The 68867-nt window shown below is 35.0% G+C and overlaps 1 protein-coding gene across 1 annotated transcript; it reads left to right on the plus strand.

Moving 5' to 3' along the window:
- The first annotated feature begins 19281 nt into the window (after window positions 1-19281).
- On the plus strand, window positions 19282-50393 carry LOC149806962 (metalloprotease TIKI2-like). The gene is made up of 4 exons (XM_089945342.1): window positions 19282-19827; window positions 33027-33587; window positions 39228-39295; window positions 49976-50393. The coding sequence occupies exons 1-4, from the start codon at window positions 19726-19728 to the stop codon at window positions 50391-50393; spliced, it is 1149 nt and encodes a 382-aa protein (XP_089801468.1). The 5' UTR covers window positions 19282-19725.
- Window positions 50394-68867: the final 18474 nt, after the last annotated feature.

The raw sequence follows: 68867 nt of genomic DNA on the forward strand, positions 1-68867 counted from the left end.
TCGCAAGCTGCAATGAGTAAGAATGCTAAATACAAAGTTAAACATGAATAAGTTCCTTAGATAACATCTATGGACGAATAGACTAAATAATATACCTATGCGGACCGGTGTAAGGGCTAATTATGGCATATTTGTATTAATTTATTCGAAACAAGCTTCACTGGATAGTTTCGTGGTTTGACACCTCGCTAATTTCTAAGGTAGAAGGCATGAACCTAATTATCATAAGCCGAGTATTTATAAATTCACACAGAAGCTAAATCTGTAATGTGGTTTACATTTACTTTGAGTTAGGCTTGAAAATGGGTTGGCTTGTTTGGGGACTTGCATGTAACACATTTTCACTGCCTGTCACATATTAGCACTGGAGATCAAATACATAACTTGGTCTGCAATGATCAGCCGACTTGGCTTACGTATTTACGTATGTCTGCTACAGAGGTAAATATCTAAATATCGAGATGGTTGAGGGGTGATGAAAAGTATGTTAATTTGTTACAGTACTAGTGAACTGTATTCGTGCATAAGGCACATGCTGCTTCTTTCAGCTGCATTGTTACTGGAAAATATTCAAATAACCATTTGCTGTCAAAAATGAATGTAAAAATGAGAGGGTCGGCGGCAGTGTTTGCTCAGTATAAAAGCCACCAGTTATATAAGGAATTAGCCTGATTGACGCAGTCAAAATCTCACATGCATGCTTTCTACAAAAATCATTAGTTTGTTTTTATTTGTATCTTCAGTGTAAAATTCTTCTCATTTTTCTGCAATAGGTCATTGTCGGATGAAAATTCACCAGATAAACTGTCCAGTGAGACCCAATGATGATAATAAGCGTTGCTACAAACTTAGCACCGTTTACTGCGACATAGATTTGAGGTACTGATTGGAATTTTAAAGAGTTTAGGAATTACGCGCACATTTTCATCGTATTGATTTTTGCTTGCTGCATCGAACCTTTTTCGCCGATTTACAGAATAGGTTTCCCTGATTGATGATGTACAAACATCAATTGTATTTGGATTAAGTTGTGAGTGTATACACTTTTGATATATCACCAAGGGAATGGGCTACGTTAATTTGTTATTGGTGGGTTTCTGTTTACTACGGACTGGAATATATTAGTAACAACCATTATAACCAATAAGAATTTGCCAACCCTTAACAACTATGACAGTTTACTGCACGACATCCCGGAAGCGAATACCCTCAGAACTATGGGTCCAAGCAGACAAGACAGGAAACAAGGGGGAAATCTCGTATTAAGGTACTGTGATGTGTAACGAAATATTTAAAACCCTCCCCCTCCCTTTGCTGTTAGTACTCTGTTTTACTCAGAGATTGGTATGATTAAATGACTAAATGTCAGTAAAATATCCAAATCATAAAAATATGACAAGTTGGCAGATTCTCCTTTACGTTGTCATAATGTACAAAGGTCTGAACTCGCTGACAGTACAAGAAAATTCACACGGAATAGTCGAGGGGTCAAATTTCGAACCTCGCACGTTGATCACCTTGTGTTAATTGGGAGAAGAGGAATGGGCGTTATCAGTAAAATTTTCCTTTTCTTTGCTGACAGAAATGAGAGCCTGCGAAAACTGTCCACTCATAGCTTTACCTAGCTACTCTTAACTCTGGAACAAATATCGCGCCATGTGTATCACTTGCCGGTTATTTAAATGCTATTCGGTACGCATTAAATCCATTTGATCTCGTAATTATCCACAATGACATTATGGGTACACGAAATTTCGGTGCTATAGTTGTAGAATTATGAGGAACATGTTTCAAACAGTAACCTATATATGTAAATGCAAAAGGGTTCCACTAAACACTGTGCTTAGCACTTCATTTTGTGTCATCCATGTATCAACAAAAGCATTCATTGACGTTTTTTGACATAATGCGTTCAGAAGAGAATACCTGTAACATTCTTACGCTTTGAAATGATCCATCTGAAATAATCACTTAAAAAGATGTTCTCTCCACCTCTCAATCTAGTAGACCCATGACATGTAAATAAAATATTTTCAACCTGTTTTATTTTATAAAATATTTGATGGTTGCAAATATATTTTGTTACATTCTGGAACAATCATCAACATTAGATTTTTGTGCTGAATATCTCTTCAGTGCCCGTTCGAATAATGAATGACAGTCGTGCGTGCCTGGTTTAGTTATAGTGCAAGCATGATGACTAGCCCCATGAACACTTCGAAAGGTAAACTTGTGTCAGTTTTTGGCCATAGTAAAGGGCGGGCGATACGGACGTCCACCAGAGGGCGCCATTTCGCAGACGGGGGGGGGGGGGGGCGCAGAAGGCAAACCTCGCTCTAGGCGCCGTTTCGTCCAGCATAAGGTCTCACTGGACAGTTTATCTGGTGAATTTTCATCCAACAATGACCAATTACAGAATAATGAGAATAATTTTACACTGAAGATACAAGTAAAAACAAACTAATGATTTTTATTGAAAGCATACATGTGAGATTTTGACTGCAGTAATCAGGTTAATTCCTGATGCAACTGGTGGTTTTTAGACTGAACCAACACTGCCACCAACCCTGAAATTTTACGTTCATTTTTGACAAGAAATAGCTATTTTTAATATTTTCCTGTGACAAGGCAGCTAAAAGAATCAGCATGTGCCTTATGCATGAATAAAGTTCACTAGTACTATAACAAATTAGCATACTTTTCATCACCCCTCAACCATCTAGATTTTTAGATATTTACCTCTGTAGCAGACACACATAAATACGTAAGCCAAGTCGGCAGCTCATTTGCAGCCCAAGTTACGCATCTGACCTCCAATGCTGATCTAACTGTGACAGGCAATCACCAACAAGCCAACCTATTTCCAAACCTAACTCAAAGTAAATCTAAACCACACTATAGATTTAGATTATTTGTTAATTTACAAATGCTAGGCTTGTGATAATTAGGTTCATGCCTTCTACCTTAAAAATTGGGGGGGGGGGGTGTCAAAATACAAAACTATCCAGTGAGACCTAAACTTGCAATGGCCCTGATCAGTCTAATATCTACTGTTAATCAGATATGCCCTGAAAATTTTGTTGGAAAGCTTAACTCTAGATTTTACAAGTTGCCGGATTACTTCATTTCGAACCATATATACCGTCTTGTGGAATAGTAGCATTTATCTTATACTAATATAACCAAAATACTTTGATCGATTGATCGATATACTCCCCAAAAATTCCTTCACTATTGCCTTATTTCTTAGCCTAAAGACAATCAAACTTTAATGGTTGTTCAATGATTCAGTTTCTAGTCCGCTAATAACACAAATGGAGGGGCCCCGAGTGGCCGAGTGGTCTAAAGCCCTCACCGTTCCGGATCACTGCCATCTCACCTCTGTCTGCGTGGGTTCGAGTCCATGGCTTGGCTAGCGTGGGTACGTGGGACAGCCTGCCAGTAGCTTCTCGTGGTCGGTGGTTCTTCCGTGGGTTTTCCAGGGTTCTTCCTCCACCAGTTATACTGGCCGCCATGTATAGCCTATCCTGTGCTGAAAAATGGCGTTAAACCCTAGAACAACAACAACCACAACACAAATGGCGTAGTCATATTGGCACATGGCTGCTATGATATAATCATGCTGGTCGAAAACAAAGCCAGAAGGCATTTCTCTTCGATGGTATGACTTCAGATAAAAGTAACAACGTTATTTCAGTGTACCCAAAGGCATGGGGTCTTAATGACTATTATATGAGGTAGGGTTTTATCCTGGATTTGACTAAACCCAGTTTCGGTGGCATTCGGTCAAGTTCCGACGATCTGTGAGTTAACTCGTCATCACTGCATATAATCAAAATAAACTTCGAACATAAATAAAATGAGAAAGGCACCAAATCTAACGGAAATGCACATATATCAATACAACTATAGCGTGTAATGACAACATATAACAATACAACAACTATAGCATATAATGACAAAAGTACCAAATATAACGACCGCTCAGGTGGCCTAGTGGTTAGAGCTTCCGCCTCGGATGCGGGAGGTCGCGGGTTCGAACCCCGGCTGCATCATACCAAAAACTTTTAAAAAATAACAGCTGCCTCGCTCAGCACTCAGTACTGGTCAGCCTGGTGTCAAGATAATGTGACTTGGTGGGACATCATGGTGTCAATATAATGTGACTGGGTGGGACATAATGCCACATGTCAGACCAAATATGACATGTACTAATGTCTGCAATTTAATTTACCGTTAAGGGATTTTGCTTGTGTGTTCGTTCGTTTGACGTTGCTGAAATATATATAATGGCACAAATGTCGGAAGTTCTCCTATTATTTTGCCCAATTTCATTGGTTTAAACCTCTCCAGTTGCCAAAACGTAAATAGCCGTTGTTCTACGCGTGTGATGCAAAAATGTATGAGAGAAACAATATCATAGATATTATTTATCGGATATCATTACAATCAACCTTAATAGTTTTAAATAGCACATGGATGGAAACGCTATTCCAATACCTTATTAGTTCTCCTTCTAACTCTTTTGAGATAGTATTTTAAAATGGGTTGTATCAGATATAACGATAAACTTCGAATTGTACATGGTTTGGTATCTCCAAAATAATTTCCCAACATATCCGCTTTCACGCCTTTTTTGATATTCTTTGCAGCCTTTTCCTCAGTATGTGCAACATTTATTATCCTGTAGAAAGCCAGAAACATATTTCATTCTTTGTTTGAATTTGTTAAAATAGGACAATAATTCTTGTGCAGTTTTCCTTATGTAGTATGTTGTAATTAGATAATTTGAAACAATTGAGATCTAATCCAAATTACGGTATGCAATATATATTGTTTTATGTAATGTATAAATAAAGCCGTTTGTTTGATAATAATGCCGACAAAATCAGACTAGTAGAAAACGCATAAAAAAAACTGCATTACACGCTTTGATGCTATAAAAATGGTGTTAACGGCCTATACTCGCTTGTAGGCCGAGTCCAACTGCAATCTGCTCAGACCATAATGCGCTGTCAGGTCTGGGTCTGTGCTGTTCTTTAGGAGTAATCAGAACTAAAACAAACATCATTGTCCCTGATATGTCGTCGCATAATGTGCCGGCAGATCAGGGTATATGATGCTTGCAGTTAAACTCGTCCTACACAAGAGTACGCACGGTATGTGCCCGTGAAGCAAAAATAAATAAAACTGTAACTATTTGGTAATTCGCCGTTGTCCAATTTATTAGTCCTATGGACTTACAATGTATGCTTTGTAATAATAATCATTCATTTAACGGGTTTTCATCGAATGATCCATTATTACTATTATCCATTATTACAGCATAATATTGTCCTATTGACATTAGATTATTACAGAATACAATTGTCTAACTTTGCATTAGTCTATTGGCGTATACTATTGTCTATTTTTAAACGCCGACTGATTTTTCAGACCGTATTACACACCGTCAGTTAACCATCCTTTCTTATTATCATAGTTTGTGTCTGTTTCATAAGAGGATTGATTTTGACCTGCACTTTCTTCACATCTTTGTGATCGCGTATTACTTTCAGTCTATGGTCCGACCTTCAATTTTTGTTCATTCCATACAAAAAAAAATTTATATTCATAAACATATTAGCCATTATTTTTGCATTAATTCCAACTAATAAATGTATTATGCAATATTCTATTTTTAAAAAATAATTTGTAACATGATAGTTTATGGGACATATGATACGAACTTTAAAATTGACTTGTATTATTTATAACAGCTTTGGAGAAGAAAGTAATGGAGCGAAGCTTGAAGTATCAAATTAAAATATTTAAAGGAAGACTCATAGTTAAATATGTGTTCCAAAACATTAACATACTACTCTCTTACACACACGCACACACATATGCACACACACACACGCGCGCGCGCGCGCGCGATAAACGGCCGAAAGATGTGAAGTCACTAAACGGTAATTACGGTATTGATTAATTTAAGCTATAGAATCAAAGATGGTGGGGGAGGGGAAATAGTATACTTTCATATTCTCGGCAAGCCGTACGTTACGTTTCTAATCTATTGTTTGACAGAAAAATAGCTGGCGGATATTTTTGCAGCTAAATACTTTGTGCCATTGACACCGTACTGGCAAATTTTGCTAAAAACAATACGAACTATTCCATAACTGACGCAATCAAGCTACTTCGTATGTTTTGTTTTGTCAGGAAAATTTACCCATTACAGATTAAGGTCTCCATTTAACAGCAAACAATATTCTTCAATTCAGTGAATGATTCCGTCCCTGGTAACTACATTCGGCGCCAATGTTATTCTTCGGTTTTAAATAGCAAGAGTCATCATCGTGATACCGTCCTTCAGAAGAAAAGAAAAAAAAAGTTAAAAAGAAGAAACAAGAAACTGAATGGAGACAATTGTAACTTTTATCCTTGATCACTTCAACTGATTATCTTTACATTTTCACTATATGTATAACCTGGTTTAACCTTTAAACGATTTTCGCGAGAACCGTCAACTATGAATCAAATGTTACATTCAGAATAGTAATATAATTCTAATGTGCGTGCTTGTATATGTGTACTTTTTGTGTATTGAATATTTGTACTTCTCTATATTTAATGTGTACATCTATGTATTGAATATGTGTACTTCTACGTATTAAATATGTGCACTCATGTGTACTGAATATGTGTACTTTTGTGTATTGAATATGTACTTCTATGTATTGAATGTGTACTTATGTGTATTGAATATGTGTACTTCTCTGCATTTTATATGTGTACGTCTATATATTGAATATGTGTACTTTTGTGTATTGAATATGTGTACATCTACGTATTGATTACGTGCACTTAGGTATATTGAATATATGTACTTTTGTGTATTGAATATGTGTACTTCTATGCATTGAATAAGTGTACCTCTATGTATTGGATATGTGTACATCTACGTATTGAATATAGGTAATTTTGTGTATTGAATATGTGTACTTCTACTTATTGTACATGTGTACTTCTGTATATTGAATATGTGTAATATACGTTGTAAGGGTGCAAATTTCTGTCGATCTATAAAGAGCACATTAATTTGGCCAGAGAACAATTAATTAGATTGATGAGGACATGTGCTTGTTAAATCGCTATACTACAATGATTTCTAATGTCTGTGTCGGGAGAGGAAGTGATTCTTAATTAAGCCTTCGTTCATTTAACCGTTAGACGACCAGAAAAGGGAATGTTAACTTCAATTTTATATCGGAACTGTCGGAGCTGAGATTTCCAGAATCATGTTTGAAAATCTAGAAGCCAGGCTGACCGCGATTTTGGCGCCTTTTATAAAAGGCAGTAGATATATTTAATCCTGATTGGCTATGTGCTTCCTCACACGAAATTTCCTGGCTTTAAATTTACACTCGTCGAAAAATCTAAACAGTCTGCATTTTTCCTGCAAGAGTGAAAATATATAAGAAACTCAGATATTGAATTTAGAAGAAATTCTCTTTAATTTATTTGCTTATATTTGCATGAATTTATTTGTTTAAATCCGTAGGTCAATTCTCTTGATATGAGTGTAACTGTGTTTGAGTTCATATATCTAAAACATTTGTGAAAGGGACCTGATGTCGGGAAATTCGACGGACACAATTCGGCGGTAGAAGCGAACAAGGCTTGAAAGCACAAGGTATCTGTGTCAATCTCATGTAATTTGTTGATACCAATATAATGATTTGTGTGAATTTATTTGTTTAAATCCGTTGGTCAATTCTCTTGATATGAGTGTAACTGTGTTTGAGTTCATCTATCCGAATTCGTACAATGATCTTCTTTATATAAGTTTGATGAATTGTTTGAATTTGTCGTCTTGAATGTTATAGGAATCTAAGAATTTCATGCATTACTTTAGTTGATATGATTACGAGAATCCGTGTGAATTCACCGATCTTAGATGATTTCACGTATGATAAAGACTTGAATGTGTGTATTCGCTGGAAATAACGTAGTTAAGACATTTGTGTAATTGAGACGAGAACAGAACTGTTATTCTTGTGTTATGTTAGTGTGAGTCAGGATGGAATAGCCATCAGGAAGTACATTAATCTTATGAAACTATGTTTTGTTTATGGTATGCCATGTCTAGCTTGACCAGATGGCCTTTTGTATATGTTTGAATTCCGATAGAACGATATCTGACATAACGAGAAGTGAATAATGATCTGTTCCCAGTAGGGCAACTGACATAAAATTTAGGTTGCTTCTCTGTTTATTTTAAAAGTGGAAATAGCTCCACTGATGTATCCACTGACGTATCCATTGAAGTACCACTGACGTATCTACGTACATACGGATCCAAGTATATACGTATCTACGTAATTACGTATCCACCTACCCACACGAAGTTTGAGGACCGAAAATAGGCGAGACAGTAAGGAGGTTGGAGAAGGAAAAAGCTAAAGGACCTAGAAGAACCACCATTGTGAAGCTGGAGAGGACCGGAATAAGCAGGTTATGAAATTGTACAAGGCAATGATTTTGATTGTTCACTCGATTATTTGATGAACCAATCGTATCATTTAAATAGATCGGCTATTTATATAAATATATTTGTGTTTGAAATTCGGTGAAAGATTTATTTCAAAAAGAAGTATAACTTCCTAATGTAATGTATTATCACGGTTGTTTATGTAATTGATTAAATAATTGTTGTTGTTTTTCTCATGTACGGGGGCTCGTGTCATTCTGTTCTACATATCTGTTCAGATCTCTATTTATTCAACCTTTAAGTTTCACACTTTATATTAATATTTACTCGATTCGGGCAATAACACCGAGGGCGATCATCTCCTAGATAACGAGAACTGAATAAAGCGGACACTTTGTAAGAATATATAAATTCGCCAATCAAAACCACCCACCAGCACCTCTACATACGCAATGAATATGTTTGCTTTTACTTATTGAATATGTGTACTGTTGTGTGTTGAATATGTGCACCTCTAAGTATGTGTACTTCAGTGTATTGAATATGTGTACTTCTGTGTATTGAATATGCGTACTTCTATTTATTGCATATGTGTACTCTTATGTACTGAATATGTGTACTTCTATGTATTGAATCTGTGCACTTTTCTGTATTGAATATGTGTACTTCTATGTATTCAATATGTGTACTTCTATAAATTAAATATGATGACTTCTATGTATTGAATCTGTGCACTTTTCTGTATTGAATATGTGTACTTCTATGTATTCAATATGTGTACTTCTGTGCATTGAATATGTGTAGTACTACGTATTGAATGTGTAATTCTATGTATTGAATATATGTACTTATATGCATTGAATAGGTGTACTTCTACGCATTGAATGTGTGTACTTTTATGTATTGAATATGTGTACTTCTGTGTATTGAATATCTGTACTTCTATGCATTGATTATGTGAACTTCTATGTATTGAATATGTGTAATATTGTGTATTGAATATGTGTACTTCTATGTACTGAATATGTGTACTTCTATGTATTGAATAGGTGTACTTCTATGTATTGAATATGTTTACTATTGTGTACTGAATATGTGTACTTCTATGTACTGAATATGTGTACTTCTATGTATTAAATAGGTGTACTTCTATGTATTGAATATGTGTATTTCTGTGTACTGAATATGTGTACTTCTATGTATTGAATATGTGTACTATTGTGTATCGAATGAGTATGCTTCTATACACTGAATTTTATCAGGTGCATGACAATGGATTTATCTGTAAAATCTATGTCAAATGTTATGAGACCTATATTTGCCCTGAGGGGAGGGATAGATCGTCTTTTATTATATTTATTTTTAAAACTTAAATGTTCTCGAGAGAGAAGGTCGATCACCCGGCGCACGTCCCAATATTATATTTTTATATCGTTTTGGTACTGTTTTCGGGGATTATTTCCAAACGGAACGCACGTCCCAATATTATATTTTATATCGTTTTAGTACTGTTTTCGGGGATTATTTCCAAACGGAAAACAAAAATTGGAAAGTTTCATCATTGCCAGTTGAGAACCATTTGTTCTACCTTCTTCGTAAATGTTTGTTTCTAACAATATGCACTCCCATGTTACAATCTACCATTTAGACATTTCAGTATTATCTGTAATAGGTGCAGTATCAATGCAAGTGAAAGAGTTTGAAATAAAAACAGAAAAAAATTGTAGCAGTGCGTTTTACTGATATGTATTTAAAATTATGTCTGCTCGTAATGTAATGATTTGCTTTTTTTAAGTTCCTCCTTAATAAATGATAATAATAATAATAATAATAATAATAATAATAATAGTAATGACATATAAAAATATATAAAATGGCCCAACATATCATCATAATTAAATCTTACGATTTTGATTACGCTAACTAGATTTTTTCCACTGCTGCATTCACCAGTAAGCTTCTCTTTTTTAGAACAATATCTGCCGCATATCTGATTGAGGAGATTGACGTATGCATTAAATTAATAAAATATATTTTTTGAAACTTAGCGGACAAACGATGCAACTTATAGCCATCGAAACAACCTTGACGGTAAATCGTTAATTATTTCATCATGATATACGTCATCAAACGTTTCGTCTGCTCATTTGTCTCTTCAGCTTTTAATTGCGTACACATCAGCAATACAATATCAAATGTCAATAACGTGGCTCTCCGTTTGACGTGGCTTTATTGTTACGGTGTGGTGTGTTGGCTGCTACTACTTTTACTAGAAAGCCACGAAAATAGTTTGCTGCCATGTTCCCGGACCTAATTACTTAAAACCTGAGTCACGTTAGTACGGAATTTAGTCAAACGCAGTTTGTTCTGATCTATTTGTCTACTGAACATATTTCACTCTTAACAGATAAATAAAGTTTATATTGTGTCCTCTTTGTTGCTTTGTTTGACAAAAAAAAAAAAAAGAGTCATCTGCGAAGCTTACTAATAGAACGAAGCAGTTCTTACTGGTTTCGCTGGTCATGATCGGATTTATTTTGTCGTAGGCGGTAGAAGGAAAATAGCTGACAACAACTGTCTCTCCAGGAAGCCAACCTTGAGTCTATAATTTCCTATAGCCAGAGAGGCGATTAGCCAGTAGTATAGATTTAAGCATATTCGGAATTATATACACTAATCTATGAATTGCGTATTCAAAGTGCTTCGTCCGGTCTGTCATCTCTTTGGTAATGTGACCCATAATCACATACAGGTTTCTTTTAATAAAGAAAAGCCGCTTTGATAAGGCGCATTTCCCGCTTGAATCTTTGTCATCATTCATTTTATTTAGTCTCGACATAACTACGATGATCCTTGTCCTCGTAAATTCCAGTTTTAAAACATTTCGCCACCGTCTTTAACACTGTAAATAATTATTTTCGGTTCAAGTAGTTCAGCACTGTAAGCAATTCTTTTGAGCATGTTCTATCAGCTCAACATTGAAGTTGATTCCTTTCAGCATGTTCTGTTACTTCAACCCCGCACGTGATTCTTTTGAGAATTTCTGGACGTTCAACACTGTACGTGATTCTTTTCAGCATGATTTTTAAGTTCATCCATACAACTTATTATTTTATGCATGTTCTTTCAGTTCGTCCATGTGCTTGGTTCTTTTCAGAATGTTCTAGCTGTGCAACAATGCTTCTTTTCAGCATGTTCACCCCGTGTAACCATGTAAGTCTGTGGTTCCCAAACTTTTTCAGACCCCCGCCCCCTTGGTCATCATCACCAACCCCTACCTTACCCCGTAAAAAGCATTAAGCATTAGTGCGCCCCTCGGTAATCCCACCGCCCACAAGGGGGTGGTACCGCCCACATAATGAACCACTGATGTAAGTGATTCTTTTCAGCATGTTCTATCAGTTCAACACCGTATTCCTTTCATCATATTCTATCATTCAACCATGCAAGTGATTCTTTTCAGCAGGTTCTATCCGTTCAACACCTTAGGCGATTCCTTTCAACATGTTCTATCCGTTCAACACCGTATGTGATAGCTTTCAGCATGTTCTGTCAGTTCAACGCCGTATGTTATTCCTTTCAGCATGTTCTATCATTCAACCCTGTAAGTGATTCCTTTCAGCATGTTCTATCAGTTCAACACCTTATGTGACTCCTTTCAGAGTGTTCTATCAGTTCAACCGCACGTGATTCCTTTCCGATAACCCTAACTACACCTTTGCGGATCGAACAGCTATGTCGGTGCTTTGTTCTAGCGGCATCTACTGGAATTCATGTGTTGTCTCCCTTAGTATGTAATGTCAACTAACCAATAGCGTGGTGCATTGTACATGGCCGAAGACAGTGGCAGCAATCGACCTAAAAAGGATACTTTGTAAGTTTAACATCGAAAGTTTGACTATGTACAAGAGCGAAGCCATTACAGGTGTATGTGAGTGAAAGGTATTTGTGCAAAGACGGACCAGCACAGGAAAGTTGTGTTCCCCTTGTCTCGATCACGTAGAAACATTATTCAAATTTTAACAACTTACTTTTGATTGGATGCGGTGGCAAAAGTCACCGCATCCAATGAAATTCACAGATCCGAAGCACATAAATATTCGTCGCGCAAACCCATACCCAACGCATGAATATAAAGCGTTGAAGATTCTGTCTGGATATTCAGCAGTAAAAAATACAGTAAAGCGATTTTGTTTACACGGATAAAACTAGCTTTATCTTAAAAAGTTGTACACAGAAGGATGCAGCACAATCTGTAGTAAACGAAACAAATGGAAAAAGGCACACATCTAACAGTCTGCCGTTTTTGTATCAACTTTCATTTGGACACGCCTTACACACCATCAACTTTCATTTGGACACGCCTTAAACACCCTGTAATATATTTTAAAAACTTTTCATTGAAGGTATCGTTGTCTCTGAAATAGAGCATTATTATTAGAAAGTCACTCGCATGCAGATACATAATTAGCGAATTAGTTCTGTAATATAAACTAATATTATATGAAATATTAGGTTTAAATATCTATCCATGTGTTGCGTGTGAATCTTTTGCTAGTCGAAAAAGTAAACAAATAAAAATGTATTGCTAATAGTTATTTTCATTTTGGAATCGACAGTTTGTGAATAATAATAATAATAATAATAATATAATAACCATCATAATATAAAAATTGTTTTGAGTACAGACTTATCAGTATAGAGTAAGGTTGGATTCAACGGATTAAACGTAATAAAGTTTTTAATTATTAACTAAATTAATATAATTAATTAACAGATAATTATGCGTAAACCTACAAACCGTGACAGTTGTGGGGCCGCTTTCACCTTCATATGGCCTCTCTTTCTTTGATATTTTGGATTATTACGTATTATATAATATAGACGTCAGTCCGTAGCTTATCGAGAAGGATCGCCTATTGAATTGACCTGTTGACATCTGTCATTCAGCCAGTGCTTCTTATCAGTGGTTGGTCTGAACCGCTGACTAATTAGACTGCCAGCCAACTGATATTTGTTACGCAATAACTTCTCTACGACTGATTTGTCTGAGTGGCCAGATTAACACTCATAACTGGTCCTGCGTTCATAATAGGTCTAAACTTTCAGTAAAATCTCGGATCAAATTCTGAATGTTGTTTAGTTGTGAACTATATTATTATAGGATAACTACATTCAACCTATGTTTGAAACTACTTGAGTTAGGCTTAACACTGAAATACTGACTTTAATTTTCACTTTAAAATTTCACAAGGAACAAAACGTTGAGTTGACTGCGTAGTAGAATTAAGAAAATTATTCGAGAAACCTGACCGGGACGTTTTGGTCTGCGTAACATGTACAACAAATTCATCTTGGATTAGATTTTATATTTCATGGTAGACAAATTTCGGTCGTGACTTAACGCTGGTTGTTAAAGTTTTAAAAATATTATTCTGTATAATTTTAAATATGTATTATTATACTTGTTTGCTGATTTTAACGGCACTTAACATAGTATTCACTATAGCATGACCACTTTTCTACCTCCTTTCTCAAGGACACGCCCAGGCAGCCGACCTGGGATGGCCTGGGCGAGTATCTAACCCGCGACACTTGGATTAGGAATACGACAACACGTCGACTCTTTAACTTTAATAAAGACAACGTTATAACGAGTAGGCGGAGAATAGTTGACGTGTCAGTTACTCATTTGGAAAAAGCTCGGCCTTTTCTGACGAAGTCGACTTGACGGAAATAGCCTAACGATCTTCCGACTGGTCAGTTACCTAATACAACTGTAGGTAATTATCTCACCTGATGTAATGTTTTGCACTAATATAACTATTCAGCCCCTTTAAGACGCTTTATTTGTATTTGTCGTAAGTTCTGAAAGCTTTAATCACATCAGTCTAGGTTTGGCGTTTTACTGCAGAACAACACAAATTGGTTATTTAGTATCCAGTTAATCTGAATCAAGTCCCTTGCCCAAGACACACTATTGCGCTTTAACGGCACGCCATCACAATACTGGCTATAGGGTGATGACTAAAAGTTAAGTTAAAAAGATAAATATAAAAACTGACAATACAAACTTTAGAAAGATACATTCTTCCAAATAAACGTATACACAAGCTAAAAGATAAAAAATGTATAACATAAAAACAAATTTAAAAACAATATCCTTAAGGTATAATCATTAAAGTGATTACATATGTTTGTCTCAGGTTATAATGACTATCAACAAGTGGCGAGTACCTTACGCGTTCTTTCTGATGCGGAAAAAGGCAGCTCTTAATTCTTAAGTCATTATCGTGTTATTATTATTATTATTATCCTAACCCACTACCAGCTCCCCTTCCTTAGATCTCAAGGAATATGATTTTATTACAAGTCTGACTTATTAATATTGTTATTGTTATTATTATTATTATTATTATTATTATTGAATTAATTTTTCTTAAAAATTTAGGATTACCAATCATGCTATTACTATTAAAAAATAACTGATGTCATGATTACACATGTCCCGTCCGGCCACCCTACTGGCAAGACAAATAAGATACATAAAAAGTCATAACTCAACGGAAGAAAGTGATGGAATATCTGACGTTGTGGTAATTACTTTAAAATCTTCTCAATTAAATTGCAAACACTGCTTCAAATTTGGATTACAATTACAAGTACGTACTTTTTAGTCAGATTAAAGGATTAAATCACGGTACTATTTTTTAGAATGTAACCTAACTATTTTATAATTATTTTTGATCATCAATAGTATATATAATTCTAAAGTATTCAGTTTTTAAAATGTAATAGTCACGTTCTGAACTGGAACTGTTTTAAGTTTTTACGAAAAAAAATACATAAAAGAAGACTATAACGAAGAGATGTTTTTATTATGCCATGTCTGTAATTTGCTCTTTCAGTTTTATGACAATTTATAGAAGATGGCGAATGTTCACTTTCGAATGAGGTGTATCGGCACAATCAGCAACATGCAGGCCAGCAAAATGCAGGTTTCCTGTCATGCATGTATGAATGAGGTGTTTCGGCACAATAACCACAATGCAGGTTTCCTGTCATGCATGTATGAATGAGGTGTTTCGGCACAATAACCACAATGCAGGTTTCCTGTCATGCATGTATGAATGAGGTGTTTCGGCACAATAACCACAATGCAGGTTTCCTGTCATGCATGTATGAATGAGGTGTTTCGGCACAATAACCACAATGCAAGTTGCATGGTACTAAGAAAGTTTAGGTATCCCAGTGTATAAAATACAGATAGAGGAGAACAAAATGATAAACTCGTTCAAATAAAGATAGAAGTCACACAAAAATCGTTAAAGTTTTTAAAATACACTTACAGGCAAAAGAAACAGGGTACAATCGTTAAAATACAACTACAGGTAAAAGAAGAAGGGCAATATCGTCAAAATATAGGTAAAAGACAAAAGAAAAAGGGTAGAATCGTTAAAATACAGATACATGCAAAAGAAAAAGGTAGAATAGTTTTTTGTTTTTTTTAAAGGATAAAGGCAAAAGAAAAAAAGGCAAATCGTTGAGATACAGGTACAGTCAGTAAGAGGGTAGAATCAATAAAATACACATATGGGCAATAGAAAACGGGTAGAAATGTTAAAATACAAATATAGGCAAAAAGGTTAGAATTGTTAAAATACAAATGCAGGCAGAAAAAAAAAACGGAAGAGTTGCTAAAAAATACTGCTACAGGCATACAAGGGTAGACTTGTTCAAATACAGGTAAAGAAAAAGGATAGAATCGTTAAAATACAAATACTACCAGAAGAAGGTTAGAATCACAAACATAGGCAGCAAAAAGGGTATAATCCTGAAAATACAAATACAGACGTGAAAAAGATAGACTCGTTAAAATAACATGTATTGGAGGAAAAGGTGTTATTACAACTCTATGGTCTTAAACTAATCAACAAAAAGAAGTGAAAACCGACATGTTGTGTAACATTTAATCTGTAATTTATTTTCCTAACATGCAAAATGACCACCAAAAAAATAACTTACAGTATGGTGAATTAAATCCTAAATAGTCATGAATGTTCTAGCAAGTCCAAATGTATCGAGTAATCCAAATAAGTTATAGTGGTACTCCGAATGACGTTCGTTATTGTGCTGATAAACCATTAGTATTGACGAATCATAATGATATAATCCTAAAATTTCTTTAAATGAATTCACAAAAATTTCGAAATAGCTATAGGATCCGAATAGTACAAACATTTTGTAATGCTAATGAATGATTTAATTAAAAAAACGAATTCTCTCAATTAAACGCAACTAAACCAGTATTACTAACAGGAATCCCTAATTCGTCTCTTACATACAGACTTAGTTTCAGAAACAGAGCGACGCATATTGAATTCTAGAACAATGCCCAAATCGTAAACAGGGTCAAGTGCATTAACCCTAGCCAATTGTATATTAGGTCATCCTGGTCTTTTAAGAACTAATTCCCTGAAGTCAAAGCATGTAACGTTTTTACGTGAATAATAGAACAACTCAACCTTGAAACTATCAATGAATTTACAGTTTTTACAAGAATGACCGTATATTTAAAGTACAAACTTAGATTATTCAGAAAATTAGTACTTAAAATAGTATTAACTAAATGACACTTACAAATAATAATAATAATAATAATAATAATGATAATATTAATACACAATATAGATATACAAAAAGAAGAGAATCGTTAATATACAGATACAGGCAGAAAAAGGGTAACTTCGTTAAAATGCAGATACAGAAAATAGTAGAATCTTTAAAATGTGGATGCAGGCAAAAAGAAAAGCTTAGAACCGTTAAAATACATGTACTGGCAGAAAAAGTGTAGAATCGTTATAATACAGGTATTAGCAGAAAACAAAGTGTAGAATGGTTATAATACAGTTACTGGCAGAAAAAGTGTAGAATCGTTATAATACGGGTACTATCAGAAAAAAAGTGTAGAATGGTTATAATACAGTTACTGGCAGAAAAAGTGTAGAATCGTTATAATACAGGTATTAGCAGAAAAAAGTGTAGAATGGTTATAATATAGTTACTGGCAGAAAAAGAGTAGAATCGTTATAATACGGGTATTAGCAGAAAAAAGTGTAGAATGGTTATAATATAGTTACTGGCAGAAAAAGAGTAGAATCGTTATAATACGGGTATTAGCAGAAAAAAGTGTAGAATGGTTATAATATAGTTACTGGCAGAAAAAGAGTAGAATCGTTATAATACAGGTATTAGCAGAAAAAAGTGTAGAATGGTTATAATATAGTTACTGGCAGAAAAAGAGTAGAATCGTTATAATACGGGTACTATCAGAAAAAGCTTAGAGTCGTTATAATACATGTACTGGCAGAAAAAGTGTAGAATCGTTATAATACAGGTACTACCAGGAAAAGTGTAGAATCGCTATAATACGGGTACTAGCAAAGAAAAGTGTAAGATCGTTATAATACAGATACATGCAGAAAAGATGTAAACTCTTTAAAATATAGATAGCGGTTTTTAAAAGAAGGCTAAAATCGTAAAAATACAACGTAAAATTTGAAGAAAGAAAAGACCCCTCCCCCTCACTTTTAAAAGGTTCAAGACCGTGTCTGCTGGAACATTATCATGGGACACAACCCATTTTATAGAGCTAGAGTCCATTAGTCACCACCTCCAACAACGGTGACTCATTAGTTAATGACTCACGACAGAAAGGGTAATGGTTCGAACCCTACCATCAGACCAGTCTGTGTCGGCCATCGTTGACATATCATTGGGCAAGGCATTTTACTCCGATTTTTTCAGCGCTAAATAACATTCTTGTGTTACTGTGCCGTAAATTAGTAAACCAAACCAAATCCAAATCTACACGTGGAAGAGCGTATTGCGTTTTTCTTTGTCTTTGAGTCCGCACCTGAGTGGCACTTAAGAGAAGAGCTACATAATTTCATACGCCCAAGTTTTTCACTTGAGCTGCACGTGGGTAGATACATCTTTCTACACTGTTAAATAAGACCGCTCCGGTGGCCTAGTGGTTAGAGCGTCCGCCTCAGATGCGAGAGGTCGTGGGTTTGATCCCCGGCCGGGTCATACCAAAGATTTACAAAAATGGTACTAACAGCTGCCTCGCTTGGCCCTCAGCATTAAGAGGTTTGTGTTAGCGCTGGTTGGCGTGGTGTCAGGATAATCTGACTGGGTGGGACATCATGCTACATGTCTGCGGCATGATGCTCCATTGCTAGACGTCGCTATAAACTGCCACACTGCAGACATCGTAGCGGTATGACTGAAAAATGTTAAAGCTACGTTAAAAAAATCCAAATCCAAACACTGTTAAATATGTCTCTAGTGTGGGTAACTTATGTGTTGTGTGAAACGTATTGGTGTCGAAAGACTGTATTTGCAATTAAAGCTCCAAACTTGCATATTTTTTGCACTGGTGAATTGGTGCGATAAGCGAAAACAGACTCCGTAAACTGATACACAAAATGAAGTGCATACGAGCCCGCTGAAAATTGTGTTAAATGTATTCATCTTGCATCCCGCTTCTCTACCATCTTAGTAGAACTAGGTAGTGAGTAAAAAAAAAAGCATTTCCAAATGTGAGCAATTTCTTTTTGAAAAAATGATAGTTTTTTTGACAAAGTGTATTATATTGCGTTAACTGTTTGAGGTAATTGTCATTTGTGTACCGCCCCCACCGCTCGCGCTATTATTACTCAAAGCTTGGACCAATCAGAGGGCACGAGGGCGAGGCGTTCACCCATTCTACAGGTAGAGCGTGGTTTTGCAAGGACGATACGATACGAGCGAAAGAGATTTGCAGACGAAAAATTTCCTAGTGAGAATATATGTGAGCCTTTCCAGATGTAAACAGCGCTCGTAAGCTACAGTATCGGGAGTATTGTTTAGATATATTCGCCGTTGGAAGTTGAAACGGAAACAGACAGAAGAAAGTGATATGTTTTAAAGATCGTAGCCTGCGTAAAGTAAGATACACACAAACTGAAATAGATGTTTGCTGGCGTATAGTCTTAAAATACTTGATTTATCTTAGCGAATTCTACAGAAACTTAGACTTGGTGGAAAAGTACAGGATAAGTTAAGACTGAGGGGATATAGGCCTATAGAGACTCAGTTCACGTGCTGTCAGTTTTCATGATCTTCGCACGTCTGTTTATCAGCCTGGGCCGTTATTGCCCTGAGGGGACGCGCGTCCCTTGGTTTAGTGGATAAAATGGTCCAGAATGATGTATTCTTCATTCATGTTATTTACTCTTCTTACATTCATGATAACAGTGGATCAAACGGATAGCAAAGGAAGACACGAAGAGTGTGAAGACGAAAAGGTGCTTTCTCTCTCTCTCTCTCTCTCTCTCTGTATTTGGTCCTGAATTTACTTTACGTGTAACTTAAACGGTTTTAGTTTACTATTTATACGACTTCTTTCAAGTCACATAGATCGATCGATTCACAAATGGACCTTATTGATTCGTGTACGCGAACACCGCAAACTCAGACGACACACCCTTATCTATTTGGTTATTGATGCCAGCTGACAAATCGTAGGGGCCACTTAGCTTATCCAGTCTTCGTGCAATGACAGTACCTCTATTTGGCCGGGTTAATGCCTTATTGCTCAGTCCTGTTGTAATGAATGGACACAGATTTGCTTCGTGCGTACGGTAAACACCTCAAAATTTGTACCATTAACAATTTAACACGTTGTTTTTCTTGCGCCAGAAACTTTTGACTTATTCACCCCAGCATCATTGTTTGATTTTTATGCATCAGTTGCTTGGTTGTTGTGGTGATTCTTTATATATATATATATATATATATATATATATATATATATATATATATATATATATATATATATATATATACACAATCGTGTTAGCGCGAATAAGTCAACAGTACTTGAAGGAGACAAATAAAATTTGATAGTCATTAGTATAGATGACCTAATTAGATTTTGAGACCTATGCAGCCTTTTGTAATAATATTTTTTTTAGCACTTTTGGGGAAATTGTTGGATCTTTTTATCACCAGCCTAGGATTACGCAAAATCTACATAAGATAGACAAATGAAATTTGGTTGCCTTTTTTTTAATTTTATGTGGATAAGCTATTAGATTTTCCGGCCATTTGAGCTATTTTGGTCTGCATGAATGCACTGGAGGTATATGTGTTTTACAAACACGGTATTTGTATTTCTCACCAAATCAGGACACTGATTAACTACGTGAATTTAAGAATTTTCTTTTACATTTGAATCAGAATAGGAACTAATTGTTTTGTCATTCATTTGTTCAAACGTTTAACTCGATATAAAAAAGTGGGCGTTACTAAGCTCAATGACTACATATTTCAGTTGCAAGAAGTGTTAAAGTTAATGAACCAATTTTTTTTTCTTACATTAGACTCGAATCCTACCATGCAAAACGGGGGTGAATTCAATCCACATCTAAAAGTGCCAATTAAATGTACAATGGAAGGTTGGTGATAAGCATTTTATGTATAATTATAGTGGGTAAATTTAGTTCTACAGTTTCTAGACTGTGTTAATATTGTCAGAAATAACGGTGGTGGAAAGTTGAAGTGTGACAAAGAAGGAGAAAGGGCTTGTTTCATGATTTAATTATTAAATAAATATTTACTCCATTCATTGCAAAATATTTAAATGCTTCAGTCAGATTACAAAATGCAGTTTAGAAAAAAAATCAGTTTTTATCTTCAGTCTTTAATATATATATACCACTTTAAAAAATTATATATCCTTCCAAGTGACATTAAGTGTAGTTTTTAGAACACCAGGAAATGTTTCATCAAAAAAGATTTGTAGGAAGGGAAGACAAAAACTTGTAGGAAATTTAAATTTGTATTTTCTCAAGAAAATAACATGCAAGATTTTAGTAAAAGCAATAAAAATAAATTTCTTTTAAACAGAGATGCAAGAAGACAAATTAAAGGAAATATTACCAACTAAAAGTTGAGAAAATAATTTAAGATCAGAAATTTGATGAGTATGGCATTCAAATCATAAATAAATATCCAAAACCTTGATACATGTACACAGTAGACTTAAATTACTGTGGTTTTGATCTCTTTGATATTTACAGTACAGTTGGTAATTGGCAATAGGATTGACAGAATCAATTAGGAGGCTATTGATTATACATGGTTGTGCCATGTTCTGATTGACCTGTGCTCACATAGGCAGCCCATGCCTTCAGAACTAACCAGTTACCAATTGCAGAAATTGACTTCAGAATTATCTGTAAGTTCAGATGATTAATTGACAATTTATCCTTAATTTATTCCAGGGGAGTAAGGCAATTAATATAGGCCTAGTAATTAATTTTTCAATATAACATGGGGTCAGTTTAGCTAAATTAAGGTAGTTGATTACACTTTCATCTTAATTCTTTTCTGCTCTGGCCAAAAATATGTTTCCTATTGCATTGGTTTTGAAGTTAGGGCTGGTAGGTATCTTTTTACAACTCTGGCATGAAAAATGTGATAAGGAAAAAAAAGAAATTAAAACAGGGAAGATTGGCAGACTGGAAACATTTTTTTGGGCCTAAGTTGAAAGGTTATGAAGCAAAATTTGTCTTTGATGACATTTGGAAAGCCCCAAAAATGTGGTAAAAATGGCAAAGTTGTACATTTGTACCCCAAAGCCACAACATAACACTATTATATCCCTAAGTCAAATCTTCTAATATTCACATACACAGTAGGCAGGATTATCAGTGTCACACTATACTTATAACATTGTGTAATTCTTTTTCCATAGCATTGTGAAAGTTGCACCTAATTTAAATTTGACAAATTCTTCAATTCACATGAGGTTTTGGAGTTTACAATCAGAAAATTTAGCCACACATTGTATTTGTGTGTTGTATTGCTTATCAAATGTAAGGAAATGGCCAGGAAGTTCAACTTTGTAACACTTGAGGAGGGATTGATCAACTTGTTGAGAGAGGCGTCTGCTATTTTCATTCAACTGGAATATTTTATCTCAAGATAATTTGTGTGGATAACAATCAGAAGATCAGAGGTCAAGGTCACAAAATACATTATTTAGCTTGCTTGGTGACTTGTTGTAATTTTGGTTGTATCAAGTTTCAAAAAGTTTTACAATTATTACTGAGCTTTTGATATAACTTGACTAAATTTGGCTTTATATTCTCTGGTTTCATGCAGAAGAAGAGACTCCATCAGTCCATTGGAATGATCTTTTTTAAGTCATGTTTTCTTACTACATTTGCAAAAAGATGCTGTGGTTAAATGAGCTAAATATATTCCTTTGAGAAACATCCTTGTCAGTATAATTCAGTGTTACAATATTATCCATACTATCTATAGAATTCCTTAAATAAAGATGTGGGAGGTTGTGGGTTTGATCCCCAGCCGAGTCATACCAAAGACTTACAAAAATGTTACTAACAGCTGTCTCGCTAGGTGCTCATCATTAAGAGGTTAGTGTTAGGACTGGTCGGCCTGGTGTCAGGATAATGTAACTGGGTGGGACATCATGCTACATGTCTGCGGCATGATGCCCCAGTGCTGGACATCACGTTAAACTGTCACATTGCAGACATCATATGACTGAAAAATTGTTAAAAGCTACGTTAAAAATCAAAATCACATCACTTAAATAAAGAGTTGCAGCCAATATAAGTTGCTGTATATTTGAAGCTAATCATGATTAGCAAACATTACACAAAAGATTGCTATTATTAAATTCATGTTTTTAGTCTATGTCACTTAGGTGCTTAAAAATATTTATACAATTAGTAGGTGTCTTAATGAGCATAATGACTAATCGGTTACCAACAATCCAGTCTTTTTAATATTCCTTTTCATATGGCAGGAAAAATACAGTCAAAATAGGGCCAGTCAGTATGCTGGAAAGAAAGTTGTTTCTTTTAGACTTAATAGTGTTTTATTTGTTTTTAAGATAAAACTGTGTGGGGTATTTTGTGAACACTACAAACACAAACTTGCTATATACCAGACTCTCTTAATCAACAAGATGCTTATATGGCTTTTAGAATACATCAGGATTCATAGTGTCCAAGATTAATTCTGGGTTTGTTTGATTATATGACTCTTATGTTAAGTGAGTGCTCTCGTTGTGATCAAGTGCTCTTTTAAAATGTACACAGAACATCAGGAAATTACCCCTATAGCTTGTATGAATTTAATGCACCATCAAAAAACATTAACTGTGCTTAAGGCAGTGATATTGTGCTAAAGACTTTGGAATAAATGCTGTACAAGAAATTGTTTTGCATATTTTGACCACCATAAAAATGTCCTTGCCTGTAGTCAAATTTGCTTTCATAAAATACTCTGTATGACAAGAGCTTGCCTTAAGAGTGTTTAGGAATAAATGGTGTCTTTTTACCCATCTAAGTGTGTGAGATGTTTTTGCAGATGCTATGAAAGGGAGACCTCATTCATGTCTAAGCACAGAGAAAATAATCAGATCTACCATGTTTACTTGCTTATAAGTCTCACTGCTAACAGCAAAGATCCTAATCTGCTGTACCATAACACAGCAGCAGGTCAGTGTCATTGTTTTACTGATTACTTCTATCAAAGAGCACAGACCCAGATCTGCTGGTGAATTATGCAATAGCAGATCTGAATCTGTGCAGTTTGCAGTTGGACTTGACATATAAGTGAGTACATGTGGTATATTACATTTTATCATCCTGAACTGCTAACTTTCATCCTACTAAATCTGTCAACCTTAAGATTACCTATAATGCTTTAAATTAAAATTCCGCAGTATTGAAACTAAATTATTGATATTAAGTTATAAAAATTGAATTATTAAATGTAATAATTTACAGCATGTATTTACAGTAATATATTTTTAGGTTATTGTGCGAAAGAAGTGGTTGAAAAGTTGGTACTAATTTTTGTTTTTATTATTATAATTTTTTTAAACAGTTATGTCATTGTTATTGTCACTTGTTGCAATGTTATTGGTTTGGATGTGAAATTTTCCTAAGTGATAACAGTTATTACATCAGGGCTGATAAAATAGGGCAGGTTGGGTTACCAGAACCACATAAGAGCCAAAAAACTAGGGCAGGATGGGTTACCAGAACCACATAGGGGCTGATAAAATAGGACAGGTTGGGTTACCAGAACCACATAAGGGCTGATAAAATAGGACAGGTTGGGTTACCAGAACCACATAAGGGCTGATAAAATAATGCAGGTTGGGTTACCAGAACCACATAAGGGCTGATAAAATAGGGCAGGTTGGGTTACCAGAACCACATCAGGGCTGATAACATAGGGCAGGTTGGGTTACCAGAACCACATAAGGGCTGATAAAATAATGCAGGTTGGGTTACCAGAAACACATAAGGGCTGATAAAATAGGGCAGGTTGGGTTACCAGGAACACATAAGGGCTGATAAAATAGGGCAGGTTGGGTTACCAGAAACACATAAGGGCTGATAAAATAGGGCAGGTTGGGTTACCAGAACCACAGTTTTCTGTGGCCTAAAATTATTTTGTATAACTGAAGGGTCTAATTACAAGCCTTATGTGTTGGGTATTGAACATACAGAAGGGGTGTGCGTGCAAATTTCTATACAGTATCAGACTTGGAATTAAAGAATTAGTAATAACAGATACTTTGCTAGGTAGGAAATTTGAAGCTTTACCATAAATCAGCAGACTGCTAACATATGTAATAAACATCATTATCAACCATGGTTTCTGTCAAGGATGATATAGGAAAGACATTATTAAATCCATAAATATCAGATGTGTCATCAGTTAGAGTTTTTTCTAATTTACGTTCTTGGTAGCAAAAACTTCCTACGAGATTTTACTTTTCCAGGCCTAGACCATAAGTGTTTATTGTATAGCACCTTGCCCATCATCCACTGTCCATTATCTGATGTATGTCAGTTTGCACAAGTTCATTATTGATACTTCTAAACTACATGAATATTGCATAAAACTGTTTCACTAATCATTGCAAACTTGAGTAAAATTCCCTCTGAAGGTTGACTCAATATGGCCTTTTATTCTTACTGAGTGAGCCATTCAGATTATCTCTTCCAAAATAAACACTGAATGATTGATAAAAAGCAATTTCCATTGGTGTATTACTAGCTAATTTCACTGGGTCATTGATGATGTATTTTTCTTGATACATATTCATGAGAAACAACGAAATCTTATTGCAGGCAGCCATTGGTGAAAAGAGCATACAGTAGTTGATTTTGGTCTGTAGCTTGTGACAATGTAGGACATAGAGTTTTCTGCACCTAATTTGAGCAGAAATTTGTCCCGTTCCAGTGCCAAAAATTGTGAATTGCTTCGCAGTTTAAGTATAAAAAATAGCCTGTTAGGATTGGGAGGGAAGTTACTATAATGAGTACAGTCAGGAATCTGAAGAGTCAAACTAACCTCAACTAATAATTCCACGCAGAGACTCCAGTATTTGGGTAAGACTAATAATTCAGGGTCCATGCAGAGACTCCAGTATTTGGGTAAGACTAATAATTCAGGGTCCATGCAGAGACTCCAGTATTTGGGTAAGACTAATAATTTGGAGTCTATGCAGAGACTCCAGTATTTGGGTAAGACTAGTAATTCAGGGTCCATGCTGAGACTCCAGTATTTGGGTAAGACTAATAATTCGGAGTCTATGCAGAGACTCCAGTATTTGGGTAAGACTAGTAATTCAGGGTCCATGCTGAGACTCCAGTATTTGGGTAAGACTAATAATTCGGAGTCTATGCAGAGACTCCAGTATTTGGGTAAGACTAGTAATTCAGGGTCCATGCTGAGACTCCAGTATTTGGGTAAGACTAATAATTTGGAGTCTATGCAGAGACTCCAGTATTTGGGTAAGACTATTAATTCAGGGTCCATGCTGAGACTCCAGTATTTGGGTAAGACTAATAATTCGGAGTCTGTGCAGAGACTCCAGTATTTGGGTAAGACTAGTAATTCAGGGTCCATGCAGAGACTCCAGTATTTGGGTAAGACTAATAATTCGGAGTCTATGCAGAGACTCCAGTATTTGGGTAAGACTATTAATTCAGGGTCCATGCTGAGACTCCAGTATTTGGGCAAAATGACCTCTCCAGTCAGAATAGGGCAAAGTTCAAGAAAATATGGAGAAGTGTATATAGAAAGTTATAAATATACATTTTACCAAAACACCATATTGTAACTTCTGGTTTTCCATATTTTGACAACAGCATATAAGAATACTGATGAGCAATTTAAACTTTGCAAAGAGATTAAAATCTTATCTTGCTTCACATATTGTTGCTACATAGCATAAAATGTCAATCTTAAAAGAAATATGGGTTATAAACTAACAAGTCTCCATAGTATAAGTCCTATTATTTTGCATTTATGGGTTGAAATATTGGATAAAGTGATTAATTTTATTAGTACTTGATTTCGGTATAGCATTTGAATCATAATTTGCATCTGTTTACACTAAACTAATTAACTTTTTCACATTTTTGTCTCTTAAGGATCATGGGTTGTGTTTTTGGGCAGGAATTACCTTGGGCCTTGATATTTTCCAAGGGCCTACATGGCAATGTAATTTTCCTAGGGTGTAGACATCTTTGTTAGCCAAGGTTCCAATATGTTAACCTATCTACACCTTGGCAGATTGATCAGAGATTTCAGTGCTTTGGGTCTGTGAATTTCATTGGATGCAGTGTCAAGTCAAAGCCACCACATACAATCAAATTTAAGTTGATCAAATTTTGAACAATATTCTTCCATGACTGAGACAAACAGTGTATACAGCTGGAATGGATTCATAAATAAATGATTTTCCACTGCCAGTCTATGTTTGCACAAATACATCTTTTTCCTAAAATACACCTGTTATGGCTTCTTTCTGGTATGTATAATGTAGTCAGGCTTTTGATATTAAACTTACAAAACACCTTGTTAAGATCAGTTGCCTCCACCATTTTAGGCCAGTGTACAATGCACTGTCATTACATGCTATTGGTTAGTTGGCACTACATAATAAGGGAGGAGACCCGTGAAATCCAGTAGATGTTGATATTGCAAAGCACTCAAATATCTGATCAATCTGCCAAGGTGGAGATTAGGTAACCTATCAGAACCTTTGCTAGTGAATATGAGGCCTAAATAGCAATGTAATTTTCCTAGAGCCTAGATGGCATTGTAATTTTCCTAGGGCCTTGATAGCAATGGAATTACCCTAGGGCCTAGATGGCAATGTAATTTTCATGGGGCCTTGATAGCAATGGAATTTTCCTAGGGCCTTGATGGCAATGTAATTTTCCTAAGATCTAGATAGCAGTATAATTTTCCCAGGGCCAAGATAGCAATGCAGTTTCCATATGCCTAGATATAGCATGTAATTTCCTAGGGCATAGATAGCAATATAATTTTCATAGGACCTAGATAGCAATGCAATTTCCCTAGTGTTACATATTTAGGCTCTTACAAAACATAACAAGAAAGAGGTAAAGTCAACAAACTTTGTAAAATTTAACAAATAATTTATTTCCCTAGAAAGACTAGGTAGAAATGAGAAAAAGAACTTAGTTTTATGAATCAAATCCAAAAATAATCCAGGAGTTAAAAATAGAAGTCCTAGTAATAAAGTTCTAATGAAACTGAGTTTGAATCCCAATGAAATCCAAAATGGAAGGCGATGATGTATGCAGTGATCAGCATTGTACTGATGTGTCAACAGTTCATTATGGAATCACAGAAAATAATATTCCATTGTTTGAATTCGGTGTAATTTCAGTAAATGTCCTTGTCCAAGAATTGATTTAAAACACTAGTATTTCCAATGAAAACTACTTGTAATCCAAATAAATTAAATTAAACAAAATAATTAACCTTAAAACTGGCCACAACATAAAAGACTTTAACTTCTCAAGTGTTAAGGCACTAATGACTATTCTTTCTCAAAACATCAGTAATAAATCTAGCTACAATGCAAAGCAGATGCCTGTATGTGGGTCAGTCCTCTGGAAAAAATTGATACATGTTATTTGACATGTCGGCCAGATATGGCTTTGATTTCACTTTATAAATCTTACTCTATGAAATTTTTTTTTAAAAAAATATAAAAAAGTTGTTTACTACAACTCTTCCTGGTTCTGAATCAAGGTCAGGAACTAGGTCAGCAATATATACTAATTTTCTATAAAGTTGTTTACATCATAAATATAAAAAATCAGTCAGAACTGAACTCTATTCCAGTAAGTAAAGTTACATTACAATAGTAAGTAATGGAATAAATTTTTTACAACTTACAAACAATCAATTTAATTAAATCAAATGTACATAACACTAGGGTCTAGATAGCCAAGTAATTTTCTTAGGACCTAGATCGCAGTGTAATTTTCCTAGGGTCTAGTTAGTAATGTAACTTTCCTAGGACCTAAATAGCAATGTAAGTTTCCTAGGACCTAAATAGCAATGTAAGTTTCCTAATGCCTAAAAAGCAATGTAATTTTCCTAGGGCCTAAATAGCAATGTAATTTTCCTAGGGCCTAAATAGCAATGTAATTTTCCTAGGGCCTATATAGCAATATAATTTTCCTAGGGCCTATATAGCATATATAGCAATGTAATTTTCCTAGAGCCTATATAGCAATGTAATTTTCCTAGGGCCTATATAGCAATGTAATTTTCCTGGGGCCTATATAGCAATATAATTTTCCTAGGGCCTATATAGCATATATAGCAATGTAATTTTCCTAGAGCCTATATAGCAATGTAATTTTCCTAGGGCCTATATAGCAATGTAATTTTTCTAGGGCCTAGAGAGCAAAGTAATTTTCTGGCATTTAAGATCATTAGATCTGCACCAAAAATTTACAACAGCATGTTTCTTGACTTTTTCTCTTTTAAGAGAAAACTTACACAAAAATCAGTTTTCTTTGAACTACTTAACTGTTGAAGAATTTTTTTTTGTTTTGCATTGTTGTCAATTACTCTGTAAAAAATTGTCTTCATGATATGACCTTTGCATGTGTAAAAAGTCCCAATTGCCTGGAGTCTGTTTTTTAATTGGTAAAAAAAAAAAATCTGTGTTGATAAATTTATCAAAACTTAAACTGCTGCAGTGTGAAACTGTTGACACTATCATTAATGCATAAGTGTCATATGTTGCTATTGACATAGCAGTGTTTAGAACATACCAGATGTTGCTACTGACATAGCAGTGTTTAGAACATGCCAAATGTTGAGACTCTCATAGTATTATTAGAACATGCCAAATGTTGCTACTGACATAGAAGTGTTTAGAACATGCCAAATGTTGAGACTGACATAGCAGTGTTAGAACATGCCAAATAGGCCCATGCCAAATGTCCAGACTGACATAGCAGTGTTAGAACATGCCAAATAGGCCCATGCCAAATGTTGAGACTGACATAGCAGTGTTAGAACATGTCAAATAGGCCCATGCCAAATGTTGAGACTGACATAGCAGTGTTAGAACATGCCAAATAGGCCCATGCCAAATGTTGAGACTGACATAGCAGTGTTAGAACATGCCAAATAGGCCCATGCCAAATGTTGAGACTGACATAGCAGTGTTAGAACATGCCAAATAGGCCCATGCCAAATGTCCAGACTGACATAGCAGTGTTAGAACATGCCAAATAGGCACATGCCAGATGTTGAGACTCTCATAGCAGGGTCCTTTACTAATGGACCAGTAGATCACTATTTTCTTCACAGGTTTTATATTGCATTTCTTAATCAGGTGGAGAATGTTATTGGGTTATTCACAACATTTTTTTGGTAAATATTTTTGATATTAGTACATTTGCAAAAGAGTAAAATCTGCCATTCACAGCCTGTACCTTCACAGAAATTATCAAGTCTAGCCTGCCACTGCAAATTTCCACCAATAAACCTGTTATTAAGGTAGGAAAATTGTGTACTTTATTATAAGTAGTCACATTTTTTGAAGTCAAAATACACTGCATGTACTTAAGCTCTGTTATGAATGCCCACATTTTCTGTGCAAAATACACTATATACTTCAGCTCTGATATGAGCAGCTGCACTCGAAAACCATACTCTACTGACATTTTGAATCCTTTGTGACCAAGATCAATGAGGAAGCTCTGCTGGTATGGTGCTGTTAGTCCTCAACTGGTTTCCCGTGACCCCCAAATATACAAGCATGGCATGCTGCTGACCACAAACAGGAGTTAAAGCACATGTCAGTAAAGGCCTTTACGTTGCCAAGGTGATGTAGATCCACACACGCTGTGATTAAACAGTCATTTTTTTAAAGGAAGCTATTATGAATGAATGTAAATAGTTCAGATATTGGTATTAAATGATTATCTGTTGTGAAAGCCTAAGTCATATCTGATAATATCACACTGAGATGTTATCTTTCTAGGTTTTTGATGGAAGACAAGGGTAAATCACTTGTCCAGAGTTTAATTATAAAGACTGGGGTGAACCAAGTCTGTGCTGTTATTAAGATACTAGTATTTTCATGAATGAGATTATTCTGCTGAAAAGGTTCCTTTTGTTTGTTACTTTATTGATATTTTAGTCATTAAAACTCACTCACCAAGCCAACTGTGCCACTATAAGAGATGTCATCAGCTGTTCACCATAGAGTCATTTACGTCTTGATGTTCTTATTAATCCACTTATGTTGTAGGGGAAATATTCTTTGTCTTCTTTCTCTAAATGATTGTGTTCTCTATCTGGCTTATTAAATTATTTAATTTTATTTAATTGCTACATATATAATCCAGATTTTCCAATACTTCTGTAGTTTTTACAACTATCATGGATATGTTAACATCTTCACAAATTATGAACTGCTCCAATGTCCTAGTGGTTAGAGTGTCCACCTCTGATGCGGAAGGTCGGAAGATCCCCGGCTGAGTCATACCAAAGACTTATAAAGTGGTACTAACAGCTGCCTCGCTTGGCACTCAGCATAAAGAGTTTAGTGTTAGGACTGGTCAGCCTGGTGTCAGGATAATGTGACTGGGTAGGACATCATGCTACATGTCTGTGGCATGATGCCCCAGTGCTAGACATCACTATAAACTGCCACACTGCAGACATCGTAGTGATGAGACTGAAAAATTGTTAAAGCTACGTTAAAAATCCAAATCACACACACACAAATTATGTGTGAATATATAAAAGTTTTATTACAGGTGTATGGCTTCACTGCTTTACATATTTATGAGTGGATATAATGTTTTAGCAAGAACTGTGAATCAAGAATAAAGATTCAGTCATTGTGGGTATTTTTTTGAAAAATGTCCAGCTGAATCTGTCTCGAAGACTTGTCCTATTTTGACAAACTACTTGTCTTGAGATGCTCTTTTTTTACAGAAGGGTTTTCTCTCTAGACAGTTATTACTTTATATACTGTTTTTAGATAAGAATTGGGGCCCCGAGTGGCCGAGTGGTCTAAAGCGTTCGCCGTTACGGATCACTGCCATCTCACCTCTATCTGCGCCGGTTCGAGTCTCAGATTCAGCCAATGTAGATATGTGAGAAAGCATGCCAGTAGCTTCTCGTGGGTCGGTGGTTCTTTCCGGGGTTTTCCCGGGTTCTTCCTCCACCATTAATACTGGCCGCCATATATGGCCTATCGTGTGCTGAAAAATGGCGTTAAACCCCACAACAACAACAACATTAGATAAGAATTGCCTCCTTCAGAATTGAAAATCCCCCTTTTGAAACTGCCAGATGAGGACCCCACCCCAACAGAAACTTGGATTTTTAAAAAAAATTCAGTTTATATATTTCAACAAATTCTAATATTTTGTATGGGTTTTTTTACTTTTGTTGTACATTTTGCTTTACATACCTTTTTAAGAAATTTGACACCTTATATTTTTCATTTTATAGGACTTGTATATTTTACTTTTATTTGGAAGGATTGATCTTCCTTTAATTTTCTTTAAGTCTTCAGTTTTAAAACTTGACCATTAATTGGCACTTTTTATCCAATATGGTTCTGACTTGCCATTAAGCCATACACTTAGTATTTTGTAACAGCTCTTGCATGAGATAGTGTATATATGAAGCATTGCAGTATTGAAGAAAGAGGAAGAGAGATTATTTAGCTGGTTTAATTGGTGAATTAAAAGATAAGCAGAACATGGACTTTGTATCAGATGACAACAGCTCCATTATGATAGACTTTAATTTTAATCTGATTGGCATATGACCTAGCTTATTTGTACAGTTTTAATTATTGTCCTGCATCATAATATTTGGCAAGTAAAATATATCTAAATATATTCTAATTAGAATTGGGGTGAGAATCTTGTATTTGAGGATTTCATAGTGTTAATGGTGATTTTACCATTTAAGAGATTTATTTTAAATGTTCCACTGACTTCATTTTGGAACTGTAAAGACATCGGTAATATTCTCAAATACCGTATTGTTATATTGTGTTAATAAAACATACACTTAGAGCAGATGAGTTTAATCTGATCACTTTCACCTTCTCAGGCATAATTTCCTTTTTTGTTAGACAGGTGAATTGAATTCCTTCCTATGGAAGCTGAATAGAGACCCTCCATCGTACTTCTTCGGAACAATCCATGTTCCTTACACCCGGGTATGGGATTACATTCCAGACAACAGTAAGATTGCTTTTGAGCAATCGGAACACATTTTCTTTGAGTTGGATTTAACAGACCCATATACAATGGCTGCTCTTGCAAGATGCCAGCTTTTACCCCATGGCGAAAATCTTTCCAATGTTCTGCCCAGAGACATCTACAGAAGATTAAAGCAACATTTAGACTATGTCAAGGTCATGATGCCACTATGGCTGACAGTGGACCAGAAAGGAAAAGGACTGTATGCAGACTATTTGTTTAATGCAATAGCAGGGAACTGGGAAAGAAAGAGACCCATTTGGGTAATGTTGATGGTTAACTCTCTCACAGAGACCGATATTAAGTCACGCGGCATTCCAGTTTTAGATCTGTATTTGGCACAGGAGGCAGACAAGATGGGAAAGATCACAGGGGCAATTGAACGAGTTGAAGAGCAATGTGTTCCACTCAATGAACTGAATTTTTCACAGGTAAGAATATCAGTCATAATAAGCTTCTAAACTTCTAAGCTTACAGCTGTTGGTGTAAAGTTTGATAATGATATTAGAAGCCGAATTTCCCTGAAATCAGAGTCTCTTGACCCAGTTGTGTCAACTGGTAAAGAGGTTATGCAACATTGTGTTTAGTTACTGAAATAATTTACCATCCATGAACACTTTTTAAATTATGTAATTAACTCTCTTTAAAATATTGTAACCAGTCTATTCTGATACTGAAAATTTTGGGTGGAAATACTGCTATTTTAAAAAGAGGGGTACGTTTTGAAGTATAGTAGGGATTTAGCAAAGAAACCACATAGGAATTAAAAATATGATGCACAGTTTTTCATGTATTTGTTTGATTTTTCTGGATGAATTATTAAAAACAAAGTTTAAAAAACTCAAGAATAATTAGCTTTCAAAATGTTTAAAAGCTAAGCTGTGTTTAACCAAGCTGAAAGAAGAAACATAATAATAATTATAATGGTTCATTTCATGTTGTCTTTGCAGACCTGCCAGCAGGTATCATTTGACAGATAGTCTTACTGAAATTACCCTTAAATTACAGATTTGAATAATAATAGCTAAAATCAGGAAAATGCAATTTTTGTGGGTAAATCTGGATATTGGCTTCTCCGGGTTTTATATGGATCTGGATTCATATTAAATTCAATGGAATTGGTCAGGGAACCAGACAACTGTAAACACACATCATTTATTATATTAAATCCACATTTCCACAGTTGAAATTTATTCATCCATCTGTTGTCCATGATGGACCGGATATAATGGTCTCTGTGAATTTCCATGTCATGTCTTGTTGTGAAAAAAATTAAGTTTTACTGGCCCCATTGGAAGGTCAGAGCTATATAATAATGGGCATATACTATATCATTTAGAGATACAGTAGCCCATAAATAATTATCTTTTTAAGTTGTACATAAGGCCATTTAATATTTAAAGACATGATAACTAAAACACATCAACATATATTTTGAGAGATGAAAGATAAATTTGATAGCCAAGAATCAAAATGAGAATATTTAGGTGTTTCACAAAATATGAAGAGTTAATGATGCAGTGATTTTAATAACAGAGTGGGAGGTGGGGAGAATCTACTTTTAAAAAATGAAAAAAGTATCACATAGTTGGTTTGTGCCGGAAGGCAAATGTTGACCTGGTATGCAGCATGGACTTCTGATTTATTCAGCTGCTAAAATCAAGAATCAAGATATATTCAGATTTTCCTTGTCATTCCCCCCAGTCACTTTTACATTGTTTAACTGTTTCTACACAATGAAGTATACATAGTTCTATCCAAAATGCATCCTCCAGTCCAGCCTGTGTAGTACTTCCACAACAAATACAAAAGTCCACGGGATGCATTTTCTCAAGAACTAGACACATGTTTACCTTTACCTGTTTGTATCCAGACTCTAGCAAGCACATCCTACTACGGGGTTGGCAACCTTCGGCACACATGCCACAAGGTGATACATCAAGAGGTTTTGGTGTGGCATGCAAAGGGCAGCCGAAAATCTCAATGTTTTTTACAGTGTTACTCTCTTACTGGTGTCACATGCTCATTCATTTTGTAATTAATCCGGAAAAAGTGGCATGCTATGTAAAATAGGTTGTTGATCCCTGCACTACTGTATTCTTTTTGCCAACACTCAAACAGCTATACTTATGGCTGAAGGTTTGGGTATCAGAGCAGTTCAGTATTACCAAACTGAAAATGATAAAGAAAACATAATCACCTAAGCATTTTAGCTAGTAGATAAACGTTTATTTTATATTTAGATTTCATGCAGATACAACTTCATTTGGTACGTTATATTTTTTCAGACCACATGACAAATACCATAAATACTCATTTATAAGAAGAGTCCAACTGCAAACTGCACATACTCAGATCTGCTGGCACATTATGCTCTGGCAGTTCTGGGTCTGTGTAGTTCATTAGGAACAATCAGTAGAACAGACAGCATAGACCCTGATCTGTAGGCTCATTATGCTGTGGCAGATATAAAGATTGATGTTTGCAGTTTGACGTGACTTATAAGTATACCTACTGTTCTCACATACTGTTGTATTATCAGTTTAGCTATTAACTTCTTACATTTTGATCCACCTTACTAAGATATTAGTATGAATGCAGATTGTCACCAGGGAACACATATAAAATGTGAGTTCAACAGGGATTAGCAGTGAAGCCTACAGTGTGAAATTAACTGAAATTATATCCATAACCCAAACAGCATCTTTGGACCAAAACTTAGTTTAAAGGCACACACACAAATTGTGGATTCCAAAGTAGAATTAAAAGCAGTAATAATTCAGTGTTCTTTGCCTGAAGATATACAGGTACATAGCACAGAAAAATGAGTGGGGCCAGTGCTGATGGAATAAAAATTGTTTTTACCAGATTGAGGTAACAGTTAATTTCTCCTGGACATCAGTCATCATCTTTTGAAACTAACAGAAATGCCTGCAAATTTAGTTGTGAAAATGGGTATCTGTAGAAACAATTGTATTTACTGTACAATAATTACAATTTTTAAAAAATGCTTGTTTTACTTGTACTACATTCACATAATCTTAACACATCACATCTGTCATTAATGCCTTTTGTATCACCTGGAATTGTTAAGTCACATGTTTGACAAGGTCTAAAATTTATCACTAATTACATTGATTACTGTTAATACATCACTTCATATCTTGTATGGCTTTAAAATAGGTTTCCCTGGTAGAACATTTTTATCTACTATAAACTGGCAGTGGAAGAGGTTTTGGCTTCTGTGGTAGTAAATTTCTGTCACACACATTCATCTTCAAGTATCTCTTACTAGACTATGCCATCATCTGTTGTTTGCTATAAAACCCACTATGCCTGCAATAAAATCAGAATCTAGTTAACATCTACTATTTACTGTTGACACTTAATCCCTTGCCCATTGTCCATGTCCATCATATTCAATGGCCAGCTCATATTCTGAAATATGTGTACTGTAACTTTACAGGACTACACAAAATGCTTTAATATGCCTATGTTTTTCATGTGGAACACATGCTTGATCAAGCTTTGGCTCATGTCTTGAGATGTTCTCTAACAAAAACACATTAACTATTTACAATTTCAAATAATCAGCACAGAAATATCAAAAGGAATATTTGGATTATTGGGAAAAAAAGCAGAAAAGGCAAGAGTTGACCTAGGTGAATTTATTGGACATCATGTGTCAGTTCCAGTATTGCTCACGGTGGGAGAGATGATTATTGCTGCCACATAAAAGAAAACAAGCAAAGCAATAGATCAGCATGAGAGATTAGCATTACAAGCCGTTGACCTCCATGGTGTTTGGAACTGCAGTTTCAGAAACTAGAGATATTTTCCCATCCAAAAGTAACATGTCATGATACTTCTTATTACTGAAAATTGGTGCAACTTGCACAAAACATGAGTGCCATAATTAGCAGGTATTGTTTGGGGTTTGCAGATGTGCCTTTGTTTCAGTGATCCTTGTTTTTCATCTTTGGCAAAAGGAAGATGTTGTTTTGGGGCTTAATGCCATTTTTCAGCACAAGATAGGCTATATATGGCATAAAGTATAAATGGTGGAGGGAGAACGTGGGAAAGTCCTGGTAAGTACCACTGTCCCGTAGGAAGCTAACTATCAGGCTTTCTCACCTAGCCACATTGGTTGAGTCTGACAGTGATTCGTAAAGGTGAGCACTTTAAATCAGTCTGCCACCCAGGGCCCTGCAGAAGGAAGTTCCTTCACAGTGCTCATTTGGCTTATAAAAAAGAGCTAAGAAAATTAGATAAAAGATCCTTATGGTTGGTTTTTGGCTGACTTGAGTGCATCCCAAGCTTACTGTTGCCAAAGAAGCATAAGATGATCATTTTCATTTGCTGATAGAAATGTCTCACTGATTTTGACTAGCTTGGGCACCAGTCTAGAGAACACAATCCATGATTATTGATAGAAAATATAAAGAAGAAAAGATGAAACATTTGGCATAAAATACTGCAGCATTTATTTCCAAAGTAGCGTTCAGGGAAGGAAAAATATAGACTGTAAACTCGCCCCAAAATTCTGTAGGGGAATAATGGCTGAATGGTCAATTAAGCATGAAGAATTCAAATCCTGGTGTGGAAGGCTCACAGCAGGGGAGGCTGTTAATAATCACATATGCTTTGGTCATGGATTTATTAACTTCTACCAAATATCAGTTATAGCTTTATATACTCAGTCACTGAGTCAGAGTATAGCATTTTGTTTTACAATTCCCACATCGACAAAAATTATTTTGTCCTGATCAATCACTTAGTAAAAATGTAGCGTTATTTTTGTTTACAATTTCCTCATAATTTTTTGTTTACTTTGTCTTGATCAACCACTGAGTCAGAATATAGCATGCTTCTTTTTACCATTTCCTCGTCAACAAAAATTGCTTTGTCCTGACCAGCAGACAGTGCCTGTGATAGTGATTTGTGCTTTAATTTCTTGCATAAACAAAATACAAGTAAGGCTATTTAGGTATAAGAAGTAAATCAGGTACCAGTAATCTATTTAAAGTGGAAATTTTCTTACTATTCTTGAGCAGTAATGTGTGATTTTGAGTTAGTAAGACTACTCTTGTCAAGAGAAAGAGAAAGTGAACTTAACTTTTATACTCATGTGATCATAAGTAGATTTTTAAGACTTGGCGTGCCATGTCTGGACAGTTGCAAATTCTCTCTATATCATGTTTGTTGAATATAATGTTTATATGTTATTGAATAAATTTCACATGCCAGAATGCCTTGCAGTTAAGTTATTGTTCCAAATCACCTCAATGCGGATATTGTGAATTTAATCCTAATATATTATACACTGTATACAACTATGTGAAATTGCACCAAACTGTTTGCTTTTAATTTTTTTTACACATGTAACAACTGAATTCAGCACCAGTCTGTGATTGACACCTTCTTTCCCAACTGAAACCACTGTCGGAATCCTTGCATCTCTTGTGTGTTGCCATCTGTCAGTGATTGCAATTTTGAGCTTCTCAAAACTACTGGACATGTTTGAACCAAACTTCTCAGGAAGCAAGCTGGCAATTACAGGCCTTTCACATTTTTCTGATTCACATTCAGATATGGTCACTGTACTGAAATAAAAAAACTTGAATGATTTCTTTTATAAAAACAAATAACAGAATTTGATAGAAAGCATTTTGGCATAATGGGCTTTCAGATTTATACAAATAATGACAATCTGCCATCATATGTGGCAGTTTTAGTAAACACTGAAGACCATTAAAGAACTTGTACATAACCACTCAACAGAATTTGACCATGTTTGACAGAAAGTGCCTTTGCTTGAAGGCCTTGGAAATTTTTACAAATGATGCTTATCTGTCATCAGATATGTCTGCCTTTTGTAAAAACAGAAAAAGCAAATGAATTTTGTTTGCCAGATATTACAAAATGGCTCAGTAGAAATGTACTTAGAAAAAAAACCTGATATGCCATTAAATATGAATAAAGATGCAAAAAGTAGACAAACTTTGAAACAGTTGGTTTTTTTAATAACATTTTTTATAATCAACTGCATTGGATATTTTTGTACTATAAAGCATCCTGCCAACAGAGTACTTTGCCAGCTGCTCTTGGGTCTGGCTATTATGAAGAAGACATCAATCAGGTGAGCAGTCTCAGGCCCACTTGTTTTCTTTCATGCATCTTGGCTTGCTTTGCATATAAGGTAATTGTTTACACACAAATGTTTCACCAGGTTGTAAGCAGGACCAGAGATTATAGTTCCATAAACAGGAAATATAACAACATAAAGTTTTGTGAGATCCTGGGCAGTATTTCAGAATGTTGAGACAATCAAATGATTTTACTTGTGAGAGTCTTGCAATCAAACAAGCATTTTACAAAAAATAGATCTTAGAGCAAATTAAAAATATAATTGTATCTCTACAGTGCCCCTTACCATGTCTTTTCTCCCATTAACTTTTCATTATTTAGCAAGAAATTGGTGGCAGAATTACTGATTTATTGGTAAAGTGCCTTTCAGGGTGCCCCCAAATCAATTGAACTCTGTGGGTTTGCAGTTTTTGAGTATAATTTGTTGGAGGTTCTTAAATTGTATCCATGAAATTTGAGTTTAAGTGTTATTATTTTCTGGAGTCATCAGTTTTGACTCACATAAGCATGCTTTAATGGTACCGAAATCTTCTCCAGTCATAGTGTTACCTCACATTTCATTTGAAATATTAATTATTTTAGTAAAGCATGCATATCAGATGTCTGTGATATATCCTTGGTATTCTTCCTGGGTTGTTTTTAATGCAGTGCTTCTTTCAATTGCAACCGCTCCGGTGGCCTAGTGGTTAGAGTGTCTGCCACGGATGCAGGATTTCGTGGGTTCAATCCCTGGCCGAGTTATACCAAAGACTGACAAAAATGGTACTAACAGCTGCCTCACTTGGCACTCAGCATTAAGAGGTTAGTGTTAGGACTGTGTAGTAGCGCCTTTCTGATGTCACTGCGCTATGGGGAATTAGTCACAAGCAAGAGGGTTTCTTCTTTTTCTACCTTTAATGATGTATGTTGCCCCTAGTTCTTCATGCTGACTCCCTGCACTATGTTTGACCTGGTTATTTAAACAATCCTAGCGGACTTCAGAGAAAACATTCCCTGAAGACCTATTCTAAACTAATATTCTGGTCTGATTGTGTTAGGTGCAGACCCTTTATCTAACTCTAATCTACATATCACAATGCACAGAATCTAAATTTTGTAATCCAAAATAAAGCCATATATGTACTCTCCATACACACTCTTTTTCCACTGATGCTGTGTGTTAGAATTTACAAAAATATTATTTTGAATATGAAATTACTTGTAAACTTTATCCTTTTGAGCAAATTACTTCAAAATTAAACTATAACTACTCAACTCTATTTTAAGCACCTTATACCTACTAAAAGAGATTCAAATTTCCCTTCAAATGGTCACTAATTTTAATGTTTAAGCATTAAGGCAAACTTGCTATAATTGATTTTAATTAGCTTTATAAACACATCTTCCAACTGTCCTACTGACTCCTTTGTTTCAATTTCTCTGGACTGTAACTTGACACCATAGCATTTGAATAGCTGCTGGTAACCTAGCATTGACCCCAAATCTCTGCTTCTAAATCTAACAGTGACTGTAGAGTTACTCCTCTATCCTAGACATACTGTTATTAAATTTATGTAGAGAATTTAGAAAATTTATACACAAATATATCTTTCCTTCTAAAACTAATATAAATACCATAGCACCTGTAATAACTAAATTTAGCCCTATAATAACTGGTTGGCCTGGTGTCAGGATAATGTGACTGGGTGGGACATCATGCTACATGTATGAGGCATGATGTCCCAGTGCTAGACAACACTGTAAACTGCCACACTGCAGACATAGTGATTTGACAATTTTTAAAGCTGCATTAAAAATCTAAGCCACACCCACCCACCCTTCAAGTTTTGCTGATGCAGTCGTCATTGTGAGCCATGTTGCTGTTGAGCTTTTACATGTTGAGTAGCTCAGTGGATGTCAGTAGTGTTGCACACAGGATCGAAGGCACAGGACACTCCACTCCAAATTTGGGGGACAGTACATTTGGAGGGACAAAGAAAATAATAGTGTTTTAAAAATGAGATCTTGTTTGATTCAAGTTTTGCCACCTTAACTTTGTGGTCTGCACTGTACTATCATATTTGCCATGGATACTTACATTATTGTAATAAACGTTTCATCATGTGCTCAAGTAACTCATGAAAACCTTAACATGTTTGAATATCTGGTTAGCCTGAAATGAGCTGCATCCTGGAATTTTTCCATTCCGAATCTTGCTCTCATATAACTCATTATCTGCCAGCATTTATTATAATGAGTACCTTTACTTTTCTTTCCAAACTAACAAATGTTTAGTTAAATGACAAATTGTGGATTTGCATTGATTTGGTCTCTTTTTTTTGCATTATTTCAACCTCAAAATACATCTTCCTTGCCATAGGAGTGATTTTAACCACAAAAATAGGTTACTATAATTGCTTGACTGAACAAAAAAGTCCCAGACAGTTCTCAGTTGCCAGTTGCATTGTTTTATAACATATTCATTGCCACCTTAAAGTTTTTATCACCTTTTGAGAATTTGACTATGGCTAGTGCTAAAGAGACTTGGATGAACATGTAGTAATGAAAACATGTAGCATATATTTTGATTTTTTTCCCCTGATTATTTAGCATGGTATGTGTGGGTGGGTGGGTGGATGGGTGCACATGGTCAAGATTTGGGGGACATAGACGAAAGATTGTGGGAAACCTGTAAGCTCAAGCTCATTGTGTGTCACTGAATCTGTTATGGTGGAAAGTTGATATGCCAACAGAGAAGATAATAAATAAAAATATTTTTTATGTAAATCTACTGATTGGAGAAAAAATTAGTAAAAATTGTTCTTGTTTTCAAGTCACAACTGATAATGATAGGATTTTCAATAAAAAAATTTGTCCATTTGAATTCGTGTTGATCAGTGTAAACAAATGACGTGCATCATTCAGAGATGCATTCTCTCAAGAAAAGGAGATTTTGACAGTGCATCTAAAGAAAGGGACAGGACAAATACATAGATTTGAGCTAGAAATTATGGGTATTCAGAAACAAAAAGTGATGTATTGGTGGTGTTAATTAAGAAGGACATGCTGTAAATGGTGACTTAAAAATCCTGTTTAATTTCTGTATGGAGTTGGGGAAATTTAGTGTTATTTTTAGTTTCAGTTTATTTTTTGCTTGTTACTCATGCTATTTTTTTAGTTTGATAAAATTATAAAAGAGATTGTAGGCATAAGACATTACCAGGCCTCAGGTGGTCTAAGACTCATGCCTTTATGACATCTCACCTCTGTTTGTGTGGGTTTTAGACTCCAGCTTGGCCAACATGTGTATGTGAGAAGGCTTTCCAGTAGCTTCCCATGGGTCAGTGGTTCTTCTGGATTTTTTTCAAGGATCTTCCTCCACCAGATATACTGGCCATCATTTCGCAAATATTGATGAAAGTCGGGGAAAAATCCGTGAATTTTCCGGCACCACTTGATGCCTGAAACAATCATGTACTTTAGTCGTAACTAAACTGATTGTGAGTTAAATTTATCGAGTTCTAACCAGAATATTCAGAGGGTGCAGTATGGATTATTTGGTTGCTTGCAATAAACATTATGCTGAGTCAATCCAAACACCCAGTGGATTAGATTCATCTAGTAGACTTTTATTTTAAAAGTCAGCTCGATATCCATATCTTTCCTTACATGGAAGGTATGAAAACCAATCTAGCATCACAAGAGGCCATCATGGTGGTGGCAACACATAGTCACTTAGACTGGATGGCCTTGCAAACTTTTAAATGTTGCTAGATCAAGTGATACATGCATGAAATCGATATGAAAATTACTTATTGTGAGTTGTAAAATCGTTATATCTTTAATCTGCTGAAAGACAAGATAAAACTACATAGTTGATGAAATGTGACCTGGTGCTTCCGATTTGCATTGCTAGTCACATGAGTACTGTACACATATCTAACAACCCACCTTTTCAAAGGTTGTAGAGAAAAATTTTGAAAAAATATTGAATGAAAGTTGTATTACTGGTTGTAATAAAAATACAAAAATGAAAGAACACAAAATTTTCCATATTTATATATTCTGAGAACAACTTTTGGAGTATTGTTGTATCACGTGACCACCACGTTGACATGCGATCTCAGCTTGATAAATCAGACTGGCCAGATTGCTGGTTTTTACAAAAAGTATCTGACTTTCATTTAATGTAATTGAATTTCTGTAGAACAACGTTACAAAGGAGTTTGTTGATATCACGTGAATATTGGACTTCCGATGTCCTCATTTGAGATTTTTGAAGTCATGTGGCTAATAATGCAAATGGCGAGCGCTGGGTCAGGTTTCATCTATGCCATAGTTTCGTCTTGTTTGACTATGGATTAACGACATAACGATTATAATACTTGCCATTTCTGAGAAAATAATGGTGAAAATAAAGGTTAATTTGCCGGATTCGGTTCATGCGATGGTCATCTGAGAGTTATGCATTGGTACGTCACTGTCTTTTGAATATATATGTGTAGTTTTTCAGTAATTTTGCAGTTCTGAAGCAGTGAAAGACACGTGAGAAAAGTCAGATCAAGCGGAGGGTTGTGATCATGCTTGCACGCCTTGTGATCATTTATAATACAGATAAGGTGATTTGATGTTGTCAGAGATTTCGCTGTACTTTATTGATAAAATGTCAGACTCCTGTGCTTGAACCTGTAACCCAGAAAATCCTATTTACTATGTATCTGTTAGAATCATACAAGTTACTACATTTTATAGAAGATGGAAATTTATACCTTAAAAAAATTATGCATATCAAAGTTTCCAATTTTGCAAGTTGTCCCACACGTACAAAATCGTCTGCTGCCCAACATGTCAGCTTGCCACTAGAGCAGGATTCTCACAAAATTTCCTGGCGTATAATCTGTTTCTAAATTCTTTAGTATTTTTTCCCTATATACAAGACATTGTAAACACATGACACCCTATTCATTGTTGTTTCTCTTCCACATAATAGCTCATTTTTTAAAAATATAAAATATTGAATTTTAGTAAACAAATTTTTACAAGGTTGGTTTAGTTGGCTTAATATTGTTTGTCATTTATTGGCATTGTTACGTTGAATTTGGTAAAACTAGCTATAAACCTGATCAAATTACTCGACTGAACTGCTGACAGGAACAGTCCAATTTGTAATGTATTTTATTTCTATAGCCGGATGGTTTAACATTACATCCTTTCAAAGCTGTACGCAGAATTGGCTGACAAATCGTGAGTCATAAAAACATGGTGGTGGTATCCCAGGTGTCCAAAATTAATATTATTTTGAACAGAATGTTGTGGTGACAATTTCCTCTTTTTAAATGGTAAGCATTACAATATTTTATTTTCATCAATTGGTCGAATTTGGCATGCGTTTTACGGCAGTATTGGAGACGGAAATCTTAGATACGCAGAAATGCCCGACAGCATTTTATATATTTAAAAACATTATGAGCTTCTGTATCAATACATGTTTGGGGACTGGTTTAATGAATTACAAGAACACAAGTTGTATTTTCATAAAATTCAGTCCTTGTTATACAACAGTATATAATTTTGAAGGTCTTTTGTCAAAATTTAAATCAACCCTTTTGAAAATGTTTTTTAAATGATGGATTTTTAACCAGATCGTCTTAAGGAGATTATGTTGTTTGAAAAATTTTGTTTGGGATTTTATTGGCACAAATAAATTCAGGGTTAAACTCTTTTCATTACAAGGCAAGATTCTAATTATTTGTGTTTATTTTTTTCATACTGTAATAGGAAATGTTACTTTCTATGAAATGCATGTATATATTGCTATAGAATTCTTTAAAATTAAAGGTTTGAAAGGAAACAAAACATATAAGCTATGTTTATTATGTTGTTCTCATTTAGCAGCATAATAAAGTTAGAATTGTATTCTGTACATTGAAATGACTTTACATGCTAATTTATAGCAATATAATCAAACTTGTTTCATGTGATACATTTTGTGGTTTTGTACATGATCATCTTTTCTGACTTTGATGTTTTTGGAGAGTCTTGAAAGAGAAACATCTTTAGATTTAGAAAATGCATGTTTTACAATTTAAAATGTTCTTTAGTTCCGTTCATTAATGGTCATATGTGAACCTTGATAAAAGTAATTTCAGCCTGGAAAATCACTGGAAATGACCTGGAAATTTATCTTTAAAAAGGCGTTGGAACCATGTTTTTTTCATTTTTACAGAAATTTTCCAGGGAAATAAATTATTGTATTTTTTCAAAGCTTGTTGTTTTCACTATTTCTTGTGTTACTGTTTATTTGAGCCTAAACATGTAACATTATGCACAGTGGAAACTTTGCAGTCTCTGCTTATTATGTACAGATGGAAACTTTGCACTCTCTACATATATTGTACAGGTGAAAACTTTGCAGGACAAAGTGAGTAATGCTTTATGTAAAATGCTGTTTCAATATGTCATTGATCACCTTGTGCATAATAAAACTGAATTATGAATTTGAACAATAAACTTACAGTAGCATATAGCACATTAGTAGAGTTAGAAACAAAGGTGAAAAGGCATTTTCTGTAGAAGTGATACTGATATTTCACTTCTGTAGCATGTGTTCAAAACACTAGATACAGAACACATGCACGACTTGTGATTTATGTCTCCTAAAGTGAGGGGTTTGCCATGTAGTTATTTCGGTTGATAGTTTGGCAGTCAAGTTGTATAAATTCACAGGAGAGTGGTGTAAAATCCTATGCAATCATGAGTGCATCACAGGCCTATCTGGAGATAGTAGTATCCTCTTTCCTGCTTTATCATATATCTTCATCATCTTTGTCAGTCAGTGCTTTAGCTTGAATTATGGCGGGCCAGGTGTGTATTGCTTCAGAACATTGTTATTAACACATTGACCCCTGGAGGTTTTTGTCGTTTTTGTCTGAAATTCGAGTAGGAAACACATTTTGAAAGCTAGTTCTGAATACATCCTAAAACACCAACTTCCAGGTGATCTTCCAGTAACATACTGCCTAGTTGTGTTAGAAACATCGTATTTCATTGGCTATTTGGCTCGTGCATCAGCAGAAAGGTAAACGTTTTTTTTTTGTTATTTTTTTTGCTTAACAGACCCATTATTTTAGTATCGAGACCACTCTCTATTCCAAATGACCATCTTATCCTACATTTTGTAAAGGTTCATCTATCTGTTTGCAGTTCATACCGGTCTGCCTTAGAGACCAAAAAGTCTAAAATCTGGACACAAAATGGGATTCTGACCACAGGCGAGTTTTGGATTTAAAAAAATCAGGTCAAGAGGTTTTTCCCTCTGTATTTTGTAGTGCAACTAGAAATTCCAGATTATTTGGCATCATTGTAGAGACACATCTGTCTACCTTTCTGTAATACCACCCACTTTAGTGTATCATACATGACCTTGATGCTACAGGCGACAGAGCTTGGCAGTAGGCTACTGCCTCCTGCCACTTAAACTCGTCACCACGGCTAGGCAGTCCCCTACAGCATACACGCAGAGCAGTGTTAGCCTCATCAGTGCCTGTATCCCCAAGACTTGCTGACAGCACTTGGCTTGCAGATTTTTATAGAGGGGGCTACTTGCAATAAATTTGTTATTATTTTATTTGTATTAGTTTAATTAAGCTGAAATTTGGCATAACAGCTCTCAATAAAATTACATAGATAATGGTATAAATTTCTTGCTACATGCAGAAATAAAACTCATGCATGAAGGTGAAAACAAATGATGTACATGTACTTGCCAATTTGCTTTTCTTGCCATGAATAAGCCATAAAATCCATTATGAATTCACACAGAATTATTAACACCATCAGCACATGAAATAATTATAATTTATGTACACAGAAATTCCACTTGTCATCTCTCTTGTAAACTTAACATCCTGTGAATACTCTACACAAATGGGCATATTTTCCTTGCTCTTTACTTACCTTTCTTCCTTAGAATTCTCATTGAAAATTAAAAACTAATAAAACACTTAACAAACCATGAATTATAAACACTCATGCTAACAACATTTATTTCCTAAACATTTATTTAACAATTCTTCAAAAGAAAAAAAAGCTCCAAAAATTAAATTCATTTGCATCAGGGTCTAAATCTGTTGTTGGCCCTGGTGTTGGTCCTGTGTTTAGCCTCTTGTCAATGTGTGCTTTATCATTTACGATCCATCAATCAGCTCTTCTTTCATTTTCTTCTCCTTCTCCATCCTCTTCAACATTCTCATTCTCATACTGCTGTTATCTCCAGTAGCTGTTTCGATGTCACTATCAATCTCGTCTGATTAAAATCCTGAAAATTCTCCATCAGAGTCTGTCAAGCAGAAGTTTGCACCCAGTGGCTGATTCTTGTCAATTTGCATCATTTTCAGATCTATATATTTTCACTATTTCTGCTTCTATCAAAGTAAAAAAAAGTTCCTGTTGTTCAGCAATGTTCATTCAATGTAAGCTAACATTTTATTGGTTAAATTGCCTGCATAATTAGGAAATGGCTTCATATCAATCAGTGGTTTGTGCCGATTGAACTTGTCGTGCGGGATACAGGCATAGACAAATACTGCCACTCAAACTCGGCGCCCGGGATACAAACTAGGTAAACTCATCCATGTTATCGAGGCACTCTGGAGATCAGGAAGGTAAAGTACGACGAGTTATTGAGGCAGCAGGGGTTAATGTGTTAAAGTGTATGTACTTTGCTAATAGGTCATGTTCAATAGCAAACAACACATGTTGTTTGTTCTACTGATTACTGCAAACTGCATAGTTGGATCTGACTTATAAACAAGTACATATGGTGCAGTAAGGTTGATGGTTATGGTTTCATCGGGTTTTCTGAGCTGTCAGGTGTATACAAACTCGTACAATAAAACTTCTTTTAAACTTGACACAGTTAGGACCAAATATTTTTGCCATTTTATAGAGGTGGCTAGTACAAAGAAGTTTTATTATGATATATGGGCCAAGAATCAGTCATGCATCACAAGCCATGAACAAGTGCTATTTTATACTTCTCAAAAACCACTGGACCCATTTGACCAAAATTTGGCTGAGATCATCCTTGCATTATGGGCTTTCAGAATTGTTGAAAAATGATGACAATCCACCAGCAAGTATGGCATATGTTACATAAAATAGAAAACATCTTAAAATAATTTTTTCTAAAGATCGATTCATCAAAATCGTACCAAATTTGATAAAAGCATCCATGCATTAAAGATTTTAAGGTTTAATAAATGATTCTGATCCACATTCTTGTACGCCTATCACTACTAACAATAGACAAACATTTGAATGACTTCTCAAAAACTCCTAACATACAAATTATGATGATCTGCCATCAGATATGGCCAACATTATGATAAATATTTAAAAGTTTGCAAATGATGTTTTTGCAGAAACTGCTTAGCAGAATTTTACCATTGACTGGAAGTATCATGGCATAAAAGACTAAAACGTAGTAGAAATGAAGCTGATATGCAGTCCGTAGTAGAAATGAAGCTGATATGCACTCCATAGTAGAAATGATGCTGACATACAGTCAGTTAATGGTGGAATAGAGGTTGATATGCAGTCAATTGATGGTAGAAGTGATGCTGCTATGCAGTCAGTTAATGGTAGAATTGATGCTGCTGTGGAGTCAATTAATGGTAGAATTGATGCTGCTATGGAGTCAATGGTAGAATTTATGCTGCTATGGAGTCAATGGCAGAAATGATGCTGCTGTGGAGTCATTGGTAGAATTGATGCTGCTATGCAGTCAGTTAATGATAGAATTGATGTTGATATGCAGTCAGTTAATGGTGGAACTGATGCTGATAATTCACTCAATTAATAGTAGAAATGATGCTGCTATACAGTCAATTAATAGTAGAATTGATGTTGCTATGGAGTCAGTTAATGGTAGAATTCATGCTGCTATGGAGTCAATGATAGAAATGATGCTACGCAGTCAATTAATGATATAATTGATGCTGCTGTGGAGTTGGTGGTAGAATTGATGCTGCTATGCAGTCAGTTAATGATAGAACTGATGCTATGCAGTTAATTAATGATAGAACTGATGCTGCTACGCAGTCAATTAATGACAGAATTGAAACTTTTATGGAGTCAGTGGTAGAATTGATGCTGCTATGCAGTCACTTAATGGTAGAATTGATGCTGCTATGCAGTTAGTTAATGATAGAAATGATGTTCATATCCAGTCAATTAATGGCTTCTGTTCCTGAAAGAAATATAATTTTTTTGTTACAAAATCTTAATAAGTGCTCAACATAATTTGACCATGTTTGACAAAAAGCATAATGGTAAAGGGCTTTCAGGTTTGTACAAATGATCTTTATAAGTCATTAAAAGGCAATGCCATTACTAAAAATAAAAAGATCATTTAATGACTTTTTCAGAATAAATTTTGACCACATTGAAAACATTCTAGCAAGTAGTGCAATCAGATTTGACAGTAAGTATTGAAACAGAAATTGAAATAACTTTAACTTTTCAAAAGCGTGCTGCAAGAGAATTTGACAGAATTTGAAATAAAGCATCTTGGCAACAAGGGTTTTAAGGGAGGCACAAAACATGCTGATATGCCATACAGTAATGGCAGTCATTACTAAAAATAGAAATGCTTTTTAACTTCTTAATAGAAAGAAGTCGACCTGTAACACAGCGTTGACAAGTTCTCCAGCTCCTGCACCAAGAAGACTGAAGTCCTGATTCAGCTGGCCCCTGGAAAGCCACATGTTGAGCTCAACATCACCATCAACAGCCAAAAACTCTATGTAGCAAATCAATTTACCTTCCTTGGCAGCACACTGTCACAGAGTGTCACTATTGATGATGAGGTGAACCTCCGCATTGCCAGAACCAGCACAACTTTCCACAGACTGTATGCCAACGTCTGGAATAGAAGAGGCATCAGCTTCCAAATCAAGCTAAAGGTCTACAGGGCAATTGTGCTCCCCACACTACGCATTCGAAACTTGGATGGTGTACCAATGCCACGCCATGAAGCTGAACCACTTTCACACCCCAAGTCTCAGGAAAATCCTCAACATCATGTGGCAGGACAAGGTTCCAGACACTGAGGTACTCACACAAGCAGGTCTCCCCAGCATCCACACCATTCTGATGCAGTCCCAGCTATGCTGGGCAGGACATGTTGTACGCATGCCAGACCACTGGCTGCCTAAGAGAATCTTCTATGGCGAGCTATAGCAAGGACAGCGATCCCATGGAGGTCAGAAGAAACATTTCAAAGACAATCTGAAGCTGCATTGAAAGCGTTCAACATAAACCCTGATTCCTGGGAGCAGACAGCAAGTGATCGAGTCACTTGGCATTCCTCCATGCACAAAGGCTTCAAGTTGTGCGAATCTAGCAGAACAGCATCTGCAGAGCTGAAGAGGCAAGCCAGAAAAGTATGTGCCATCAACCCTCCTGGAGATGTCCCACTCATCCCTTGTCCCTTATGCAAACGAACATTCCATGCAAGGATTGGCCTCAACAGCCACCTGCACATGCACAGAACAGAACCAGCCTCTCCAACCCTCAAATGACTAGAGTGGTCCTTGTTCGACTTGACGGACAAACAACAACATCAGCCAGTTAATGTTCTCAGGTCTAGTTGGGTCTCTTGTTAAATAAAAAGCAATTGTATTAAGCCAGACATATGTGACCAGTAGTCGGAGGAAGCCCAGTTGCACTAGGGCTAATTTAGTTCTGTTATTTAAAGAAATTCTCATTGTAAAAGAGAGCATAAATTATTGAACAAGATATGTTGACAGCAGGCTAACTTTAAAGTATGGTTTCTAATTTTTCATTCACTAAGTGTGTATACAAGGATTGATCATGACAACAGGTCAGATGTTGATTTGATAATATTGTCAACAAGATGAAATGATGAGGTTTGGATAAAAATTAATTTCCTGTCTGTTTTCCTTCCATCTGAGCTGTGAGAATTTTTGCACTAGAGTTATCTTTGCTACAAAAGCATGCATGACTTTCAATCCTTTGATCCCTAGTGATGAAACATAGGATAGGGATTTGCAGAATTCACTATTATTCGATTATATTCCTGAACAGTTTTAATTTATTTGCTCTGATATATTTCTCCAAAATGTGTCAAGATCCCATTTTCATGATACAGCTTGAAACTTTCCTTCGATTACATCTGCATACAGCTAGAAAATGAATCTCTGATTGCAGTAGTGAGAGGTTAAAAGTCTATTGCATTGCAAACTTAACCCTTCCTGTGCAGTCTGTGTCACACCTGTTTTAACCTGTAAAACCACTACATCTGTTTTTATTTCATGCAACTGCAGTATGGCTTACATGTAGGGTTTAAATTAAGCATTAAACCTGATTTACTGGCAAATAAATCCAGATGTTATTTGACCCTTTGAATGAATCTTGCCATTTGGCATATGGCATTCAGGTTGGGTGTGTAAATGGCAGAATACACACTTGATCAAGACACCTAACTAGACTTCCATAATATATTCCTAGTACTTGTACATAAAGACTTATTTTGTAGGAATTTACCTTATTACTTAAGTTTTCCTCTAGTATCCCATAAGTAACTTCTAAACTTCTTTGTCTTTTCTCTCTCTGTTGTCTCTCGCTTTTCCAAAAAAGGGGAACATGTAATTGGGTCTGTCCATCCAGCCTCTATCTGTCCCTCATGCTTTCATTTCAACACAATAACTCCTTTATTGCCTTAATTATTTTTGGATTTCAGCAAAATTTGGTTGGCAGCTGAATATTGATCAGACCACGGCAGATTTCAGTTATGTGTTTTAATTTGTGGTCTTTAAGTAACAGAAAAGAGCAAAAAAAACAACAAGTTTTGTAAAATTCAACAAATAATTTATTTCCCTAGAATGCAAAGTAAAATTTTAAAAAGAGCTTAAGGTATTGTGAATTAAATCCCAAATAGTCCTGAAAGTTCTATCACAAGTCCAAATATATGAAGTTCCAAATAAGTTCCAATATTGAATGTGTTGATTTGCCTGTAGTCTTGATTGTGCTAATGTGCCAGTGGCATAGAATGTGATAATGTGCTAAGTATTTTGATGTATCACAACTATATAATTCAAAATGTCTTTGATTGAATTCACTAATTCCAAATTAATGCTTTAGTCCAAGAATATTATTGAGCACTTTGTAATGTTGTGTATATCTGTATTTTTTGTAACTCCTGATGCATGATTTTATCTTATTGTTATAATTCTTATTTATGGCTGTAATGTGTACAGAATATCCTTAAAGGTCACAATCCATACTCCAGCATTTTTCTTTTTACATCAGATTTGCATTACATGATTAAAAGTATTTATACTCACACAAAAAGAATAAAAAAAATTATCAATTGTAAAGAAGAAATTATAATTTAATTACTTGAAATAGAAGTATACAATGCTGTTACTTCCCCTTAGCTACGATTTCCTACCTATAGAGGATGCCAGCCAGAAATGACGTACATTTATCCCCACAAGACAAAGTACATGTTTCTTGTCAAAAATAAAACACTATAAACTATGGACAGGGAACATTTAGATGAAACTATTGAAAACAAATTTACTCTTCAGCTTTATATTGATGTGCATGCATGATGCACTAGATTGTGTCACTTTCAAAACTGTTCCATTGTTTCAATTTATTTTCAAAATTCCCATTTATATAGGTAAAAATGAATCAATGCTAACTTCCTTATGCTGGCCGACTTTGTAAAAAAAAAAAGAAATTAGCACGCTTAAAAGAATCCAAAGGAACCAAAGGTAGCTACCTTATGTCGGCTGACTTAATAAAAATTTTGGCACACTTAAAAGAATCCAAAGTCAGTTTCTGGGGCTGGCTTGCTTTGTAATAAAATAACCTTTGTATTTGATATCCTGTCAGTAAGTTTAAGCAAGGAGTTTATTGCTTGCTTGCCAGTTGTGTTTATTCATCACCCAAGCTTCTGTTTAATTGCCATATGTCATAATAATATGTTTGCAGGGTAAATAGTATATACAGCAATAACCCGCTTTAATAATACTTTTGTAACCCATGCTAGTGAAAAGATTATCATTTGCACTCACAGTAAATGTATTTTTAAATAATGATTTTTATTTGCGAGATACCATCATATAGTTAACCTGGATACAATACAATTTTGGTCATTTTGTACCTTATACCTTATCATGGGTGAATGGCAGGTGCCTTTAAGCAGTTGGGTGATATTCTTATCTCTTTTGCAATTTTGTTATCTATCATAAGCAATACACAATACAGTAAGGATGCATATGCCACCCGGCATCTGCTACATATATGGAGTTTGTGAATATATTTTTTTCTTTAATAAACTTTGCATGATGAAAAAAGAAGAAATAAATTATAACAATCTAAAGTTAGTTTCTTTCATTTTATTTTTAAATAAGTGTTTATCTTTTTTTATTGCACCGTGCAGTGTGGGGGGCACAAATTCTGCACAAAATTATTTCCTTTCTTATTTGTATGGAATAATGGAGCAGATATGATTGATGATACTGACTAGTCATGATAAGCTTTCAGTTTACGTGCACACACACTAGACATCAACTTGAAAAATAAAAACAAACAATAAAATTAAGTGGTAAGAACTTCATATTGCAGCATCTAAACAAAATGCTCAGAATTATTCTCTCTATCTTGCTATCTCTCTCTCATGTGTGATCGAGTGTGTATTATATGCAGCAGTGTTACAAGCTGAAGCCCAAAATGGAATCTGTTTGCTATAATATCTCATGTACACTACTCTTAGAAAAATGTATACATATTCAATAGAAAATTAACTGTTAAGTATTATTGTTTTATAAATCAATACTGATGATTTGACCAGAAGACTTAAATTGACAATGTCATTGTGCAGATGCATATATTTTTTTTTGCATAAAAAACAAATGTATAAAAATATTTTAATTAGAATGAGCAAGATATGTCAATTTGTGTTTTCAATCTTATATATGTACATTATGAAGTATGATTATTTTCTTTTAAAGAATATCAAGATATTTTATTTAAATTTGTTAAATTGTTTCTTAAAACCTATTCTATTTTACAACCTATAAAAGTTGCCAAAAGCAATTTGTACTATCTATATATCCATCCATCCATCTCAGTAAGAAAGCTTATTGCTTTAGTGTCAGAAGTTCAAGGTCACTAACTGAAAGCAGAAAAATGTCTTGGGCATAATAATTTTATTTCTAGACCACACACATTTACCAAACTTTGTGGAGGGCTTTCACATAAGGGATGGGAGAATACATATTGATTGTTGAGTCAGAAGGTCAAAGGCAATGGTAATTGTGCCAGAAATAAAAATGGGTGTTGCAGAATTACTTTGGTTTTAGAGTATATTCCTTGCTCAGAGTTCATGGATTGTGCTTAGGGTGCTCAAGAGCAAATATATTCAGGGGTCAAATGTCAAAGATTACTGTCATGGCAAGTTTTAAAAGAAATAGTTTGTATACATTAAGTTTCATGTGCCTGCATAGATGACTATTTTAAGTATAGGACAGGGGACATTCCCAAGTACTCTCATTCAGCATTCATTCTATGTCATCATTTAGCAGAGTTTTGACCCCTGATTGTTGGGAATCACTTTCGTTTCCTTACAGAGTTCCTTTGAACATTTTTGCTGGATCTCAAGTAAATCGGATATAGTTCTGTATTGTTTTAACTTGAACATAATTTGATTACCAGCATTTTTTTACCATTTTCTACCATAGTTACAACCACTGACTGTTGGACCCACTCATAGATGCAGCTATATGGGAGCTCACTTTGGTTCCATAGTCATTACTCTAGCTGTCAACAGTGTATTCCTTTACAAATTGTATGTTAGCTTGTTTATTTCCTCCCCAATGTAAGCTAACCCAATCTATGACAAAACTTCACTTACCTGCATCTTAAGTGTGTGAAAATTTGGAGAAATGAATTCCAGAATTTCCTTATTTTTTTAATATTTTTTTAACCATAAACCTATGTTCTGAAATTACATGTATAATTCATGTTTTTCTTGTGCTGTGATTATTTTATAGGTTTTTTCATTGGATACCACATGCATTATGACATTCTATTCTAGGATGCCACATGCATTATGACACATTCCATCCTAGGAAAGCCACATCTATTATGACAGACCATCTAGGATGCCACATGCACTATGACAGTCCATTCTCGGATGCCACATGCATTATGACACAGTCCATTCTAGATGCCACTTGCATTATACACATTCCTTTCTAGGATACCAGATGCATTATGACGGTCCATTCTAGGATCTGTGATTACAAGATTTGTGATAATTTCTCGAAAATCATACCTTATATTCAACTTAGGCCAAACAAAGAGATTTGTGTTCCAGGTCAGCTGACCATCCCTGTTCTTATTTCTGACCCTAGCACTTTTTTTTTCACCCATGGTTTAAAAAAAATTTACATTAAATATATATGTTAAAGAAAGAAACTGACCTGCCTACCCTAGTTTTAAAACCAGTGCAACAGGAAGCACACTTTTTTTCTTGGTCTGAACGTGGAGTACATTTTCACGACTAACCTTTATTTATTCATTAAATCAATCTGTATTCCAAAAGTTTGCCCCTTTTTCAGAAGGGGAGAGAATATAAGCTGTAAATTTAAAGTTCTGGAAAAGACCCTGTGGCTTATTGTTTGCTGCACTTAAAATGTGCAGTGCAACTGATTCTCAGTCATACTTGACAGTGACAAGTTAAAAAAAGCCTCATGAATGTCAGTCATTTTAATTGTTTACTGGTTTAAGAGAAACCTTTACATGCACATTACTTCATGGTTTTTGAAACTATACATATATAATATACTATAAATACATGCTGTTCCCATGGGTACTCACGTGTCCAACTGCAAAGCTCCAGATCTGCCATCACATAATGCACTTGCATATTTGGGTCTGTACAGTTTGATATGAGTGCTCAATAAAACAAAGAATGTAGACCCTGATCTGCAGGAGCATTATGCTATGGCAGATGAGGATCTTTGTTGTTTGCAGTTTGCCTTAATTTATAAGTGAGCATATATGGTGCATATTATATTCTTGTATGTAGCAAAACACCAACTATGTATCTCGTAAAAAAACCACAGAGGAATAAAATGTGTTCACATTTTACAAACAACTGGCCCATATTATTGAAATCTTTTGAGCAGCAAACTTGAACAGAGGTTAAAACTTAACATGTTTTCAACTTAGAATGTGGTAAGAATAAAATACTTGAAAATTTCCTTGTTAGATTGTTGTACCTTGGATTCCTGGGGCAGGGGACACTGTTACCCACCCTCTAAAGAAATTTTTGTGAGGGGCGCACAACATTGTAAGGAAAATAATATATAATATAGGACTAAAAATAAGATAATCTTATTTGCTTTTACAGTTTTGCCACCATAACTTGGCCATCGGCAATGTACTATCATAATTTCCTTTGATACTTACATTCAATAAATGTTTTTTTTATGTATTCAAGTAATTCAGATTGACCTGAAATTAGCTGTACCATGGAATTTCCATTTTGGAACTTGTTGTCATTACTTTTTGAATCACTTTTCTTTTCAAATTTATTATCACTCATTAAATGATAGTTTATTTGCATAAATTTAGTTTCTTGTGTCATTATTTCAACCTCAGAATGAATTAATCTTCCTTACTGTAGGTGTGACTTTAACTTTGAAAGGTAGGTTACTTTAATGGCTGTCAGGGACTTTATGCAGCAACTCCATTGACTACCACAAACCTTGCATTGCCTGATACGTTATATTAGAATGGACATTCATTGCCAGCTGACAGTTTTTTATCATCATTAACAACTCTGGCTATTTGTTAACATCAACATATATGTGGATTGATAGTCATTAAAAAGGTTGTAGTAATATTTACATTTTCCTGATGTAAAAGCACATCCTGGTGGGTACAGAGCATAAAGATTTAAGGGGCGGGGTCATTGGAAACTTGCAATCCTGCACCCTGTATTGTACACTGTTGTCATTCAGGTCTTGATATCTTGCAAACAATATGGTCTGGTTTGGGGTTTATGGTATAGCAACACAGGTTGGTAATATTGTGCCAAGGCAATCAGCTAGTGGCAAAGCTCAGTGGGCTCCTAAGTGATACAGTCACTTTCTCTCTGATCTTAAAAAGGTTACTGGCAAGTACTTGACAAATGAGAATAATTATAAATGACTTTTAACAAGGAACATGTCTTAAAACAAAGTTTCATATACAAATGCCTTCTATGGACTACTCAGTTCTAGTTTTGCTAACATATTCTTTTCCTGGTAGCCTAGGGGGTTCCATCTATTTTGAAATTTTTGTAGAACCTGCCTATGTAAATGAATTATTTAGTACTGATCTCAAATAATTTTTCATAGGAATTATGAGTGATTTACATTTAGAATTTAATTGTAACAAGCATTCTTTTACAAAGTTTTGCTCTGCAGGTCATAAACCAGATAACCTAATGGGATGGTCTGTTGTCCTTCATTTTGTTGTCTGGCCATGTGTTGGCACAAGATTTTTATCAGTACTGGTCCTAAACTACTTGGAAGATTGCATTGAAACTTTACTCACACATTTATCCAATGGTCTAGTTGGTCCTAGGTGAAAATGATCCTGCCTGCACATCCATTATGATCACCATGGTTGCCATCTTAAAATTCTTGTCTTGCTCCTCCTCCTGAATGGGTGACCATATTGACTTAACCTTTCGCCAAAAGACTTCTCATGATACCTACATAGTCCTAATGAAAATCATGCCTAATATGATATTCAGTATGGCCACCATGGGAACCATCTTGAAAATCATCTTGCTGAATAGAATGTATGTTGTGGTTTTCCCTGAGACAAAGGCAATCTCAGTTGGGGGGTTACAGTATTTGTCTCCCTGTGAGTTCTTAATGTGTCTACTTGGTCCAGATTGAAAATGACTAACCTAATTATTTTGAAAATATTGTTTTCTCTACTCTTTCCAAATTGGATGGCTATATCAGCATGGGGTTTTCACTGATAGACTTGTTATGATACCTAGTTGGTCCTAAAGAAAATGTTGCCAGTCATGCATCAAATGTGGTGGCTGTGATGGCTGTCATGATAATCTTTGTCACTACAAAATATTGTTATCACTACTTCTGAGTGGATAATCATTATGACATGGGGTTTTGGCCAAAGGACTTGAAATGATGTCTACTTTCCTATATGAAAATAGTGCCAATCTGACATCCAATATATCCACTAGAGCAGCTACTTTGAAAATCCTGTTTTTGCTAAAGAATATTAGATACTGTTTCAACACTTGGTAGTTAAAAGGGAAAAATGGTCTTATCTTGAGTTCCTGGAAATTCTTTCACACAAGAGAGTGTCAGTTTCTTCAAGAGATTTGGGTTTAATTTTTGTTTAGTGAAAGAAGCCAACATATGCATTTAGCAAGATATACTTAATGCAGCAGTCAAGAGCAATTTTCGGTACAATGGAATACACCTTTTCTTAAGTTAAATAGCTTGCCAACTTTTGTAAAACATTTATTTGTATCATTGCTAGCATGCTTCCAGCTTTTTCCTTGGCTTATAAGAATTAAGGTCTGGCAGTTACAAACTTTATTTCAGGTTGCATCAAGTGGAGGAAAATATAATAGATGTAGAATATTATATTTTATGATCCACAAGTGGGGTTGATTATGTTTACATGTCTACATGGGATTTACTACATTTGTTTAGACAGTGAAATGTGTTAATAATTGCTTTGGATAAGAAAGTAACATTTTAATTTTGGAATTTAAAGGTCAGTGAACCATGTGACATTGATTCAGAGGCTAAAAATTGTTTCAATACAGTAATTTTATTTCTAAACTGCATACCAGAAGCCAACATTTTGGTCTTGCACTTGTATTATATGAAAGACACGTACCAAGTTTTGGATCAAAAGGTCAAAGATCAAGATCACCATGCCCACCCATGGTCTAGTCAGTCCTAAATGAAAATGGCACTACTTTGACATAAAAAATGGCCACCCTAGCATCCATCCGGAAAATCTTATTATTCCTACTTGTTCTGAATGGATGGTCATATCAACTTTGTCAATTTTGACAGAAAGACCTCATATAATCATTAATGTGCATTCAGTGGTCTCCGATGAAAATATTGCCAATCTGATGTCCATTATGGCCACCATCTTGAAAATCTTGCTATTGCTTATGCAACAGAATGGAAAGTCATATTGACAGAGTCTTCACCAGTAGACTTCTGATTATGTTTAGCTGGTCTTTAATGAAAATGATGTATATCCAATGTCTAATATGGCCTGGTGGCTATCATGAAAATTTTATTTCTACACCTTCTGACAGGATGGTCATATCAGCATGGTGTTTTCACCAAAAGTTTTCTTACATTATCTAGTTGATCCTAAGTGAATATGGTGCTGATCTAGTTTTAGTACGGCCACCATAGCAGCCATCTTCATTATCTTGATATTGCTTTTTTTGTAGATCTGAAAGTTATGATATGGGGCTTTTGCCAGTAGATTACTTATGATGTCTAGTTTGTCCTGAATGACATCGCAAGGAATTTTCACTGGTTCTAAATGCAAATTATGCTGACCTGATTTCCAAAATGGCTACACAGTAGTCATCTTAAGAAATCTTGATATTACTTGTGCTTTTGAACAAAATGTCATCTTGACATTGGGTTGTTGCCAGAACACTGTCTAGTTGGTCCAAAACTACAATGGTGCTGCTTGAACATCCAGGACAGCTGCCACTGCTTCCATCAAGAGCCTTGCTGAGTATAGCTTCCCCATCTTATTGGATGGTCATATCAACATGTGGTTCTCACTAAAAGACTTCTTATAATGTCTAGCTGTTCGTAAATGATAATGGTGCCAATCTAGCCTCCACAATGGCCAGCCAGAAAATATTACTATGGCTAGTTCTCCTGGACAACTAATCATATTGATATTGTGCTTTCACTAGAAGGTTTTGTATGATGTCTAGTTGGTCCTAAATGGACATGGTGTACATCTGATATCTAATACAGCCAGCATTGGTACCATTTTGAAAATCCTGCTATTGTTACTCCTCTCCAGCAGAAAGTCACATCAACATGTGGTTTCACCTGAAGACTTATTATAGTCTTGTTGGTCCTAAATTAAAATGGTGCTAATCAGACATTTTACACAGCCTATGTGGTAACACTTTTGGAAATCTTGTTATTGGTACTTGTCTCAAATGGAAAGTCATTTTCACATGGGTCTTTCAGTAGAAGATCTCTTATGGTATCTAGTTGGTCCAAAATAAAAATGACGCAAATTGACCTTCAGTATAGCCATGATGATCTTGTTATATTGTAGCTACTTTTATGGTACAGGTATGATTTAGCATGAAATCTTGAGCCTTTTTATGTATATTGTTACACAAGGCAAAATTTGTGAAATGGTATGGATTGCATTATTTTTATTGCCTCATGCATTCTGTCTTTTTATTTCATCATTAGCTCTACCATTTGTACACCAGAAGAACTTATGGAATGGTCTTTTATCCCAGATCTGTGAGAACCAAATTAAGTGCTGACCATGTTTTGATATCTGACTTGAGGAAGTTATTGTTGCATTGTTACACTCAGTTAAATATGCATACCAAGGATGGTTGTTGAAACCATTTTGAGTAATTTGGTATTTTAAAATAAAGGTAATTTATACAACAAAGCAAACAACTTCATTAGATAAGGCTGTTTTTTGACAATTATACCCAGTGTGATTATAAAACAAGTATTCCATTACACCTCTCTGTCTTAATATTTTTTAGGTCCTAGAGTAATTCGCACTCTCAATTATATTGCTATCTGTCGCTTTGGACCCTGTTGTGTGTGAGCTATTGAGGGAGAGGGAGTTGTATATTAAGTTTTACGTGCCAACAATCTATTTAAATTAAGAAAACTAATAGGAAATTTTCTAGCCTTGGGCTAGTGGACAACAACTAATTATATGGAAGTAAAATATGTATATGAAATAGTCTCAAGGAAAGTTATTAAAAACTATTGTCCTTTTAGGTAGGCTTAATGTAAATAGAAGTCAGTATTTTTATATCACTGGCTTTGTTTGAATTTCTTTGATAATGAGTATATTGTTGCTATAATAATGCAGTGATAAATAATGCCTATTATTGTAATTATTAGTAGTAATAGTATTGACCCTATCAGTATTTTGATATCAATCAATGTACAATATATTTAAAGTAATAATGAATTCATATTAAGAACCTGTCAAACCAAGTGAACTTAGGGTGTAGCCCTGTGACTGGCATGACTCGGCTGTCAACATGTATGTTTTTCAAAAACCACTGGACTAATTTCAGCCAAATTTGACAGCATCCTTGCCTAAATGACTTTTAGATTTTGTACAAATGCCAATCAGCAGTCTAGTTTGGCTGTTACTTAAAACAGTAGTGAATGCCTTAGACTCAAAAACTGGTCAACAGAAATTGATAAAATTTGGCAAAGTATGCTCATGTCATACCAACAATTCAGATTTATGCAAATGAATTTCTTTCATTCAGTATGGCTAAATTTAGTAAAATAATGATGATGATCTGTCATCCGATATATCCACTATTAGTAAAAAATAATGATGCTGATTTGTCATCTAATATGGGCACTATTAGCAAAATATAGGAACACTTAAAGTAACCTTAATAATTCTCACATCAGCTTAAAGTAATTTGATTGTTTTGACAGAATGCATGATGCTGATCAGTCCTCTGTTGTGCCCACTGTTACTAAAAGCAGAAAAGAACTTTTTATTAAAAATGGATGAAGAAAATGACTGACCAATTTTGACAGAAGTTGTGCAACATTAAGGCCTTTTGAATGCTCATCTGCTTTCCAACATGGCCAGCATAACTAAAATTAAACACCTTTAAACCACTTCTCAGAAAGTGCTAAGTGAATTAGACTAAATTTGATAGAAAGCATAAAGGCCACTAATTAATGCTGATCCACTCCTCATTGTTTGCAGTTATTACTAAGAATAAAAGACAATTCTTTCTCGATACATAATTTGACCAAATTTGATTGAAAGCATCTTGGCTGAGGAAAGCCATTTTATTGAACTGGTGCCTTCATGACTTTCAGTATGATAATCACTGCTAATAATAATAATATTAATAATGCTTTATTTATAGAGGGTGACTCATTAGTTAAGGACTATTCTCCCTTGAGGCCCTCTTAAAGAGAGTATAAAAATGCACATTATATGAAGATAGCAGTAATTACTGTTTATTTTAACATGTTTAGTATTAAAATACTAAATTCCATTATCTATTTGAAACACATGCTTCTACTAGATTTTGCATGTAGTAGAAGTTTGTTCCACAGAACTGTACCAGAGTTTTGGAAGCTCTTTTTAAATTGCCCTGTTCTTGTTTTTGGTGCTAAAAGGTTTCCATGTGATATTGATCTCAACTGGTATTGTGTTGAAAAAGGCCTGAATAAGTCCTGAAGATACTCTGGTGCAGTTCCATATAGACATTTATATAAAAGAACTGACTTGTAAAAATCTATCCTGTCATATATTGTGAACCATTTGAGTTCTGTAGATAATGCTTTTGAGGGATGATCAATAGATGCATCTAAAATTATGTGTGCTGCTCGTTTCTGAAGTTTATAAATCCTGTCAAGCTCAGATTTAGCAGTTTCCCCATACATTTGAACAATAATCCATAGCTGGAAGAATATAGACTTTTTTAATTACAGAAGGGAGGGGAAAAGGGACATTCGTAATACAAGGGGCAATTTTGTTGAAGGACGTCACTTTTTGCAACAAATGGCATTTTCTTTGCAACAAAAAGATGATATAAAATGAAAATATTTTGAATTTAATCTTTTCGTAAGTAGAAACAGAAGCACATTCATAATGTTTATACTGCATGCATGAAGTAAACAGAAATCAAGTGGAATAAATTTAAACAAAATTGATTTAAGAATACGACTGAGCTGGGGAGGGGCAGATTGGGGATGGATTGGGACTGTAAAGCAGTGGGGGAAGAGGGATGGTCACTGAAGGTAGATAGGAAACACACCACTTTTTAAATCTAGTGGGATTGTAACTGACCAAAAATAGGAGAAACTTTTAAGTGACTTCTTAAAATTTGTTCAATGTCATTTTGGCCAAATTTGATTCAGAGTGTCTGATTTTGAAGGCCTTTTATTTCCATGCAAATATTGACGGTCCACCATACAAAACTTTTAAAACTTTTTCAATTATTGGTAACAAAATCTGAAGAAATTTTGAAAGGCATCCTGCTCATTACATGGCCAACTAGTCTTGCAAATAGACGGTGGTCAGCCAGGTAAAGAGTCTTAGGCCAGCAGCTTTTGCTCAGTTGACAATAGAGAAAGCACAAGAGGTAATAATATTAGGATCAACAATATGTATTGATACCTGTAATCATCTTCCAGTATACTTCATATAAGGCTTTCATACGTCTACGTATCCCCTATTCCTTCATTACCTAATATAGGCCCTATAATTAATAAATATTGGAGTCTCCTAAATTTATCAAATAAAAACAGTGTAAAATAACTTTACAAAAATAAACTAATTCTTGCTTATAGAAGACCCAAGAATTTGCACGATTTTCTAATTAGAACTAAACAGACAGAAAATAAAAAAGACAATTTTCATCATCTAAATGTAACAGACACAGGTGCTCTGAATGTGCAAACATAAGAGAAGGTACTTCTTTCAGTAGCGCAAATACAAAAGTATTTTCTCTACGTTATAACATTAACTGCATATGAACTGATGTGATTTATTTGATAACCTGTAAAAAATGTGACATGCAATATGTTGGACAAACACTTAAACAGGTTTCTAAGAGAATATATAATCATCACTTTCATATAAAAATTATAGAGATCCTCAGTTTTCCTCTATTATTTCAACACATTTTAATGATCATTCTCTACTAGATTTTTCTTTCATGTCAATAAATGTTGTGCATGGAGACATGAATAGACTCATAAAAGAAACTTACTGGATTCACAAGTTAAATACTTTGTATCCTAATAGCCCTAATGCCAATGTACTATATAAAATTGTCTACTTTTCAAAAAATTGATTAATTGTATATCCTTTATAACAATATAATTATATGCATGACTGTTTATTTTATTATTTTACCATTACCATGTGCACATATTCAGTTTATTGAACCACTTTCTCATCAAAAGGGTGGACAGAGATGAATGTAATGATTTTGTGCTTGTTTTCCATTTCATCTCAGTTTTGTGTATTTACTTTTCAGCCTTAAAATTTACACTGTTTGATATATTGTCAAATGTGATTGACAGATGAATAGTACTGGTAGAGAATTTCATCCAAATTCACAGGTGTGCTTGTATCACAGTGACCAAGTCTCCATTTCAAATTCCTCCTGTATAAGCACATTCTATTAAAAATATATTGTTCAGCATTAGTGATGCTCCATGGGAAATGAAAGTGTTGTCAGTGTTTTCGAGGGTCAGCAGAGTTTTCCTTTGAAGTGGTTCATCAACACGAAATGTATCTCAAAAGTTAAGGGAGGTCAGTGAATTTTTAAAGAGAGATAGAGAGCTCAAAGCTGTTAATGATATATTTAATGTCATAAATTTACTAAGATGACAGGAGACTCACCTGTATCTTTGTCAGATTGCTACAAAGTTACAGGGACAGCATAGTCACAGATCACTTGTTTTGTTCCTGAATGGTATTAAAAAATGCATCATCACTTCTCTTTCCTTTCATCTTGTATAGAAGAGTGGCAGTTACTAACCATTAAATAGAAATAGACTCTTCCTTGGATGGAGCTTGGAAAAGATTTCTTTTTGCATTGGTTTTATATTTCTGTTAAATACAATCCTATCTTTGAGATTAATGAAGGGGTCAGGAATGAAGTAAAGTCGAGTCACATATTAAGCAACCCACCTGTCGTAAACAGCCATGTTGTCAAAGTCCCTTCAACATTTGAGATGAGGCCTGTTTTTATCCTTCCGAGAGGGGCCTACTCAACATGGGTTTCACTATTTTATCTGCAGTAAATAGAACCTCCAAAATTTTTCATGACTCGTTGATATAACAGTTTCAAAATATTTATATTTTACAGTGTATGTGTGTTTCGGATTTTTAACACAGCTTTAACAATTTTAGTCGTATTGCTACACTGTCTGCAGTGTGGCAGTTTATAGTGATGTCCATCACTGGGGCGTCATGCCACAGACATGTTGCATAATGTCCCACCCAGTTACATTATCCTGACACCAGGCCGACCAGTCCTAACACTAACCTCTTAATGCTCAGCGTCAAACGAGGCAGCTGCTAGTACCATTTTTATAAGTCTTATGTATAACTTGGCTAGCGTTCAAACCTGCGACCTACTTCATCCAAGGCAGATGGTCTAAAAACTTAGGCCATCAGAGTGGTACGTTTCACAGAGAACCCAACAGTTGACAATGTCATGAAATAAAGGATGCATAGAAAACATTATAAGAACTGAGCAAACAAATATCTCCTGAATGTATAAAATTCTTATAACTGGAAATCTTTAACATCGAGATACATTCGCTTCTTATTTATCAAATACTAAAATCAAAAAGATTACAAATACCCAAGGCAGGGAATTAAGGTTGTAACATTTGGGTAACATTTGTATATTAAGAAAAGCTTTATTTAATGACAAGTCCAACATCACTTATAAAAAAAAGGTACAAGGCAGGGTCACAGGCTTTTCACAGGTTCACAGTTGTAGATGTAACATATCTCTACATGTGCTTAAGATCTACTGTAAGGAAACACTAAGTTGAACAAGGAAACACAAAGTCGAACAGTAAATGAACAGCATTTGTTTTTCATTGCATTTTTTGGCTAAATTTTTAAAAATATTTTTAATAATTATTCACATCTGATTTATGCAAGTAATAATCTGTATGATACATGAACTGTCAGTGTACCATATACACCATCTATACTTGGTTATAAGTCATCTCAAACTGCAAACAACAAAGATCCTGATCTGCCATAGCATAATGTGCCTGCTGATCAGGGTCTGTGCTGTTTGTTCTACTGATTACTCATAAAAACCTGCACAGACCCAGATCTGCTGATGCATTATGAGATGATAGTTCTGGGTCTAAGCAGTATGTTGTTGGAGTCTTAATAAGCAAGTACATACAGTACTTAATTTCATAGTTTGGGACAGGGGTCCTATTGTTTTTTTCCACAGAAGAAACACTATTCATTGGGTACATAAATTCCTTGTTGGCAGCAAGTACGTTGTCCAATGTCCATTGAAACTTGTACACCACAAAATATAATTAATGTAAAATAACACTTAAAAATGATTCTCAGAGTAATACTTCGATTCATTGGAACATTTGGTTGGTTGGTTTTAAATGGCACATTATTGACTACATCATGCAGAGGAAATTGCAGCAAATTTACTTTCCCAAGGACACATGAAGTAGCCAACCTAGTCTGCTCTGGGGAGGTATTGAACCCACAAGACAATCTACCAGCTGAGATACAATGGCTTTCTTTATTGGAGCAGAATATCAGATCTTGCAGATACACTCAGAAGTTGTAGAAGCCAGGTCATGTTTTTGTAACACCACTCAACTTGGAGTAAATATTCAATCTCAAGATCTGCTCGTTGTAAGTAGATCTGATGGGTCCCAATATGAGGTCATGTTCTGTTGACCTTGTGATTAACTTATAAATTCACAGCTTTTAAATATCCAAAAGCAACAAATGTCCTTTGGAAAATATCATTACTAATGACCACTCTCCCTGATATAAAATTCAATGAATTATCTTTTAGGTTACTACAACTAAGTGGACCATAAATTCAAAAAAATGACAAGAACATAAACTTTTGTCAGTGTCTGTCAGGTCTCTGTCATTTCGGAGAGCTCAGTTTTATTCAGATTGTAGTCAGTTCAGTTTTAATTAACAAATCTTTGCTTCAGCGGTAAATAAATAGATAGTTTTGTTTGTTAGGTTATCACTATTTTTCAGCCCAATTTGATACATGACAGCCAGTATAATTGGTGAAGGAAGAACCTGGGGAAACTATGAGAACAACCACCTACCCATGGGAAGTTTCTGGCAAGCTTTCCCACATACCCACATTGGCTGAACTCAGAGTGAAACCCACATGGATAGAGATGAGATGTCATTGATCTGAAAAGGAGACCACTCAGCCACCCAGGACTGCCACAAATAAATGAAATATTGTATTGGTGGTATTTGCAGTCATTGTAAAACTGGAAGCAGTTGGAGCTCAGTTGGTAGAATGCTGGACTGATAATCCAATGGTCGTGGGTTTGATACCCATCCAAGCCAGCCCGGATGGCTGCCAACATGTTTTAATACAATTGACCTACATTTCCTCAGCATGATATAACATATGATGTGTTGAAATCGCAGTTAAACCAGCTATTTAAAATTGCACAGTAAGAAATGGTCATTTTTGAGACTACTATTATTCCCCTTCTCTCTTAGTCGAGATAAATTAATCTTAGTAATTGGCCATTTTATTTTCAGCTGTAGGAGTGGAGGGTAGGGTGGTATTCTATTGAAAAAGAAGTTTTGTTTTTTCCACAAAAAAATTTAAAGGAATTAATCAATAATTTTTTTATACAAATCAAATATTTTTTGAAGCTATTTTTGGACAATTTAAAAAAAAAAGTTCCAGGCCCTCTTCCCATCACTGCCATTGATTAAAAAATGGTTGGTCACTTCAGTAAGGTAAAATGTTTTTGACTTCTGGCCATAGGTTGTTCCATTTAGTCAAGGTGTTGCATTATGCTATAGTTTAGAGCATTGATACTTTAATAGTTTTCTTTTAAAATGACTGCATACAACCAATAAGTCATCTTTTATTTTCTAGTACTACATATTTATTTTTATCTTCCTTAAGTATTATTTTTCTGTTCATCTCCTCGTATTTTATTCAGCACCATATGGGCAGTGTTGTGCTGACATGCTGTTAAACCCCTCACCCTTAATAACTGATGAGTTATCTACATTTACTTGTATTAGGCAAAGGTGAAATGTAGCAATGGTGACTCCAGTTTTGGTTAATGGCTGGGAAGAAAGTGGGTGGGTTGCTAGCATTTTTATTTATACAGGTGAATTATAATCTCCATTAACCTACACAGATATTCATCTAATGGAGTTTAATGTTTATGGAGATTGGATTTTAAAAAGTTAATTCAAGTCAATAAATTCATGAATGAATTTTTATGTTGACAATCAGTACTCAAAAATTTGTCAGTAATGCTTGAGTTGCTTCCCTTCTAAGGTTAGAACACATATCATTGTAAGCAAATACATGCAAACTAAAGCTTCCTGTGTAAAATTGCATTTTAAATTTAACTTTGTTGATAGTGTTGACAATGACTGAGTACAGCCCTGTAGCATTTGTACTACAAAAACAATTTGATATATAACAGTTGCACATTCCTGGAATGCTAAATCCATGCTAAGAAAGATAA

Source organism: Sinohyriopsis cumingii, chromosome 1, assembly GCF_028554795.1.
Source record: "Sinohyriopsis cumingii isolate HCF-2022 chromosome 1, ASM2855479v2, whole genome shotgun sequence".
Lineage (NCBI taxonomy): Eukaryota > Metazoa > Mollusca > Bivalvia > Unionida > Unionidae > Sinohyriopsis > Sinohyriopsis cumingii.

Bases quoted from the DNA above. Each gene is read 5' to 3' on its own strand.
- LOC149806962 (XM_089945342.1), top strand. From the start codon at position 19,726: ATGATGTATTCTTCATTCATGTTATTTACTCTTCTTACATTCATGATA. The intron at 19,828-33,026 runs GTGCTTTCTCTC...CTTTTTTGTTAG, and splicing joins AAGAGTGTGAAGACGAAAAG to ACAGGTGAATTGAATTCCTT. The intron at 39,296-49,975 runs GTGAGCAGTCTC...CCTGTAACACAG, and splicing joins ATGAAGAAGACATCAATCAG to CGTTGACAAGTTCTCCAGCT.